Source organism: Aedes aegypti, chromosome 3 (genome assembly GCF_002204515.2).
Source record: "Aedes aegypti strain LVP_AGWG chromosome 3, AaegL5.0 Primary Assembly, whole genome shotgun sequence".
NCBI classification, from domain to species: domain Eukaryota; kingdom Metazoa; phylum Arthropoda; class Insecta; order Diptera; family Culicidae; genus Aedes; species Aedes aegypti.
The window spans coordinates 226,783,472-226,846,856 of record NC_035109.1 but is presented as its reverse complement, the minus strand read 5'-3'; the positions used below and the strand labels follow the sequence as shown (position 1 = coordinate 226,846,856).

The 63,385-nt window shown below is 37.2% G+C and overlaps 2 protein-coding genes and 1 long non-coding RNA gene across 3 annotated transcripts; 2 read left to right on the top strand and 1 right to left on the bottom strand.

The window, feature by feature from the left end:
* Window positions 1-2,898: 2,898 nt before the first annotated feature.
* LOC110679293 lies at window positions 2,899-10,378 on the top strand. Its single transcript, XM_021853605.1, has 4 exons — window positions 2,899-3,292; window positions 3,350-3,441; window positions 9,915-10,110; window positions 10,173-10,378. The coding sequence occupies exons 1-4, from the start codon at window positions 3,181-3,183 to the stop codon at window positions 10,268-10,270; spliced, it is 498 nt and encodes a 165-aa protein (XP_021709297.1). The 5' UTR covers window positions 2,899-3,180; the 3' UTR covers window positions 10,271-10,378.
* A 9,958-nt stretch (window positions 10,379-20,336) lies between these two features.
* On the top strand, window positions 20,337-29,023 carry LOC5572996. Its single transcript, XM_001654274.2, has 4 exons — window positions 20,337-20,687; window positions 20,750-20,841; window positions 28,587-28,782; window positions 28,835-29,023. Exons 1-4 carry the CDS (start codon window positions 20,570-20,572, stop codon window positions 28,936-28,938), a joined length of 510 nt encoding a protein of 169 aa, XP_001654324.2. The 5' UTR covers window positions 20,337-20,569; the 3' UTR covers window positions 28,939-29,023.
* Window positions 29,024-49,630: 20,607 nt separating this feature from the next.
* LOC110677823 lies at window positions 49,631-49,917 on the bottom strand. Its single transcript, XR_002501216.1, has 3 exons — window positions 49,861-49,917; window positions 49,738-49,805; window positions 49,631-49,679 (listed from the first exon to the last, which is right to left on the bottom strand). It is a non-coding gene; the product is annotated as an uncharacterized LOC110677823 (long non-coding RNA).
* Window positions 49,918-63,385: the final 13,468 nt, after the last annotated feature.

The following is a 63,385-nucleotide window of genomic DNA, read 5'->3' as shown; positions in this document are numbered from 1 at the left end:
ATGCATAACTCATAGTTATCCAATTCGAACGTTTCTCAAAAGGTTTACACTGATGCAATTTTCTTAAAATTCCGCCATGTAGTGACCACATTATAGCCGATTCCGGAAATTATCTGTGACTTGAAATTGGCCTACCTTCAGGGGCACAAACGCACAGCACCCTTTTCAAAAACTTGTTTCAATACGCCTATGAATGATGATTGCATCTCCCTCACATGCCCCATCAAGTCGATCATTAGGATAAACAAAATAGATTGGATCTATTTTGAGTTTGGATCCAGGTTTCAAATGGGTTTCAGTAATAACTGCTATATGTATGTTATTAGCTGTAAGAAAATTGAACAGCACGTCCTCTTTACCATTAAAAGAAAGAGCATTCTAATTTAAAATATTTAAATTGTAATTTATTTGGTTCATTACAAAAACGTAATCCAATAACAATTTGAAAAGTAAATTTAACACCAACATGGACTGTTTCAGTCATAGTGGTGGTTTTGAACATTGCATCAATTATTAGATTCAATTGTTCAGTTAGAAAAACGGAATCAAAGGGAGATATATTACTTGAAGTAGGTACATTATCTGATGATTTTCCGCTAGAATTTTCGGTAGACGAAGAGGCGGAGTAGAAGTTACCTGTGACGGCAGGGTTTTTTTCATTTGATTTACAACAATTTGAACGGTTAATCGTAGTATGAAAAGGGGAGGAATTTAAATAACCTGCTACAATATCGACATGGGATTTTTCTTGGGTAAATCCAAGATTAAAACGGTTATCCGACGGAATAAAATTAGTTTGTGGATGAGCATGATTATGATCTTCCTGAAGGGTATCATACCAGGAGAATTCCGGAAACGATCGTTACCGTTACCGTACCGGACATTACCGTTCATCTGCCTGGCATGAGCCTCGACAACTCGCCTACGCGAAGGGCATTTCCAAAAATTAGATTTATGAGGGCCTCCGAAATTCGCGCATATACAGTGGATCCACAATTAAGAATCGTCCACAATTTATGAATCAGCTGACTTTAAATGACAAAATAACAACAAAAATCAACACAAAACACCACGTAAACAATTTTACTCGAAATAAATTATAAGCGAAAATGTTTCCGTGATGTTTTGTGCTATTTTTTACTGTTATTTTGTCCTTTAAAGGCAGCTGATTCATAAATCGTGGGTGATTCTTAATTGTGGATTCACTGTAATTTTTGTGGTATCATCCTTCACAGGACAGATGTCCTTAGTGCGAGAAGAACCTTCGCAAATCATGCATTTTGCACCCATGCGGCTTTTGGCACCGACGGCACTGAGTGGGGTTCTGGAAATTTCCTCCAGGTTTCTGGAAATATTCCCATGTCACACGGACATCGAACATAAGTCTAGCTTTTTCTAAAGCTTTTATATTATTTAGATTTTTTTTGTTAAAGTGAACTAAATAATATTCTTGATAAATGCCAGATTGGTTTCTCTTTTTCATAATGATTACTTGGACTGGGTAAATTTTTGATATCTTCAGGTGACTTATAGTCACTTGAGAGACCTTTCAACTTCCTCACTTGAATCAAAGAGCCTGGGCTGGAGACTGCTTCGATTTGATGTTCGGAAAATTTGTCTAATTTTTCTAAAAAATCTAAATCTCCCTTTTTTTGGCAGGAAATTGTGAATTTCACCCTTTCTTTTGTTCGTGGTTGCAACCATGTTCAGTGATTAAATGAAAGAAGAATTGACATTGTAAGCGCTTTTTTACAAGACGGTGTCCTAGAAGGATAACCACCGCTAGCTATCGCTATCGGGTCCAACGATAAATCGAAGGCACGGGTCCGAACAAGGATCAAAAAGGGATCAATACGTAGTAAAAATTTGCACTGAAAAGTACAGTTTTTGTAGCACCGACAAGTACTGTTTTTATAGCACTGCACTGACAAATACTGTTTTATTACTTTAGATATTTTTTAAAACTGTCTAGAGCAGAAATAATTTCGTTCGTCTTCATGTAGGTAATTTTAATCTACATCATTTGATTTTGAGATGTTGTTAAGCACATAGTCTATAATGTGCTTTACTACCGCTGATGGCTGTTTGTTCTCAGCGCTTTCGATTAGATGGGTTGCCCATACCAAATTAAAGATAATTTCTGTAATTGCCTGCCAAGAGCCCACATTTGCAGGAAATTACAGCAGAACTATTACAAGTCATCTTCCAAAGCGTCTGAATAGCAGTAGATGTTTTTATATTCCACGCGGCGAGTAGAGCTGAGATTGTCATCGATCCCCCGAGATGCTTAAGTGATCGTCTATGGTGCAATCACCTACAGCGATAAGCGCTCTTTGCTCAGACTTACGGTTGTTGAATACTACTACCACTACTTATATTTGTGTAACAAATATCAAATGTACACGCACAATATTCGTCAACATCATGCAGTCTATTTTAAGGAGCGCTTCTTGATTTTTTTTAAATCTACCAACTCATGTACTCAAATGACCTTGACCACGTTTACAAAATGACAAAGATAACAGCATAAAACATGTTAAGTTTTTAAATGGGGAAGACCAACACTTTTGGTCAGGTAGCATATTTGAGACAAAGAACGAGCTTCCACGATATTCCTCCCGGATGAGCTGCAGAGAACCTTGACACCCAGCCAACCTCGAGTTGTTAGGATTCTCCTGGCTTCTTCCTATACTAAATTCGGTATTTAAGAAGTTATAGTATCTGCAAGTACAAAACGGATTTCAGCTCCGCTAAGTGTTAAATGCGATTGAGCCTTAAACATATGAAATAGATAAAAAAGTAGATTATATTGAATTCAAAAAGGCATTCAGGTGTTTTCATGTTTATAAAGGCGCTTCTGGACCACTGTGAAACGGGTTCTTATTTGTAATACTTTGTGCTGCGGTGTCAGTCTATCATGAATTTGATCTGTATCTCAAATATATATTCTACTGTTGCGATCGCATTGCCTATCATCAAGCCGTGCTTATATCAGCTTAGTACATAACTCCTTGGTTGCAGGATACTGTATATGTACCACTCGAAATCAGATCCCAGCATAAACATGGGTGGAGGTGATCCATAGATCTGTGTAAAGTGACAGTTTAGATGCGGGATTCAAACAGTGCATTTCGTGTCGTGACTTCGTAGTGCTGCATTGATCATTCTTGCTCCATTGAAATGGCTCCAAATTTTCGTGTAATGGGTTACATTTACACCGGGTTGTGTTGGGCTGCGTCTATTTTATTGATCATTAACACAAGCAACACTGTCAAACCAAGTGGTTACTACGGTATGTACATTTAAGTTGAATTGTTGTTTTTTTTAATACCAACTGGTTTCATTAAAGGTGAGAAAACCAGCGTCGTCAGCATTATAATACTTTTTGGATCCCTGATTTCCTTAATATTCAATGCCTTACTCACGTTTGGATTGTTAATGGTAAGTTACACTAACAGTTAGGACAAGTTTAATGTGATTTTTTTTTCATTTATTTGTATCATTTCAAACATAGCTTACATTTCTTATATTTGGAAGTTCTGTCATAGGCCGATTTGAGAACCTGTTTGTAGCTGGAAAGTGTATCATTGCCCCAAAGTTTTGATTTTCTGTAGACATGTAAATACATACATTTTATATGTTTGTTACATTTGGCTAGAAGGCCCTCAATGCGAATTTTGAAAGTTAAATTTTTATCTAAAGATTTTATCATCCTTGTACTGACTTAGGTAAGTCATGTGAAAATATTGTAAAATATTTGTTTCAGACAAGGTGTCTTGAGGAAGACCAGCTTTCGCAGGAAGTTCATATGATTAACCTCACATGTACAATTTGTCAAAACACTGTTATATGTTCTTACAATATTTGTCGGAAAACTGAAGTGTTTAAATATTCCAATCTCAGAACCAAACCGTTCATTTTCAAAATATGTATTGTCGTTGATGTTGATGATACTCGCCTAAAGCTTTCATATTTTTGAATTTTGTAAAAATAGTTTTCAAATCAATTTTTAAAGACATGTCTAGAACGTTCTCTTGTATAAACATGATTACGACAATATGATATGGCTAGTGAGGCCTACAGACGAACTCCATGTCAAATCGGTCAGTCACAGAACTCGACCATCTCCTATTTTCAGTAAATATTGCACATGTTTTTGGTATGGTACAATAAGTATTTTCCATAAAAAATAATCATTTTGACTCGTGAATAACTTTTGAAAATGGCCTATAAATTTTTGCATGTAACTGTTTTGAAAAATTACAACTCCGAAACTGCTGATTTTAGAGAAAAATGTTGTTTGAACCATTTGGGCTGCAAGAAAAAAAAATTTACAGTGAAAAAATATTTTATTTATTTTCATTAAAAATTCAAAAATAAAACTTAAATTTTTAAAGTACAAAAAATAAACATTTTTAATATATTTGAATTTTACCATAGAATTTTGATAGTAAATAGATATTTGGGACAAAGTTTAATGATGGAGAAATCTATATAAATGAAAATTCAATGGTGTTTGTATGTCACGAAATGGCTTGAGAACGGGTTATCGGAATTTGAAAATTCTTCCATAGGTATGTTCCTAAAGCGTTCCGACGTTTTTATGTATATGAAAAAGCAAAGGATATTGAATGGAAATGTCGAAAAAACGGGTGTGAACAGAACTGTCATTATGTACGGGAAGATTTATGGCTTTTTCAGACAGCCTGCGTGATGGCAAGACAAAGTTTACCGGGGCCACTAGTTTTTAATAAAAAAGTTTTTCTTAGAACAACTTTAGGTTGATATTCAATTTTTGTCAAAAAAAAAAAAAACATTCTGTTGATATAATAAAAATCTTGAAATGATTCTAAACCATTATGATCATCTGGATAACTTCTCTAGAAGTAGCTATTTTTGAATTATATTAAGTTTAATACAAAAAAAAAAGAAATAATAAAATATGCCATTTTCATTAGTTATTCGCGATTTCCTTTAATAACAATACGTTTTCGAGAGTGAAAACCATATTTCTTTCCACATAATTATTCTCCTTGATAGAGTATAGCTAATAACTTATGAGAATGGTCAATTTTATCATGAAATTTATTATTTTTTGCATTAAACATTAGATAATTTGGGTATGGCTACTTCTAGAGAAGTGATCACGATAATCATTTTGGTTCAGAATAATTTCAAGACTCTGATTGTATCATCGAAACGTGTTCATTTTGACAATTATTTCTTTATGTTATTTATTCATTAATAATTTTTTTGACAAAATATATTCAAAACGTTGAAAATTGCTCAAATGTTGTTCTAAGAAAACCTTTTTATTTAAAATTTCTCCATCATGAAACTTTGACCCAAACATCTATTTAATTTTAAAATTTTATGGTGAAATTGAAAAAAAAAATATTAAAAATGGGGTTTTTGTGTAATTTAAATTATAAGTTTTATTTTTGAATTTTTAATGAAATAAATAAATAAAAATAAATTAATTAATTAATTAAAAATTATCAATATAATAAATAAATAAATTAAAAAAAAAAATTCAGAGTATATTATTTTCATAGTCCAAATGGTTTACTACAATTTCTTCTAAGAACATTTTTTTCTAAAATCAAAAATTTCTGATTTTTTCAAATGAGCTGCTTGCAAAAATTTATGGGCCGTTCTCAAAACTTATTCTTGAGCCAAAATAATCATTTTTTTTACGGAAAACACTTATTCTATCATATCAAAAACGTGTGCAAAATTTGTACAACAGCTGTGATTTATATGCTATCATTTAACATCAAAAATATTTATGGACACCAAACCAAAATGTATACCTCTTACTTACTTACTTATTTGGCTTAACATCAATTATCTTGATAAAGCCCCGCCAACAATATTTCGTCAATTCACTCGGTTCATGGCCGCTTCTCTCCATCCTCGATTGTGACCCACGCTCTCCACGTCCAGGTGCACCTGGTCAATACACCTTGCTCACTGCGCCCCACGTCCCGACCAGATTCGTAGCGAACACAATCTCTACAGGGTTGTTGTCCGACATTTTTGCAACATGCCCTGCCCAGCGTGTCCTTCCAGCTTTAGCTCTCTTCACGATACTGGGTTCGCCGTAGAGTTGAGCAAGCTCGTGGTTCATCCTTCGCCGCCACACGCCGTTCTCCTGCACGCCGCCGAAGATCGTCCTTAGCACTTAGCGTTCGAAAACTCCAAGAGCTTGCAAGTCCTCCTCGAGCATAGTCCATGTCTCACGCCCATAGAGGACTACCGGTCTTATGAGCGTTTTGTACATCGTGCATTTGGTGCGGGGGTGAACCGCAGTTTCTTCTGGAGCCCATAGTAGGTACGACATCCGCTGATGATGCGCCTTCGTATTTCCCGACTACATTGTTGTCGGCCGTCAACAAGGATCCGAGGTAGACGAGCTCGTTCACCACCTCGAAGGTATCTCCGTCTATCGTAACACTGATTCCTAGGCGGGCCCTGTCGTGCTCAGTTCCGCCAACCAGCATGTACTATGTTTTCGACGCATGCACCATTAGCTTGACTTTCCCGAGCTCCCTCCCAATAATATCCATGTCGTCCGCGAAGCAAACAAATTGTCCGGGTCTCGTGAAAATCGTGCCTCGACTGTTAAGTCCGGCTCTCCGCATGACACCTTCAAGCGCAATATTGAACAACAGGCACGAAAGTCCGTCGCCCTGTCGTAGTCCCCGCCGAGACTCGAACGAACTGGAGTGTTCGCCCGAGATCTTCACGCAGTTTTGCACACCGTCCATAGTTACTCTGATCTTGTGAGCTTCCCGGGAAAGCTGTTCTCGTCCATGATTTTCCATACCTCTACGCGGTCGATACTATCGTATGCCACCTTGAAATTGATGAATAAATGGTGCGTAGGGACCTGGTACTCACGGCATTTCTGGAAGATTTGCCGCACGGAAAAGATCTGGTCCGTTGTCGAGCGGCCGTCGATGAAACCTGCTTGATAACTACCAACAAACTCGTTTGCTATAGGTGATAGACGCCGGGAAAGAATCTGGGATAGCACTTTGTAGGCGGCGTTTAGGATGGTGATTGCACGATAATTTTCACACTCCAGTTTGTCGCCCTTTTTGTAGATAGGACATATAACGCCTTGCTTCCACTCCTCCGGTAGCTGTTCCGTTTCCCAGATTCTGACTATCAGCCGATGCAGACAAGCGGCCAACCTGTCCGGGCCCATCTTGATGAGTTCGGCTCCAATACCATCCTTGCCAGCGGCCATGTTGTTCTTGAGCTGTTGAATGGCATCCTTAACTTCTCCCATCGTGGGAGCTGGTTGGTTTCCGCTGTCCGCTGTAGCCATCGCCTTCGCTGTCCTGACCTTCTGTGTCTGTGTTCTCTGTGCCATTCAGGTGTTCATCGTAGTGCTGCTTCCACCTTTCGATCACCTCACGTCCGTCCGTCAAGATGCTTCCATCCTTATCACGGCACATCTCAGCTCGCGGCACGAAGCCTATGCGGAATGTGTTGAGCTTCTGATACAACTTCCGCGTTTCTTGAGAACGGAACAACAACTCCATCTCTTGGCATATCACCTCTTCCAGGCGGCGCTTTTTTTGTCTCGGAATAGGCGGGTTTGCTGTTTCCGCTTCAGTCTGTATCGTTCCACGTTTTGCCGCGTACCATGCTGCAGCATTGCAGCCCGCGCTGCATTCTTCTCCTCTCAAACCTCCTGGCACTTTTCGTCGAACCAATTGTTTCTTGAGCTCCGTTCCACATATTCGACAATGCTTTCGGCAGCGTCGTTAATGGCTGCTTTGACTGTCGTCCAGCAGTCCTCAAGAGAGGCCCTATCGAGCTCGCCCTCATCCGGCAACGCTGCCTCGAGATGCTGCGCGTACGCATTGGCGACATCCGGTTGTTTCAGCCGCTCAAGATTGTACCAGGGCGGGCGTCGGTACCGTACATCATTGATGACGGATAGTTTTGGGCGCAGTTTCACCATCACCTGGTAGTGGTCAGAGTCAATGTTAGCGCCACGATAGGTTCTGACGTTGGTTATGTCGGAGAACTGCCGACCATCGATCAAGACGTGGTCGATTTGCGATTCTGTCTGCTGAGGTGATCTCCAGGTGTTCCGATACGAGAGGCTGTGCTGGAAATAGGTGCTGCGAATGGCCATGTTCTTGGAGGCGGCAAAATCTATCAGTCGTAGGCCGTTTTCGTTTATCAGCCGGTGGGCGCTATACTTTCCAATCGTCGGTCTGAACTCCTCCTCCTGACCAAACTGAGCGTTCAAATCTCCTATGATGATCTTGACGTCGTGGCTTGGGCAGCGGTCGTACTCGCGTTTGAGCTGCGCGTAAAATGCTTCCTTGTCATCATCAGTGCTTCCGGAGTGTGGGCTATGCACGTTGATTATGTTGAAGTTAAAGAATCGGTCTTTGATTCTTAGCATGCACATTCGTTCAGATTTCCCCGACAAATTTGTCCAAATTGAAAATTGCTGTCTATCGAACATTTTGGAATCCAAGATGTCGGCTTAGAAAACAAGATGGCATTTTTCGGTCTATGAAAATCATGAGATCCTGATCAGTTAGAAGCATGATTATTTCTACAAGTTTATCCAAGTTGAAAATTGAACATTTTGGAATCCAAGATGGTGGCCTAGTAAACAAGATGGTGACATCCGGTTCATGAAAATCATTGTATCTCAAGATCATGATCATTTAGATATTTAGAAGGACGATTTCTTCGACAAATTTGTTCGAGTTGAAAATTGCTTTCAATTAAACATTTTGGAATCCAATATGGCGGCCATGAAAACAAGATGGCGACTTCCTGTTCATGAAATTCATTGTAGTTCAAGTTCCTGATTATTTAAAAGCATGGTTTTTTCTACAAGTTTGTCCAGATTGAAAATTGTTCTCAATTGTACATTTTGGAATTTTAACTAGCGGTCCAAAAACAAGATGGATAAGGGGGAGATGTTGACTTCTGGTTCATGAAAATCATTGTATCTCAAGGTTCTGATTATAAAAGAAGAATGATTATTTTTATAGTTTGTCCTGTTTGTAAATTGTTTTCATTAAAATTTATTAGAATCCAGGCAGCCTAGAAATCAAGATGACGACTTCCAGTATTTGAAATTCATTGAAGCTTATGTTCCTGATCATTTTGAAGCATGATTTTTTCTACAAGAATGTTCAGGTTAAAAATTGCTTTCAATTAAGCATTTTGAAATCCAAAATGTCTGCCTAGAAAACTAGATGGCGACTTCCGGTCCGATGAAAATCGTTGTAAATCTATGCAAAATGGGTATTTTCAGAACGGGTTTTTTAAGTAGGTGTTGGAAATCGATGAGTTGCGTTCCATAATGCTTTCAACCATAAGAAAGGAGATCGAGAACTGATTGCGATCTGGTAGTATTGTAGCCCATACTACAATAGCTAGGAGCGTTACAGGAACGTAACAAGGAGTTGCAATCATCATTCATTTGGCGTATAAAACATCAACTGTTTTCGTCACTTGAAACCAATGTTTTAGAAATTTTGGGAGTATCTGTTGAAGCACAGCATGGGCGGGGGTGATTCAGTATAGATTTGTTGTAAAGTGTCAGTATTGATACGGGACTCTGGAATGCGATTTTGATTTCAGCACCATGCATATGTCCTCCGTGATAGGATGGACGCACTACGGAATTGACAGCTACGGTGTATATAAGCATTTATGCAAGAATAGTAGCTTGGGTAGCATAGTTAGTTTATATCTAGTGTTTATTTTACACATTAGCCTTTGAAACTCTCAAGAGTTGGATTCCTATTATTTTTCATACACTACACTAGTTGTCCCAAAAATATGGCCAAGACACAAATGTTCAATGTTGTTTTGGTGTTCGAAAAATAAAACGCTACATTCTTTAAAATACTCTTTCGTTTCAGCATCGAGTGCAATTCATCAAGTATCATTTACGCTTTGTGTCTACTATTTATGCATTGTGCATCATTGGACTGTTCATTGGCTGCATTTTGGGAGGAATCGTAATAGGGAATAATGGTGAAATGGATGTTAATGGAATTGGTGCTGCAGTGACCGTAATGTCGTGGATAGTCATCAGTGCAATAACCTTTGTGACTTGTACTTTATACATCTACATCATAGTTATTACCAAAGTAACGAGCACTTTCTTCTTATTTCAGTGGAATATGCGTTGATCGCATGGATTCTCAAAGGTGTAATGCGCGTTATTTCGAATAAACGGATGACAGTCTCTGACAATGCGAATGAGATGACTTGAATCAATTTTTGCATACTGAAAATACATCACAGCATAACATTTTAACTTTAAGTTGAGAATAATCAAATAATTACCTTAGTTTATTTTTATTAAGAAATACAAGAAATTCTTGGCCCTATGTTTTTTTTTATTTTAATCTATTTCTCAATAATTCAATAAACAAATGAAGAATCCTAACTTCATTAAAAAAAACACCTTTGTGCCTGTGTGGAGAAAAATAGGAAAAATGAGGTCCAAAATCGAATGATTCTGTAAATTTCCAATGCTAACAAACGGGAGTAATTCTTTATTTTAAATTTAAATTTATATTGAGAAATGGCGTGAAAATTGTCCTCTAAAATATATTTAACTCTACATACTTTTATTTATCAACGGATTACCGTGGATGCTCAATAGCCGAAAAGTTCGGAAAGCTACTGAGCACTGCAGGAAAAACGCCCTACTAGGGTATTGAGCTGAGAAATATCCTGACTATAAAACTCTGTTGTTAGAATTGCTTTATTAAATATTCCACGAATGACGTTTGGCATTAAAGTTACCAAATGTACTTGCTGCCCAGTGCATTGAAGAGGCAAATAGACAGTTATGAAAGCATATTGACCAAGCTGTGTTTCAACAACAAGAAACACTCGAAGCTTGAATAATTTTGGTTTCCAATGATGGTGAAAGTTCTAGTGGGTCACTGAATTCCGTGAAAAATTAGTTATTTTGTTCCTTATCCGAAATAAAGATAAACGTGTTTATGGATTGTTTGATTAGGGTGACCATAAAAATCGCGACATAGCATAATTTTTATTTATTTTTTTCAAAATCATAACTTCTGAATCGCTTGACTGATTTTCAATTTTCTTGGACGAAATAAAAGCTAAAGATTTTGGCTTGTTCTTACATGAAAAATATATTTAAAAAAAATCCGTTTATTTCGTGTTTTAAGGTGAAGATGCATCGAAGCCATTTCTCAAATTTTCAAGAGCACAAATCTGGAGACCCAAACATCCGATTAAACTGAAAACTTAATCGATTGGTCAACAGCTGGTGGTGACCAATCGATTAAATTTTGAACTCAAACGGGTGTTTAGTTCTCCAGATTTGTGCTCTTGAAAATTTGAGGTTTGGCTTCAATTCATCTTCACCTTAAAAGCCTCGGGACCAAAGGGACTATTGCTGTTCTCATTTTGTCTTGAAAGTTTAGAAAATTTTACATTTACTGTCAAATTTTCAGCAATGTAGGGGGAGATCCCCCAATACCGGACAGCACTCAATACCGGACAAACTCGAAAAATTGAGAAATCATGGTCCAATCAAAATGGTTTGTTTGAAGAAAAGAAACCTATTTTGGAGACTAATGTTTGCGTAGAATAACACATCCTTGAAATATGCATTCCTTTTTAAAAAGGAGAAATGTTTGAAAATCGTAAAAAAATTGACGTATCGCCTTAAATTTGAGCCTATTCAGTAATTATTTGGAATATGACAAAATACTTTGGATCACGCAAGCATGATCCAAAATAATCATAATTTGATAGTATGAATGTATTTTGTACCATAATTGAACTAAATGTGAACAAATTACAATTCAGGTCAAGCACCTCCTGTCCCCAGTTTCGGACAGATTGATTTTTATATGATATGTTTGTAATTTTTGGCATCAGTGTCTCAAAATACATTAATTTTTCATAAATTCCGTCGATCATGGTATCAAACATGCAATAAAATTAAGAATGATGAACATTCTGAACAACATCAAAAAAATGCACTCTTTTTCGTCATATATGAAACAGGTTTTTGATCAACATCTTGCAAACTAAGAAAAACTCAAATTGTTCTTTTAAACATTGCAAATGCATTTTCCGGATGAACCTTTAGTTTTAAATTTCTTATTTTATAATGTTTTAGAAAAGATAAAGAGGTTTTGTGCCTTTTTGAGAAGATTTTTACTTAAAATCACTCAAAGGGGCTTTTCCCTCTTTCAAAATTATTAGTTGAAAATAAATAAATAAATAAATAAATAAATAAATAAATAAATTGCAAATGCATTGAATTGGTAATAAAATACTATTCCTATAATAAAAACATTCAATGATGTCTAAATTTACAAAACTCGAGGCATTTCCAGATCGTGTCCGGTATCGAGTGCCACCTCTTAAGATCGATAAATTTGGTACTAAAATATATCATCAAAATGCAATGTCAAAATTCATATTTACATTTTCAAATATATTTTTCTACACTATAAATATGATAATATTTATCATAAATGGGTAACAGGACACCTAAAACCAATATTTTTTTTATTATGAATTTAGTGGCTTAAGTGTCCGGTACTGGGGGATTTCCCCCTATGTTTTTTAGTTTTTGAAATACATATTTCGGCACACACTATAGGTTTTAGCGCATAAGATTTTTTATTTAAAAAAAATCATAACTTTAGAACAGCTCACCCAAATTTTATATTTTTCAAAATCATTAGGTTTCATTTCGTCCAAGAAAATTAAAAATCGGTCAAGCAGTTCAAAAGATATGATTTAAAAAAAAATGCATAGTCGCGATTTTCTGGTCACCCTATTTCGGAAATGGTCACCCTAATCAAAAAATCCAAAAACACGTGTATCCTTATTTCAGATAAGGAACAAAATAGCAAATTTTTACGGGATTCGATGACCCACTAGATCGGTTTTTCATGGAATGGCTGAGTTGATGTTTTATACGCCTATGAATGATGATAGCAACTCCACTACATGCTCGATCCATGCGATCATTTCCTCAAACAAAAAAGTTTGGATCTCTTGGCTTGGGATTCGTGACCGGTTAATGTCGTCAGTCATTTAATGACATTGCGTCATGGGGTGCTGGTTCGATTCCCGCTTGAGCCATTGAAACTTTCCGTCAGGAATGTTTCACGGCTCTCCTACTGGAGCATGCTTGTTCGTGTCTTTTGAGCTCCAAAGAACGAGCACACCAATTCAAAATTTTTAAAAAAATATTTGGATTCATTAGAGTAGTGTTTTCTAAACTTGTTTTGACTTCCGCCTTCTTAAGACAAACTATTTTTTGGAATCGCTTTCTTGGAGAACTTTTATGGGCTAAATATTACTAAATATTTATTGAGGATTTTGCCCTCCAATAGACTCACACCTAAATAATTTTGTCCCACCATAATATTCTCCCACCATGTTTGCCATATATTGGATGGCGTCGTAGCTAACAAAACCAACAAGTAACGCACATGTAACGCATTATGTTGGATTGTACATTGAATGCAATTTGCGTGCTTCTATGAAAGTGCCATATAAACCGACGTGTGAGTATTTATTTTTCCTCGTTGAAGATGTGCACGATAATCTATTCCTCAACTAAACGAACAATACGTCATCATAAAATCGCTCTCTTTCCCTCCTTTGAGAAATCTGAAAACAATGGTGCCAGTACCTGTCAAAGTTGACAGGTACTGGCACCATTGTTTTCAAGTTTTGTTGAAGTGCGAAAGAAAGATAATTTGCGTGAAATGCCTAATTTTGCCTGCTTGGATAGGGCGACGTTCAAAATTGAAAAGGCACTCTTATCCAGTGTTAGTAAAAACAAAATCCTGAGGCAAAGAACGTATCACGGAAAATGAACTAAACACAAAAGGATATTTATTCATATTATGCTTGATTCTAATCTCTACTTTTTCGAACCAGTTTCCTAATTACAAGAAATTTACGTTTTTAATTATTTTCCATACATTTTGACAGTTCTCAACTACCATACTTCCATGCGCTTGTGTTGGAAGTTTGATAAATTTGAGAATCCAACGTCAGTATTGAGGATTTTGCCCTCTAATAGACTCACACCTAAATAATTTTGTCACACCAAAATATTCTCCCACCATGTTTGCCATATATTGGATGGCGTCGTAGCTAACAAAACCAACAAGTAACGCACATGTAACGCATTATGTTGGATTGTACATTGAATGCAAGGTGCGTGCTTCTATAAAAGTGCCATATAAACTGACGTGTGAGTATTTATTTTTCCACGTTGAAAATGTGCACGAGAATCTATTCCTCAACTAAACGAACAATAAATCAGTGAAGGGAATTCAAACATAAGTGTCGCCACTCGGCAGCTAATGACAGAAACTGAATGCTCGAAAGGTTGTTGTCTGAACTATTTGCCGCTGGCGTCAACTGTTACCGTTTAAAAACGAAATACACAGTCGTTACCCTTTTGCATGGACATCAAACATGCGTTTTGCTTCTCCCAAAGCTTTGATGTTACCTAAATCACTTTTTTTTATTGTTCGTTTAGTTGAGGAATAGATTATCGTACACATCTTCAACGAGGAAAAATAAATACTCACACGTCGGTTTATATGGCACTTTCATAGAAGCACGCAAATTGCATTCAATGTACAATCCAACATAATGCGTTACATGTGCGTTACTTGTTGGTTTTGTTAGCTACGACGCCATCCAATATATGGCAAACATGGTGGGAGAATATTATGGTGGGACAAAATTATTTAGGTGTGAGTCTATTGGAGGGCAAAATCCTCAATAAGTGAACTAAATAATATTCTTGAGAAAGCTTTTTCAGACGAATGCTAGATTAGGCTCTCATCCAATCATCATGGCGATTACTTGGATCGGGGAAAATCCAAGTAAATAATTCATTCCATTTTTGATTTCTTCAGGTGACTTGTAGTCACTTGAGATACCTTTTAATAAGGCCTTGAACAAATATCAGTTTTGTCATAATTTCAAATATTTTGGCTCACCTCTAAAAGATGTTTGACAAGAAACTCGCAATGTTTAAAAGTTTCCGGCAAAACGCGGCAGTCTTCTTTTTCTGCGATTTGGAAGGAAACCTTAATGCTGTTCAAGATCTCCTGCCTAAATCCTCCAAATTCGGAACAACTGATTACGGTTGGCGTCAGCCTTTGCTTTCTCACTAGAACCAAAGAGCCTGCGCTGAGCCCGCTGGTACGGTAAGATGTTTGGATAATTTGTGTAAAGCATCGAATTGATTGCTTATTTACAGTGAGAGGCAAAATAAAGTGCCCACCTTACCTGTTTTCGAATTTCTCTCATTGATTTGGTTCAAATTAAAGTTAACACACCTAAATCTTTTGTGATATTTTATTTTTGATGTTCTTTTAAAGTTGCACTTACGAAATTTTGATAAAAAAAAGAATTTTACTTAAAGAAAAAGAAAATCAATTTGTATTGAAAAAAAAGTAGTGACAAAAATAAGTGCCCACTTCCTTCTTGGCCCCAGAAAAGATGATTTAAGAAAAATAAAAAGCAATTTAATAGTTAATGTGTCCTCCTTTGGCCTTAAGGACTTGCTGGAGGCTCTTCGGCATGCTTTTCACCAGGTTTTGTAGGTGTTGTGGATCTAGTTCTTCCCAGGCGCGCTCCAAGGCTTCAAAATAATTATTTTTGTTGGTAACACCAGTTTTTTCAACCCTGGCATCGAGAATCGCCCACAAATTCTCGATGGGGTTGAGGTCTGGGCTTTGTGGAGGCCATTCCAGCGGTTTAATCCGACAAGACCGGAAAAAAGACTTGGTCTTCTTTCCAGTATGCTTCGGGTCGTTGTTCTATAGAAATATGAATTTCTCTTCAAGGCCCGTCTGGATCAGCGAAACCTCCAGATTTTCCAGCAAGATGTTAATGTAGGAATCTGCCATCATTATTCCGTCGATTTTCACGAGGTTTTCTACTCCACTCCATGAAAAACACCCCCAGACCATCACATTTCCTCCTCCATGCTTCACCGTTCCTTGGATGTGGTGCTCTGCATCACACACGAGCCCGCCGCTCTCGGTTAGACAGCTCGAGCTTCAGGAGCGCCACATCCAAGGAACGGTGACGCATGGAAGTGTGATGTGATGAAATGTGATGGTCTGGGGGTGTTTTTCATGGAGTGGAGTAGGAAGCGTCGTGAAAATCGACGGAATAATGACGGCAGATTCCTACATTAACATCTTGCTGGAAAATCTGGAGGTTTCGCTGATCCAGACGGGCCTTGAAGAGAAATTCATATTTCTATAGAACAACGACCCGAAGCATACTGGAAAGAAGACCAAGTCTTTCTTCCGGTCTTGTCGGATTAAACCGCTGGAATGGCCTCCACAAAGCCCAGACCTCAACCCCATCGAGAATTTGTGGGCGATTCTCGATGCTAGGGTTGAAAAAACTGGTGTTACCAACAAAAATAATTATTTTGAAGCCTTGGAGCGCGCCTGGGAAGAACTAGATCCACAACACCTACAAAACCTGGTGAAAAGCATGCCGAAGAGCCTCCAGCAAGTCCTTAAGGCCAAAGGAGGACACATTAACTATTAAATTGCTTTTTATTTTTCTTAAATCATCTTTTCTGGGGCCAAGAAGGAAGTGGGCACTTATTTTTGTCACTACTTTTTTTTCAATACAAATTGATTTTCTTTTTCTTTAAGTAAAATTCTTTTTTTAATCAAAATTTCGTAAGTGCAACTTTAAAAGAACATCAAAAATAAAATATCACAAAAGATTTAGGTGTGTTAACTTTAATTTGAACCAAATCAATGAGAGAAATTCGAAAACTGGTAAGGTGGGCACTTTATTTTGCCTCTCACTGTAGATGCAATTATTAACATTACCTTAACCCTTGGAAGAACCTCTGACCTTCTAGGAGGTTTTTTGATGAAAAGTCATTACGGAGCAGTATGCGCAACTAACACAGCATTTTAAGAAGAGTTATACAATCCAGGTAAAATTGAAGGCCAACTACTGCTCATGGTTCAATTTTGATATCTGGATGCTGGGAAAAATCTCAAACAATCTTTTCCAAAGGTTGAAACGGGACCGGCAGAACCAGCATATCAAAGATCTTCTAACCCATGCGAATAGAAAGCTCACTGAAGCCAAGAGACATGACAAGTCTTCTTACTATCAACGGATATTCTTGGTAAATAAGGCCAAGCAACTGTGGAGCAGATTTAATGAACTTTTGGGAAAACGTGTTGGTATAGATAAGCAATACAAGTAAGAAGTGGACGGGCGCCAGATTAGTGACACCAAAGAAATTGCAAATGTCTTCAACAACTTCTTCTCATCCATCGGAGAAAATAATGCAAGAAGCCTTCCATCAGACGGTGATATAAATAAGTTCAGAACAATGGAGGTATCAGCTAGGTCTATTTTCTTGAGACCTGCATAACAGTCGGAAGTATTGAACATAACTCGTTCACTAGATAGCTCAAAAGCCACGGGTGATGACAGGTTTCCCATACGTGCACTCAAACTACATGGTGTGTCTTTCTGCGAAATAATATGTTTTTGCTTCAATGACAGCATTAGTTCTGGATTCAATCCGGACTGTTTGAAAAAAGCGATTGTACATCCAATCTTTAAAGGAGGTGATCCTAAAACCCCAACCAACTACAGACCCATCTCAACAACAAGGTGTTTGAAAAATTGCTGTACACACGATTATTCAGTTTTCTTGAATGTACAAACCAGCTTTATGAACGGCAATTTGGGTTCCGACAAGGCTCATCAACTGAAGTGGCAATCTTGGAATTGGTGGATGATATTGCGCTCTCAATGGATAAAAAAAATGGTTGCCGCGGTCATGTTCTTGGACTTGTCTAAGGCTTTCGATACCATTAACCACTCAATACTCATAAAAAAGCTTGAACACTATGGAATTCGTGGGATCGCCATAATCTCCTGAGTAGTTATTTACTCGGCAGGCAGCAAAAAGTAATAATTGGCAGAACGAGCAGTATGTTACCTGTGGCGTCCTACAGGGCAGCAACCTTGGACCCCTACTATTTTTAATCTACGTTAATGATGTTGCCAAGCTCCAAATGATAGGTCAACCAAGATTGTTCGCTGACGACACTGCAATTTCTTATGAATGCAATTCAGTTCCCGACCTGTATCGAAATATGTCAAATCACCTCCACCTAATGATGAAATATCTTGAGAATAATCTTCTATCACTGAACCTGAAGAAAACGAAGATAATGGTTGTGGCACAAAAGATAGCTACATTTCATCACATCCTGTTCTGCGTATAAATGGAGAAATTATTGAGGAAGTATCTAGTTTCAAATATCTAGGCGTACACATCGACGAAAAATTACTATGGGATGTCCATGTAAGAGAGTTGGTAGCCAGCTAATCATCGTTGTGTGGAGTATTGTGGAAACTTTCAAGATCAACACCAAACACGTTACGCCCACCTATTACAACGGACTAGTTTCAGGACAGAGACAGCAATAAAAAGGTTTGTGAATTTGGGGCCAAGCTTATTCAATCAACTTCCTGAAGAGATTAAAAACTCCCAGTCATTCAACCATTTTAAACGAAATTTGATTAGTTACATTAAAATAATAGTGAAAGGTATATTATACGTTAGTGATGTCGAATCTATGACAAAAGGTCGAAAGGACAGAAGGTCGAAAAACAAAAATGAGGGGACAAGAGGTCGAAAATCTTTTTTCAAAGATGGAAAAATTTCCCACCAAGCAAATCACTTTCGACCTTTTGACCTTTCGACCTTTTGTCCATAAACCCTTAAACGACCCATTATCCATAAGGAAGGACGTTTCAAGTAATACTGTTTCATATGGTCTCTCTTCAACATCTAAATCCAATTTCTCTCGCCGTTCCCTTCATTCCCTCCATCTAGTATTCATTGCTTTTTTCTCCATGCTCCCTCTTACTTCGAGCAAAATAGACCTAGGGGAAGTGGTGGTAAAATGAACACCAAACCTTTTACCGAGAAAAAACAAATTTCGATGAATTTTTATCACGCACAGACGATTTAGAGCATCAATCTGAGTGTTCGAGTTGATACGTAGGTCAATTAAAGTGAAAATATCGACAAAAACTAAGATTTTAGAAAACCACGCTTGAAAATTAGAGCTGATGTAACTTTTAGCTTGGAAAACTTGAGGTTTTTCAGTGAGGTAAATATCGTTATGGTATGATGTCAAGTCTGATACCTTTAGAATTCTTTTTGAATGGGTTACAATCATTATTGGATGTATTTTCGGTGGGGCAATGAAAATTTTCAGAAATATTTGTTTTGCTCACGTTTTTTGCATGGTGTTCATTTTACCACCTACCGCTGTTCATTTTACCCACATAGTGCAGGTAAAATGAACATTTGCAACACTTTTTGATAGCGATGAAAATATGTGAAAATTTAGCTATTTCAGTCTGAATCCATGTAGCTGCTATAGATTACATCTTTATTTTTGATGTTCTGCGATTGAACTATACAAATACCTCGTTTTTCTATCAGAAACAAGATGATATCCTTAAGGTGTTCATTTTACCACCCCTTCCCCTATATACCGATAAATAAATTCAAAATATAATTATCACGGTCGATACCTTTGTATGTGAAAAATTATAACTTTTATTAGATTAGAATTGGAAATTCTTGCTTTGGCCCGCCGCACAATAATAATTCTGAGATTTGGCCCGCGATTCAAAAAGGTTGGACAGGCCTGCGATAAACGAAACGGTTCGGATTTTTTTTTAAGTCCCCGACATGTCGACGATTTGCTCTTTGAAGGAAGCACCACACTAGACAACGGACTAGCATGCAACGCCCAGTGGCACAGTCGAAAAACCTTCCTGACGAAAAGTTTTTTGAACTGAAGTGGGAATCGAACCCACACCCCTTGACTCGATGCGTCTTAATGGTTACTAACACTAATTGCACGGCTCCGAAGCCCACAAAGTTCCAAATAATTTTCAGTAAAAGCTTATAAAAGAAAGTGAAACAATTAAACGAGATAAGCAAAAACAGGGCGCTATGCAAAAACTCTGTTGTAGAGTGAATTGCAGAAACGTACGAGGAATCTGATCCTGCTTCAATGATGCGATAGCTGGTATGTTCAAACGTTTTAAAAAAGCTCCTGAATTGAACCTCAAACTCAATATCTAGATTCTTGCAGACGTGCAAATAGCATTTAAATAATTTCATTATTTATGAGTGCGCAAGATAGGCTTGCTTCTTGGTAATACTTTGTTCTGCAGCGTCATCCTATCTTGAATTTCATCTGCATTCAAACCAACCATTCCACTGTCGCGATCACGGTTTCCATCATCGTATCGCGCCAAGATCAGCATTATACATAGCTTCTTGGCTGCAGGACAAAGTGTATTTGTCATTAGAAATCGGGACGGAGCATAAACATGGATTGGAGTGATCAAGTCTGGATTTGCAGTGATATGTCAGTTCACAAGCGGTAGTTAAACAGTCCATGTCGTAATCTCGTAGTGCTTCATCGATAGTTCTTACTCCATTGAAATGGCATCAAATAGGCATTTCGGTGTTATGGGCTACATCTACGCCGGGTTGTGTTTGACTGCATCGATTTTGTTGATTATAAATTCTAGCAATACAGTGAAATTGGCTAGGGTTGATGGTATGTGCGCAGAATTCGAACTGGAGTGTTGGTTGTTTTAATAGTAATTTGTTTCCTTAAAGGTGACAGTATCAGCGGTGTCAGTATCATAGTGCTTATTGGATCTTTGATTTGCTTAGTATTCAATGCTTTTCTTATGTTGGGAATGATAATGGTGAGTTACACTGATGACTTGATGTGATTATTGCTAAAATTGTTTGTGCATAACATGATCTCGGAGACAGTATTCTAAGATACGTTTATAGTAGTTTACGGAACAAGTTGCAGAATGATGATTTTTACAGCACGAGTCGTAAATTTATAATTATAATAACGACGAGTGCTGTAAAAATCAATTTCTGCAACGAGTTACGTACAACATTTTTCACAAATTTCGTAGAAGACCACTTGAGGGTATCAGAAATTATATCGGAAGGCATTCACCATTATTTTACAATTTCTGAAAAATTGTTGTGTAATGATTCATTACGCAACTCAAAACTGTTGCGTAATGAATCATTAAAGCACTGGCTTCAGTTGCGTAATGACTGTTCCCGCACTGCATACTTCAGTGCAGGAAATTGGGCCATTTCATGACAGAATGGCGTTATGAAAAACAGCCTATTACGATGAGAAATTGCGTATAGGAGCTATCGAATTGAAGAATACAAAATCCAAGGGACCATCAAGATAGCCATAAAAACCAACCTTCAGTTTTTTTTTTGGGGATTTGAGCCACTGCGACCATGAAGTCGATCTATTGTAGTATATCTCTGTTTAATTTAGCATTCTTTTAGGTCGACGAATTACCATTTGGGGTAAATACTCTCGACTCCGATATGATTGTTAGAATTAAACCATCAGCCAGATTGGATTTTCTAACCTTATTTTAAAAGGACTTAAAATGCCCTTATTGAAAAACTGTCTTCTACATGCACACAACGCTGGACAGTCACAGTTAGAGTTTTCAATTTTCCCGGAATTTGGCTTCCCGGGAAACGGGAAATAAAATTGTCATTTCCCGGGAATTCCTGGGATCCCGGGAAAACCTTAAAAACCTGTAAATTAAGCTAATTTGATGGAGTTCTATGATTTTTTTATATTTAATGTTGTTGTTGTTGTTTGATTTGAGAAGGACTTTAACCCGTAGGACATTCGTCCCTTTCTATATTTAATGTATATTATATTTTAGAACAGTAAATTGCCACGATTATTTCTCTTATTTGTGAGTTTCTCCAAAAATATCTGTTGGTTTCGTTTTTTGATAGTTGAAGCCTTCATCAGGTCATGCTAGACAAATCATCTTAAATTCAAATAATACTTGTCATCATTTAGGAGTCTATTTTGTAAATCGAACCATTTTATGTGACTCGTCTGCAGTCACTGTCGAACACAGAAGGCATTCATATTTCAGAAGTCACCCATCGACTACCATATTACTCCTGTCACATAGAGTGGACAACTGTCGAATAATTCGAGTGACAGAGTCGTGTTGAGCTAAATTTTTGGTCGACAGTGACTCCAGTCGAGTCGTTTTTGATCGACTCGACTTATAAAATAGACCCCTTAATCAATCATTTCGAACACTATAATAAAAACCAACTAGAGTGTTTCGTTAAAAATTGTGACTGTTACATTTAATAGAAACCGTAAGCGAGATGGATCAACGAGGTCCAAGCTCGTATAGAAAGCAACAAAAATATAGAACTCATAAAAAGTATATAAACCTACTCAAATCATGGAATAAATCTCTCGAATGTTCCTTTATATTGTATTGCATATGAACTTTCTTGGAAAAACATATCGTCAAAAATATATGCATTCATTAATAACTATTCGATTACAAAAAAAAACACCAATAAACATCAAAATATAATTAGTAATCTAGTGAGGAAATTTGTTGGTATGATATGAAATGTAAATTGTGCAATAGTTTACTTGAATATAGATACTCAATTCTTCATTGAGACAGATCTTCCCGGGAAATACGGGAATCCCGGGAAACAGAAAATCATTTCCCGAGAAACGGGAATCCCGGGAAATCTCATTTCCCGGGAAATGTTCCCGGGATTGAAAACCCTAGTCACAGTGTAAATGCAATTATAGTCGCAGAATTGACAGGCATCAGTTTGACACGATTGATTTTATTCAAACAATTCTGTTTATCGGACAATGTCCTGCGAGAATGTGGGATTCTTGCTTAAGGATTTTTTGTTCAAACTTCAGACTTTTCCGTTACCGTAAAACGGGGTATCTTTGATAATGCGGGTAACTTTGATAGTGCGGAACACACTACATACTAAACGAAATATCATAATTTCTGTTAATCAGTTAAGCAAAACGAATACAAAACTAAAGAATATTACTATGACACTTCATGTATGAGCTGTTTTCATTTGAATCAAGAACATTTGAAGCTTTTTATACGAATATTTAAAATTGACATAATTTTAGCATTTTCGAAACGCTTACAAACAATCTGTTCTACGATCACTATTTGATGTAGTTTTGAATATTTAGCCACTTATCTTTGACAGCCTAGTTATCATAGAACTTGAATACGGTCTCAAATCTCTTAGCGAAGAGCATTTTCACAAACTGGGACCATTTTTGTAATCTAAGTCAGAAATTTCCATATAACGTTAAACGCCTTGAGGTATGCAATGCCCTACAAATGTTCATTATTCATTCAATTTGTTCGATTCACACTCCACTATCAAAGTTACCCCAAAACAGAAAACCGACTTTCGATTATATGAAAAATTATAAATCCATTCAAAATAAATCTTTCGGCAATCTATCGACTTTAATCGATAGCTAGAATGCCAGTACTTGTTTTAAAAATATAAATTATAATTCTTTGAAAAAGCATGCATAAATATTCAAGTTTTCTTCGAAAAAACTATCAAAGTTACCCCGTTTTACGGTACCTTTTTATTTAGAGTTATGAACAGTGTAGAATGTCTTAAGGTTTGACTGTATCATTTGATCCTCCTATTGTTTCAATTCCATTCGTATTACACATTAAGATACACCGCAGAATAGTTCTTAATGACCAATTGCTTTTGCAGTGTTATGCATTCCCATACCAGTTCTGATGAGCTTCTGAATGATTTGAAGCTTCCTTATGCGTTAAGAAAAAGTTACACATTATGCATGACCCTGAAACGCTCTTAAAAATATATTTTTAAACCGATTTTCTTTTAGTTTTATATGGATGATATTAAACAGGAGAATGAAACCCTGGACTTTTTTTGTAATTATGGCCACTTTGGACGCAAGGGAACGTGGAACCTGTTTCAGAAGGAACTGGTACACATCTTATGCAGAAGTTCATACGCACGTTCATTCTTTAGACATTGCTCCTAGATTTTTTTCTGGAAATATTCCATACATGTTCCAGTATTCTAAAAAGAATTCTTCGATAGCTATATTTTTCTTGAAGTACCGTTTTGACTCATATTCCGAACACTTAAGGCCAACAGTGACTTCAAATGAATCTGGTGCGCATAAATTTGCTCGTATTTGTGAAAATTTAATTTTCTTCACAAAGTCCAACTGTTAGGTGTTGGATGAGCCAATAAAAATGTTTATTTTAAATTGTTTAGTGTTGATTTAAGGTGAAAGTATAGAACATCATTTTGATTCAAATGCCGAACACTGTGTTCATTCTGTCTCATATTCCGAACACCTTGATTCAAATTCCGAACAACACGAATAAATCGCATTCGAATGAATAATTTCGCAAATTAATTTATCTAAGCTGGTCATACTGGCCTCGAACTAGAGAATCATCACTACTCTCGAGGTATAAAGTAGATTTGAAGATGATTAAATTGAATTGTAATTGACTGCCATTTCCTAGTAATTTGATGACATATTTCAGCGAAACATTTCAACCACATCGCCATACAAAAACCGAGTGTTCGGAATATGAGTCTGTTCGGAATTTGAGACAAAACGGTATTATGCGTTGCAAGAAAAATTATGATTCCTGGAAAATCCAGGGTCATCTATTGGAAAATTTCCCATCATATTGATCATAGTCACCTGCGACATCAAATATTGAAATATATTGGTTTATGTATACTGTCAACGAGCAGTTTTAGCCTGGAGCACCAAATGCATTATGTTGATTTTTTCTGATAAGAGATAACCAAAAATCCGGATTAGAGAACCTGTGTATTCTGGTTCTCTTATCCAGACCATGTCAGTGAATCAAGTGTCTCTACGTTATCAGACTGAATAAGAGGTGAGGGAAGGAGGGTATCTAGTAAAAAAACAGTTTTAGACAGAACAAATTTGGGGAGATCAAGCGATTTATAACTTCCTTGGTCGTTGGACCGCTTATTCTCTCAAATGATGTAACATTTGAACGATTCCGGACCACATCGCCATTGCCGAATATCCTTTTTAATTTCAATCAATGACCTCGAAAATTCGATAACTGAATAGAATTATTTACTGATCATCAACTCGTTCAACCCGTTTTGAAAACAGTAACTCATACCTAAGAAAATGATTTAAATTTTCACGCTGCGGCTCAGGAGAAGAAGTTTGTGCAATTTAACTACCGTCATGCTGCTTACTGTCATTGAATTGAATTGAATCTACTTCCTCAAGAGTTGCAGTGCTTGCTGTGGTTCATTTGTTCTATGCGGGGATTGTTCGCTGCGCGTTATTTCCGCGAAGCAATCCACATTTTTAAATTTCCCCGCAATACATTTAGTGTAGATGTATCAATAGTGGAAGTACTAAGCACTATTGAACTTCATTTAATTGCCTTAATTCAAGAAGAGCAATTAATGTACATGGTAATGTTGTAACGGGAAGTAACGACCATTGACTTAGCTTAGCTTAGCTTAGACTGACTACACATATCAATGGTTGCTTTTCCGTGATTGACCGAAGTCAGTGAAAATGCACAAAGAATCAACTAGAAGTTCGGCTGGGATTGGCCATAATCTTCTTCAGTGTGCATAATTTAGTGCCTCTATTTATACATGGTCAATAACGGCGCCGACCACGTCCTTGCAGTCAGGTGGGATTGAGGGAAGGAATGTTAGTGTGTAACCTTTACTATTTGGAGACCGTGTTTGCCTCTGCATCTCCACAAAGGTTACTGGGAGGGATTTTTGTTAATGGGAAGGATAGTTGGGTCACAGGATTCACTTTGATAAGCGATTAGACCATGATGAATAATTAATTGTGAGATATAAACATGCTTATATGTAAATATAATATTTTCATTTGATATGAACAATATTTATGTAGAGAAAAATTATGCCGACACTTGAGGTGACGAACCTTTCAAAGTTTGTTGAATAAAGTGAACCTTTCGCAAAGTCTACACTTGTAGTGTCGAACCATTCAAAGTTTTTTTTTTTAATTACAAAAATAAAGGTAATAAGAAGAAAGTATTTTGAAAAAAAATTTAGACATAAATAATTTATGAATCAGAGTTTATGTCGACACTCACAGTGACGAACCATTCAAAGTTTCTTGAAAAATCATGTTTACGTCCCACCGTTGTAATGATTAAATGTACAGTCATACATATTTTATAGTTTAGAAATAGTAGCATGAAACGAGCTCACCAATTGATCCGTCATCCTTGAGCAGCAACACTCCACTTTCAGCTTCACTCGTTTGCTCGGCTATATAAAAGCACTCAGAGAAAATAGGCGCGCGACCCGAGAGGGAAAACAACTGACGACTGCTCGGGCTTTCTTTACGCACTGTCCAGGAGCAAGCGTCAACGTCGAAAGATCAAAGAGGACTAATCTAACGCGGCACTTTTTCCCTTTTATCGACCGATGCGCGACATGCTTGATCTTGCCCTCAACACCCGCCCCGCTGGAGTAAGCGTCAAGGTCGAAGGATCAAATACAACTAACGGATCACGCCACTTTTTCACTTTCACTCGACCGACGCGCGACATGTTTGATCCTGCCCCCATCGCCGGCCCCCGCAGGAGCAAGCGTTAAGGTCGAAGGATCAAACACAACTCTGGAAGTAACGACCATTGACTTAATGAGAAAAAAATATTTCATCGCAGTAATCCACGGCATGTCAGTGAAAAATAATACCTCCACTATTGGTATACTGTTCCTTTAGTTGCGGTATATTTTTAATTTGAGTTCCTATAGTTGCGGTATCCGTTGTTTTCTTATGGGATCCTCCACTATAGGAACACTTTACCGCAACTATTGGTACAAGCAAGAACAGTTTTAGCAATTTTAGTGATATTTCATCAATTTTAAAGCAATTTTAACGCTCTTTTCAAATATTCCGTGTATCAACAAGCCAATACGTCGATTGGCAGTGTCGGATCTGTGGCTAATGTAATAAAATCAGTGAAAACGACACTACCGCAACTATAGGAACACCCACAACCAAGGGGAAAACTTACCCTAGGATATCTCCATAATTTGTTCAGAGATGTGTTTAAGAAAGACTGTAAAATATATTTTAATATGTTCCAGCAATTCTTTTAGGCATTTCTGTTATTGCAGAATTATTATTTTTTTTCTTTATTATGGAGATTTTCAACCCTAGGCTGGTTCACCTCAATTGCAGAATTAGTTCCGACAAGAAAAAATACTTACTTTCGACCAAATGTCATTCGACCGAACGCCATTCGACCAAACATCATTCGACCAAATGCCATTCCACGAAATGTCCTAAAGTCGTTCTCCCAGAGGTCTTTTGGGCATTTCGTCGAATGACATTTGGTCGAAAGAACATTCGGTCGAATGGACATTAGGACGAATTGTTTTGGAACATTTTTTTGGTCGAAAAGCTTTAGGTCATTTTATCAAATGATATTTGTTCCAATGACGTTTAGTCGAACGAACATTTGGTCGGAAGATTATTTTGTCAACCATTACAAAAAAAAGGATCGTGTGGTCAAACTATTGAATGTGTAAAGAACCAAAATTTTTGCACAATGAATGAATGTTGAATCTATTTCAAGCATTCTTTTCACCAGAAGTCAATAACGAATCTATCTAACTGATAATTATCAATCAACAACGTTTACGACGAGGTTGGTATGTGTACTATTGGCTATCAGAAGTAAATTATTCATGTCAATAATTTTATTTTTCAGCCGGTGTTGGATAGCTATGCGGACCGGAAAAAATATTTTTTTCCAGGTTTACCGATGTTGATTTTATTGTTGTTGAATTTATTATTCTTCCTGTATATCATCATTCTTTGGGAAAAATGCCTTCCAATTGTTTTCGTTATCAGTCAGTTAATAGAATATCAAACTATGTTGAATTTATTATTATTTATTATTATATTGGTGGAATCCCCGGAGAAATTGCAGTAGATTATCTAGGAAAAATTTCTTGTAAAATCCCTTGATGAATCTTCGAAGTAATTCCGAAATAAGTAAGTTTCGTTGGCATCGCACACATTCAAATTTTCTTGTGTATGCCACGCTGTTGAAAATGTCTGTATTTGTGCCAAGTCTATATGCAAACTTTGGGAGCAAAAAATGTCATGTAAGCTTGAGAATGAACTACTGAACTCATTCTTGAAATCGTGCAGCATTAAAATCATAGTTTTTGTTCATAAAACCGTTTATTCTGGAATAAGGTGCTTTTTTCAAAGGAAATTGTCAACATTTAGGCGTAGTATGCAGATTTGAAAAGTTTAATTTAACAATAGTTTGATCAAAAACACAGATTCAGGAGACCCAATTTTAGTAAATAGTGATTTGATAAAAATCGATTACCATAGCTGATAGAGATAAATGAAATGCTGTCTTCGTCGAAAAAAAATTGACAATATTTGTACTCCATAGAATAACACAACGAAAATTTGGAAAATAGTGTTTACGGCACTTCATTTTCTCCGAAAAGTGTACGAAAACCGATACACAACTTTATTTATATTACTTTCTCGTTTCAGAATCGACTGGAATTCGTCAAGTATCATTTACGCTTCATTTCTACCATCTATGTGCTGATCCTTCTTGGGCTGATCATTGGATGCATTGGAAGTGTAATTGGACTGAAAAATACGGGAATACCAGATGCTAATGTGATCGGTCTACTAGCTTTCACTACGACATTAATGGGCATCACCTTGATAACCTGTGTAACATGTAATTCGTTCAATATCATTGTTTCTGTTTATGTAATTTCTTTTACTTTCAGTGCAATTTTCATTAATTGTTTGGATACTCAACGGTGTAATGCGCCTTATTACGGAAGATATGATGCGTTTGCTAGTATCTGAGGATGCAAATGAAATGGCTTGAATCAATATTTACACACCTAATATGCCTCTTGGCATCTCATTTCATAAACATATGGAAAAATAAAATGTGTCTAAATATAACATTACCCAAGTTTATTACTTTTAAACGCAAGAAAGAAAACTAAACTTTTCTTCTCAATTAGGTGCCGTCCACAAATTACAAGCGCTCGAAGGGGTGGGGTACGCTCATGTGTTACAAAAAAAAGGTTTGGAAATGTTCATACAAAAAGCGTAACGGTGGAGAAAGAGTGAACAAATTTGCCACCATTTAAATTTGTTTTTACAATGATATCCATATCGTCCGCGAAGCAGACAAATTGTCCAGATATTTCGAAAATCGTGCCTCGGCTGCTTAGTCCGGTTCTCCATATGACACCTTCAAGTGCAATATTGAACAGCAGGCAGGAAATTTCGCCGATACTGTCGTATGCCGCTTTCAAATCAATGAACAGGTGGTGCGTAGGGACCTGGTCTCACGGCATTTTTGGAGGATTTGCCGCACGGAAAAGATCTGATCCGTTGACGAGCGGCCGTCGATGAAACCTGCTTGATAACTACCAACAAACTCGTTTGCTATAGGTGGAAGACGACGGAAGATAATCTGGGATAGCACTTTGGAGACGGCGTTTAGGATAGTGATTGCTCGATAATTTTCACACTCCAGTTTGTCGCCCTTTTTGTACGTGGGACATATAACGCCTTGCTTCCACTCCTCCGGTAGCTGTTCCGTTTCCCAGATTCTGACTATCAGCCGATGCAGTTAAGCGGCCGTCCTTTTCGGGCTATCTTGATGGGTTCGGCTCCGATGCCATCCTTGCCAGCGGTCTTGTTGTTCTTGAGCTGTTGAATTGCATCCTTAACTTCCCCAATCGTGGGAGTTGGTCGGTTTCCACTGTCCGTTGTGCTGACGTAGCCATCACCTATGCTGTCCTGCCCTTCTTTGCCTGTATCCTCGCGCCGTTCAGGTGCTGCTTCCAAATTTCGATCACCTCGCGTCTGTCCGTCAAGATACTCCCATACTTATCCCCTCACATTTCAGCTCGTGGCACAAAGCCTTTGCGGGATGCGTTTAGCTTCTGAGAGAATTGCCGCGTTTCTTGAGAAATGGTACAGCAACTCCATCTCTTGGCATTCCACCTCTTCCAGGCGGCGCTTTTTATCCAGGAATAGGCGGGTTTGCTGTTTCCGCTCCAGCCTGTATTTATCCACGTTATGTCGGGTACAGGGATTGAATCCTGAGAAAATTGAGAGAATCTCTCACGTATCGCTCTCTGTAACTATCATAACATGCTGCACATTATGAGAGACTGTTTATCGTATACTGCTACAAGTTTGATCAGATTGGGGGGATAGTAGTGCATGATAAAACCCCTCTAAACATGCTCCAAGCCTGGGGGACACTGTTGTTATTGGGAGTTCGTCGATTGTATATCGTGCCAGTAAAGAAAAACAACTATCCCCAACGGTAAACAAGCGAGAAAAATGGATTTTATCATCGCTCTCTCGTTGGGGCTCTCGCTCGCTGCTTCCATTTATCAGACTTGTTACACCTTGCGATACAATGACGATCGTGGACCGCAACAGATGGGATGTTTTTCTTTGCTTGCTTTGATCGTGCTTCATTCTCAAATGAGAGCGAATTCTGCAACGCCTGGTCGGGTACCATACTGCAGCATTGCAGCCCGCGTTGCATTCTTCTCCTCCAAAACCTCATGGCACTCCTCGTAGAACCAATCGTTTCTTGAGCGCCGTTATTGGCTGCTTTGACTGTCCTCAAGCAGCCCTCAAGTGGGGCCCCATCGAGCTCGCCTTCATCCGACGCTGTCCCAAGATGCTGCACGTACGCATTGGCAACGTCTGGTTGTTTCAGTCGTGCTGGATTGTACCGAGGCGGGCGTCGGTACCATACATCGTTGATGACGGATTGTCTTGGGCGCAGTTTTATCATCACCAGGTAGTGGTCCGAGTCAATGTTAACGTCATGTTAGGTTCTGATGTCAGTTATTCCGGAGAAGTGCCGTCCATCGATCAAAACGTGGTCGATTTGCGATTCTGTCTGCTGAGGTGATCTCTAGGTATACAGATACGGGAGGCTGGGCTAGAAGTAGATGCCATATTCTTGAAAGCGGCAAAATCTATCAGTCGTAGGCCGTTCTCGTTTATCAGCCAGTGGGCGCTGAACGTTCTAATCATCGGTCTTAACTCCTCCTCCTGGCCAACCTGAACGTTCAAATCTCCTATGATGTGCTTTTGTAGCGTTCGAGCTGCGCATAAAATGCGTCCTTGTCATCATCAGTGCTTCCAGAGTGTGGGCTATGCACGTCGGTTATGCTAAAGTTAAAGAATCGACCTTTTATTCTCAACTTGCACATTCTTTTGTTGATCGGCCACGCCTCACATTCTTTTGTTGATCACGCGCCTCTGCATATCACCCTCTTCCCCTCAATGTTTGTTTTGAATATATATTGCACTAATACAATCAAACACCGACTTTCTCCTCATCTCTCATATATCACATTGGGTAGGGATAGGAGTTGCTGGACAGGACGTTGATCATAGAAACGTGTTGGAGATGTTTGCTTTTGGTTTGAGGTGGTGAATTGACAATTTTTCTTCACAAAGGAGGTGAAATTGCCATTTTTGAAGTAGAACCAAATTGTTCTTTAGAGCTGACAAATGGTCGTTTATTGTGGATATAGCTGTTTTTTTGTGAAGCGATTGCTGTATTCAGATAAATAAAATAGTTCTAAGTGTTGACGAAGTTGTCAAATGTAATGTTGAGCAGTATGAATTAAATGATTTGAATGTGTTGTTATAGCCATGAAATTCAAGAATATTCAGGGTATTTTATTGTTTCCTCGTCGGATGAGTTGTTGTATCGTGAAGGAGTCTTTTTAAAAAGTTATTAGAAAGTTTCTAAGGGGAAAGGACTGTTATTTTTTCCCTTCTCTAGCGGTATTCTACATTATGATTCAAATTTGTATGCAGGAAAACTTATGATTTTAATTTACTTTTCAAAGTAATTTAAATGTAATCGATGCTTGGTAATTTGTAGATTTATTATACTATGATGTACAAAATATGCAATAGTTTAAAATAGCATCGCATTTTTCCAATAGGCATACTTTTTTTGAACATATTATCCTCTGAATTGTCGTTAACGTCGTCTCAGGCTAGCATCTCATACTGAATGCTTCCATCGATTGCCCGACAAGTAAAAGCACTTTTCTTATCCTATCATTCTGCTTCAATTACTCATAATTGAAATGCACTGAACCGCGCATAATGTTTCAATTCTTCGCCCATTGCAACTGGTCAGTGCTGCTGTTTCCGAGTGCAGGCACAAGGCGTACCGTAATCCGGGGTTAAATCGATAACTGGGCCGACCAGTGACTTAAATTTTCAACTCCAAACAGTTGTTTGGTGCACTAGATTTGCGCTCTTGAAAATTCCGGGTCTAGCTTATGTGCATCTTCACCTTAAGTGTGAACTACTGAACTCATTTTAGAAATCATATAGCTTTACAAGCACAATTTTTGAATCATAAAACCGTTTATTCTCGAAAATATGCTTATTAAAAAAATGACTTTATTTACGCGTGTTATGCTGATTTCTAATGTTTAATTTTGCAATACCATAGTGAAATATACGAGTTGTATGAAATTTTACATCATTTTCAGGTTCAAAGGATTCAAATGTAGTAGAATAAATGGTTTTATACTAAGACCTGTTTTGTTATGTGATGATCAAAATCGCTACCAATTTTTGATATTGAACCTGATTTCATGGAATGGTAATTGTATTTGATTATAAATCAATTACGTATTCTATCAGGATCAACGAAGTACTGTTTTTATCGAAAGTTATTTGGTAATATTTTAATTCCAATCGAAATAACAAAACATTGTGCAATGGCAAACAATTTACCCCGCTTTACGGTATCTACAGAGGAAAAATCGGTGCAACTCTCTTCAGTGTCTAAATTAAAATTTCGTTTCGATGCAGAACTTCTGGGTTTGATCATTGCAGTACCTGCTAAAATATTTTATACAATAATAACAAATAAACCTTAGATTCTAAGTGGCTGAATAAAAACTGCACAAATCGATGAATCTCTGATCCAAAAGCATTAATTGACTAACAGTCCCAGCACCTTGTTATCGGAAGGATTTGCATAACTGGACAAGCCAACTGACTCACTGGCGTGAATGGTGCTTGTGAAAGCAAACAGAAGCAACCTTGTCAGCAATCAGAGCGTCGAAAGCGAAAAATGCGACAATCAGTATTGTTTGCTTTTCATCATTTCATGATTGGACGATGATTCTGCCTTAACGCATTGGAACAAGCTAGCATCAGTTACCTCATTTAGAAATAGGGGAAAAGCTCCAGTAGCCCTAAATTTTCACGCTTGCTTTATAGGTTTGCAGCAGTTTCGAAGACAGATATTCTGAATTTGGGTTACCAAAAACACAGACATTGAACATAAATTTTGTTTTTGTTTTTCTAAAGTTTGAATATTATTCTGATAACTTTTGTTACTGTGAATTTTATAATACTTGTTCTTGTGAAATCCCTCTTTTGTTTGCTATTCCGAAACTCTCTCTGTTGGTTCTTTGTATAATTTAATAAACTTAAATAAAAAAAAAATGAAATGATAATTCTGATCAATCACGGAGTATAAATAATACGGTCATGAATATTTAACTGTTCTATTTAATGCTCGTGTTCCTTATTTTCGATTTTTTTCTAGGACACATAAAGTCTAGATAATCGTTTGTAAAACAATTAGTTTACACTAGAGTTTGTACAGTACTTAATTCGATTTTAATTTACTTAATGACTCAATATTTTTGAGACTCTAAAAAAAATCTTTTTTGTTATCCAACAATACTCAACTAGTCCTGAAACCTACAGTAGGCCACAAACTATTTGTTTTAAAAAAAATCATTACAAGTATTGAATATTTATAACAAGTTTGGTAACAAGCTTGAGATATTTTAGATGTGCATATATTTTTAAATAAGAATGTGCTGTTCAAATAAAATCTATAATATTTCGTACCTTCTCTAGAAGAATAAAACACTAAACTTAACCTTTTGTCGTAGGCTATACGCTACCAGGATCCCTACTCAGTTCAATCGTTTATCAATGTCATCGTAAATAAAGCATCGCCAAATGGAGATAAAATGAGAATGCAAAATATATATGAACATCATAATTTTGCAACGGACGGTAAGACCAATACCCTAAATCCCTTGCGGTTTCAAAAGAGACCGTCGAACAGCTTCATGTGCAGGTGTGTTATTGCATCAGATCACAGTGCTCTAGCAGCTAGCTTTCGTTTGTGTACTTGAATCCATTGTGAGTGAAAGTTTTTGCTGGACACGAAATTAGATATGATAGCCCAAAATCGTATAAGCCCAGATAGTCGTAGCGAAAAACGCGCAGCTATTTAGCAAGACCAAGCTAAGGGTTGTGGGTTCGATTTCCACCGGTCGAGGAACTTTTTTGTAAAGGAAATTTTCTAGCCTTCTCAGGGCATAAACTATGTTCGTACATTTCACACGATATACGAATGTGTAAATTACAACTTTGTCAAATGAAGCTCTCAGGCAAAAAATGTAGAAGTGCTCATAAGAACACGAAGCTATGGTGCAGGCTCTGTTCCAGTTGGGACGTAACGCACAATATAAAGAAGTCCAAATTCTTTCGAAGATCCAAGCAGGCGTTTTCCATCGTCATATGCTAGTACCTGGGAGGGAGAAACCAATACAAAATTTCTGTACGTCATAGTGAGCCGGGATTCCGCTGTCACGAACTGTCACTGTGAGCCCAGATTTCAAACATTGGACTAACATGGAAAAAGAGCGTAACTAATTAAAACACATTTTCGCATTTCATCAAAAGTGACAAAAATCGATTGAAAATCAATTCATGCACATAATGCAAGTAATGCCACGTGAGCACCTTTCAATCTGATTGAATATAAAGCATTGAAAAACGCATCGTTTTACTTTTTCCAATAAAAATGAATATTTAGTGCATAGAAAACTGTGGCCCTTTTTACATGTTTGTCAGGAAAAATCGAAAGTACACAACAAAAGAAAACTGGCGATTTTCCCCAAGCCTGCCTTGATTGTTGTTGGCAAGCTGGAGATATCTTGCAGTTCAAACAAACATTGTTCTATATTTCGTGTGTAGTATCGGTGCCTCCCTCCCAGGCTAGTACCATGCCGTTGTTTTACAGCAGCACACATATGTAGGTAGATGCACATTCCTCGTGGGAGTGCCCATTTTTCACCGTTTTCAATTTCAGGCTTTGGTTTTGTTCACGGATCGTCCTTCATGTACTGAGAGGTAAATGTGCGATGTAAGAATAGGAAATTTTGCTATCGGTTCATCGGATGTCGCATTGGATCCGATAAGGTTGCATATCTGCCCCAGACAGCAATATATTATGATGAACAAAATATCTTATTTTCCTCGAGGATATTCTTCCATGAATGGCAACCTTCCTTATATTTTAGCCTATGTATGCTACAAACGAGCGCGCTGTTTTCAAGTTGCCCGTGGTAGAGAACGAGACAGCACCAACACACGACGCACAGTAAAAGTCAGAAAACAAAAGAAGGTAATTGATTTGCCTCGTTGACAAAAGGATCCTTAAACCCTATCACAATTTTTGAGATTTTCCATCCCTTTCTCAAATTTTGGGTGAATTTTGTTTTCCGTGTATATTTCGAAATGACAGATAGGAACATCTTAGCTTAGCTTAGCTTAGACTGACTACACATATCAATGGTTGCTATTCCGTGATTGACCGAAGTCAGTGAAAATGCACAAAGAATCAACTAGAAGTTCGGCTGGGATTGGCCATAATCTTCTTCAGTGTGCATAATTCAGTGCCTCTATTTATACAGGGTCAATAACGGCGCCGGCCACGTCCTTGCAGTCAGGTGGGATTGGGGGAAGGAATGTTAGTGTGTAACCTTTGCTTTTTGGAGACCGTGTTTGCCTCTGCATCTCCACAAAGGTTACTGGGAGGGATGTTTGTTAATGGGGAGGATCGTTGGGTCATAGGATTCACTTTGATAAGCGATTAGACCATGATAAACAATGATTTGTGAGATATATACATGCTTATACGTAAATATAATATTTTCATTTGATATGAACAATTTCTATGTAGAGGAAAATTATGCCGACACTTGAGGTGACGAACCATTCAAAGTTTGTTGAACAAATACCTAAAAGCAACATTTCTACAGCTGTCAGGACGAAAGCATGTGTTATTATATTTTACTCATTTGAAAAGAACACTCTTATTCTTATGCCGACACTTACAGTGGCGAACCATCCAAAGTTTGTTGAATAAAGGGAACCTTTCGCAAGTCTACACTTGTAGTGTCGAACCATTCAAAGTTTTTTTAATTACAAAAATAAAGGTATATAAGAGGTGTTCTGAAAAAAAAATGTTAAACATAAATAAATCATGAATCAGAGTTTGTGTCGACACTCACAGTGACGAACCATCCATAGTTTGTTGAAAAATCATATTTACATCCCACCATTGTAACGATTGAATGTGCAGTCATACATATTTTATAGATTAGAAATAGTAGCATGAAACGAGCTCACCAATTGATCCGTTATCCTTGACTGAGCAGCCACAACCCACTTTCGGCTTCACTCGTTTGCTCGGCTATAAAAAAGCACTCAGGAAAAAAAATAAGCGCGCGACCCAAAAAGAATAAAAAAAAACTGTTCGGGCTTTCTTGACGCACTGCCCAGGAGCAAGCGTCAAGGTCGAAGGATCAAACAGAACTCCACAGCAAAAATTATCTTAAGTAGATGGAAAAACCGAACCCAGCACCACACCACCCAATTCCACCAGAGCCTGCATCCCTTGACAAACACGCGCACCTCGACCTCAACAGTAAGGCCGTCTTCAGTGTCGTGTACTAGACTCGACTTACACGACACTGAAGACAGCCCAGGGTGTCGACTCAATTTGGAAAATAAAATTCCCTGACTTTCCCCGACCTTCCAGTAATTTTCCATCAACATTTCAAAATACTGAATTTGGTTTAAAGACGAAATAAAAATATAGTTGTCGAGCTCAGCGCTACATTTTGTTTACCAAGTTTGGCATATCACAGTACACTTTCTACGACATTTTAGATTTTGATCTATTACTTCAAGTGCCGTCAAATTTTGAGCAACTACAAGGAAAATTAAGGTCTTTATTTGGACCGTAATAGGTCGTATAAAGAAAAAGCTTTCGCTCAGTTTAGCAAAGGCTTTCACTTTACTCGAATACAACTGTTAGATAATTTTCTAGAGCGTGTTTTAAAGCTAGTACGATTAAACTGATAACTTGAGTGTTTTGTTTCGAAGGTTAAAGATTCGAATGAAACAAAAAATAGGGAAACCTGAGTAGATACCCAGAAAATCCTGAGTCATCTACTTACTAATCATACTCAGTTAAAATCTTCAAGATTTCAAATTCTCAATGTTTTTCTCTACATGTATTTGTTTAATATAAGAAGATGCTATTTAACAAACTATTACAGATAATCTTACATTATTCCTCCATAAACTAATGCGAATATTTCTTCAAGAATACTTAGGATGATTTTTTCAAGAGTCTCAATTTTTTTTTTCACTCAAAATGAATTCATTTTTTTTTCGAATAGGTACTTCAAATAATTCTTTGCGAAGATTTGTTACAATTTAATTATTTTGATAAAAATTTTGGACTTTCCATATGAATTATGCCTTGGTTTTCTTCCCCGAAGAATTCATCTAAAGATGCTTTAAAAATCATTCAGGGATATTGTTCTAATAAAAACTTGTCGTGCCTCCAGCAATGCTGTGAGGAACTGCTCCAAGAATTCAATCATCGATTCTTCTAAGAGTATCTTCAAGAAATCTCACAAAATTTCAATCTATCATAGCAGAAATTCTATTTAGAGAATTTCTGGATTCTTAAAAATCTTGGAGCAGGGGAAAAGCACTAAAATTTCGACTCACAAGAATTCGGTAAACGTTCGGTAAATGTTACAATTTTAATTTCACCGGAAAAGGCCGATGAAATTGACAATAAAATTAAATTTATGATAGCGGGGATGATCCAGACATAACAAATTGCAAAGAATCACAGATTGAACACTTAAGGAGAATTTCAAAAGAATCTCCAGTGTGAAGCTCAGAATCGTTGTTGGCAAGCGGGAGCACCACGAAGAACCTTGCATTCCATACTGACATTACCATAGGAGTGAGGCGTCGAAGTTGTGCCATGCCTACTAGATCGTTTGATGTCCGATCCGATGTTACATTCTCGGAGTTCTTTCAACAGGCTTTTGATTGTCAACCATCATAACAGGGTTGGAAGACAAGATCTATGACAATGTTCATTCAGTACCACACATCCTCCCTCTTCTCAGGAAAAAAAAGTTTGAAGTGATGAGTTTTCACATCGTTTCCGTCATCACGAAAGCTTTCAAGAATTCAGGATGTATATTTCACATCGCTAAGAACTTCACCGATGTATACTGTTTCATATTTCAACTGTTCACTTGTACATGCGACTTTGAAACATTTTTCCGCTGTAGGATACCCACGCAATCAGAACGGCGTTGAAATTATTGATTGGTTGAATGTCGTTCCATACATTAGAAACGGCAAGCTAATTATATGAAATGACATATCTAAGATAAATTTTGGACAAAATATTGCTATTAATAAACTGACATATATGCGTTTAACAGAGTAGCATCAGTGTTTGACTTTCATCTTGTTGTACATTCAATCCACCGTACTTTCACGGAAATACTCACTCAAAGACTTGTTTGACTGTTGTTACATGTTTTGATATAACATATCTACTAGGTTACTAGCCATCATTGGGCTTACATATCTTATTCTATAGATACAGTCGCGCATGCATGTGAACATCACTTTTATTAGGAACCAATTTGTGACCACTAGTCGCGATAGCAAGTGTACACCACCATTACTTAGAGCAAATATACGACCACCAGTCGAGTTAACAACATCAATAGCAGTTACTATGAACAAGTATGCGACCACCAGTCGCGGTAGCAAGTGTACACCACCATTGCAAAGAACAAATATACGACCACTAGTCGAGCTTACAACATCAATAATACTTGCTAGGAACAAGTATACGACCACCAGTCGAGTTAATAACATCAATAGCAGTTACTATGAACAAGTATGCGACCACCAGTCGCGGTAGCAAGTGTACACCACCATTGCATAAAACAAATATACGACCACCAGTCGAGCTTACAACATCAATAATACTTGCTAGGAACAAGTATACGACCACCAGTCGAGTGAACAACATCAATAGCAGTTACTATGAACAAGTATGCGACCACCAGTCGCGGTAGCAAGTGTACACCACCATTGCATAGAACAAATATACGACCACCAGTCGAGCTTACAACATCAATAATACCTGCTTGGAACAAGTATACGACCACCAGTCGAGTGAACAACATCAATAGCAGTTACTATGAACAAGTATGCGACCACCAGTCGCGGTAGCAAGTGTACACCACCATTGCATAGAACAAATATACGACCACCAGTCGAGCTTACAACATCAATAATACTTGCTAGGAGCAAGTATACGACCACCAGTCGAGTTAACAACATCAATAGCAGTTACTATGAACGACCACCAGTCGCGGTAGTAAGTATACACCACCATTGCTTAGAACAAATATGCGACCTCTAGTCGCGCTAGCAATATCAATAACATTGATTGCTAGGAACAAGTATGCGACCACCAGTCGAGTTAATAATATATTCATTGCAACCATCTGTCGCGTTTAAGACAACCAAATACCAAACCAAATGCAACAACCAATCGTGGCAATCATATTTTTTTAATTGCAACCACCAGTCACGTTAAGGACATTTTTTTTGCATTGCATACACCAATTGAGTTAAGGGCATTTTTTCATAGCAACCACCAGTCGCGTTAAGGATATTTTTTTCGAACATGTTTTATTTTTTTAACATGGCATTTATTTAGAAATAATAATGAATTAAGTAGATTTGAATAGTTTGGATCTCACCGGTTATCGACACAAAATTCACAAATTTCACCGATTCAGTATGCTTCACACTTAACTTGTTCGTTAAACATTACGGGATACACAATGTACTGAAGCAAATAGGAAAGAAAACAATCATGTGCATTATAGGTCAAATTTGACCAAAATATCGATAATACTGAATCGATTAAAATTCGATTCGTCCTTTGTATCGATTTTATTCAAATCGATTCGATTTCTTCACTCGTAAGCAAATTTACAAGAACAACGACTCAAAATAAGATCAAATCCCTTGTATTAGGATTTCATGTTGTTTCAACATCAAAAAATCCATTAATTGGAACGAAAAATCTACTTTTGGAACACTAATTGGTCGGGGTTCTGCTAAACCGCACCAAGTGCCATTTTTTCCCTAATCGACTTTTTTACACCAGAGGACTCAAATAATCATAACCTTTCTACCATAAAAATATCAAGTAATTTGAACAGTCCCTCGTAATCTTACATCAAAAATTTTCTTTAGATGGACCTGTAAAACTGTAATTTTGTTCAGCCAGAGCGAACCATAAACCAACGCACGTCATCAGAAGGAATTCATTTTTCAGATATAAAGCTATATTTTTTCAACTTCCTTCCATATTCTTACAATTTATCCATTCCAAGCAACTCATAGAAACAGAGGCCAGTGAAATTGGGCAGCAATTGATAAAATAAAACAAAATATAGCTCCGGTGGCGTTGATCTATTTTCTTTCAAATTTTATCCAGCCACACCGCACTAAGTACTGTTTATCTGAAAATCACATTTAGACATGGAGCAAAAGCATTTACATACAATACATACATGCACTAGCTTGTTATATAATATGTTTATCAAACCACACAGAAGCCGTAATGAATAAACGAATTAATTTAATCTGATGCTGTGTGAACAACTCAGGTGGACTTGGTACGCTTTAGTTGTTCAGAAAATGGCATTATCGCCATCAAACCCCGTCAGACAAACTGCACATTACTTGATTCAAGTTTATCACCATTCCTTCAAGAAGTGAAGACGACCTAGTGGTAGCACACTAGATTATCACTCAGAAGGCAAGAGTTCTAATCACGGTGAACCTTTTTTTTCTGAAGTTCTATCCGGTGGTGTTGGAAATCAAACAACTCTTAGATTCTGTGTTTATTTTTATATTGCAGAAAAACATCAGCAGGGTTCCTGGTGAACACTTCACGCATTGAACTGTGAACTTGATCAGCAAAGGAGCACCAAATGGGAGCAACTTGGTGCGTTTTGGCAGAGCGAATTCATGGTTTTCTTCGATCATTAGGATCTATGTATGAACACGTGAGAACCTTGATTCAATACATACGCGAGAACCATGATTACATACGAATCCTTCCCATAAACACTTGTGGCATGGATTCCAACATGCAAGGTGATGATAAACATCATTTGTCTCCAATTTTACTTGTGTTGTTGAAAACTGTGAAACACATCCAACCATACCGAACCAAGAACCATATTTTTCAATTTTTGTTCAGCCAGAGTGAACTGAGTGCTTCATATTGTTTAATGAAATCCAATTACATAGTTAATTTTTGATGATTTACTAGTATATTTAATGTCGGTGTACTTATTGAACACTGTTAATCGCATGTGAGTGATAAAAAAAATAAAATTACCATCCGCGATAAACTAGTACAGAAAAAGACTTTAAAGTCAAATATCTCGGAATAAAGATTTTGGCACTTGGTGCGGTTTAGCAGAACCCCGACCAATTCAAAATCGCCCATGGTTAGGAATATTTGCACACACTTACATTCATATTTCACTCTATTTTATTTTATTGAAATTATTTTGTTTTTATTTGAAAGCAGGAGAGATAAGATATAGAAATGTGTGTATCATCACAGAAGAAACGATGAAATGATCACATACAACCAAAGCGAAGTTTTATTATTATTTATATAGAAATTTGCACAGTTGATAAATGTTACGGGAGTTTTTTTTTTTTCGATTGAAATTACTAATTGATAAGTTATACAAATTGAATAATATTCATGAAAACCACTAATAACTTTAACACTTCACTTCTCTTTTGCAAAATCACATTATTTTACAAATTATACTTAATTATACGATATTTTTTTATACACGTTTTGTACGGATATGTTCAATTGACTTCTGCAAAAAAAAATAGTTCAATTCCTAACGTTATTCTTTTTTCCGTTCAACCTTTACAGAAAATAGGTCCCTGATAAAAGCAAAATGCGCACTTCATAACTTAGATGAATCAGCTCGAAATGATCATAATCTTTGAATTGGATAAAATAGATGAAACACTTTCTATTACATTCAAATATTTCCATCGAAGCAATCTGTTTGAATTCAAATGCAAAACAAAATATTCACTTCAAAGCCTGCATCGCGCAACTCAAATAGTTGAGGTGATGCTGGTGTTCAATAAGAGCAACAACAAGAACAGAGAGAAACATTGCTGCTTCAGCGAGTAGTGAAGCGGCTAGTGCATGTTAATGTCATATTTCCTCTTCAATCAGTTTTCTATTATTCATAGAAAATACCACATTGCTGTTTACTTACAGATACCTTTTTATCAGATTCAAACTTCACTCCACAATCACTCTGAATACATATTTTCACACGCGGTTTAAGAAGCACTCGACACAAACACATTTCCTAATGGACACTCCCGCTTGCTATCGATCGAATCCAGGCTCTCCAGGAAAAACGAAAATTTATTTAAAACTCCTGGCAGGATCGCCAAATGTGAAGCTCAGAATCGTTGTTGGCAAGCGGGAGCACCACGAAGAACCTTGCATTCCATACTGACATTACTATAGGAGTGAGGCGTCGAAGTTGTGCCATGCCTACTAGATCGTTTGATGTCCGATCCGATGTTACATTCTCGGAATTCTTTCAACAGGCTTTTGATTGTCAACCATCATAACAGGGTTGGAAGACAAGATCTATGACAATGTTCATTCAGTACCACACATCCAGAATATCTGGGGAATTTTTTGTGTTCATTCTGCGATTCTAAACATCAGTAAAGGAAAGCTCCTAATGAAAATCCTAAAGCAGCGCTTGGATTTTTCTTATTCATCACATTTTCAAAATTCGAAATTCCGAGGATTTTTTCTTATAGATAGTAAAATATAGTTTACTTTACCATACAATGGTTAATAGCTAAGATTGATTACCCATTTCGTCCAACAAATTTATCGTATTCAATAATTTGCAGATATAATCAACTCGTTTGATGTTGTAATATAGTATTGATAGATAATTTCCCCTGACCTGTAGTGAAATTCCCTGACTTTCCAGGTCTAAAATTGGATTCCCTGTCATTCCCTGACTTTCCAGGTTTTTCCAGGTAGTCGACACCCTGACGGCCTCACTGTTGAGGTCGAAACACGCGTATCCGTCAAAGGACACAAACTCTAGTGGAACCAAACGGTACGGCACCAAATTCGGTCCTTTCATCTACTTATTGGTATTCTACTAAACAGCTCGAAGACTTATCATCAAAAATCATCTTGCTGCCAAAAAAATAAATTACTCTTAAAGGTAATATTTCACAAGAATTTCATGAGCAATTAAAAAGAATTGAAAAAATGTTATTCATGATTTCTCAGAGAAGTTTGCCGCAAAGCTATTTGTGTTTTTCTACAGATATTTTTTTAATAGCATAGCATAGCATAGACTGACTGTACATGTCAATGGTTGCTACTCCGTGATTGATCGGAACTGGTAAGAATTGCACTACGATCCAAATGAATAAGGGATGGGAGTTTCCGCTTACTCTCGAAGTGCAATTTTAGCAGATCTAATATTATTGATCAATAACGGCGCCGGCCAAGTCCTTACAGTCAGTTGGGATGGGGAAGGAATGTTAGGGTGTAATGATTGTTGCTTCTAGAGACCGAGAATACCTCTGCATCTCCACAATCATCACGGGAAGGGTGTTTATTAGTGAGGGAGGAAAAGATCTGGGAGTCACCTCTGGTCGATGATGCGATCCATGGACAAGGGGGAAATATGCGACTTATATTTAAAGCTAGTGTTGTATTTTTGTCTCGAGAAGTTTTTGGTAGAAGCTTAAAAAAATACATCAACATCTATAATGTCGAACAATTCAAAAGATGTTTTTATTAGTGACGAAAACTGAAAATTACATGTATATATTTTAAATTATATGAAACAGGAATAATGCCGACACTTGTAGTGACGAACTATACATAGTTTGTTTGAAAATTACATATGAGTATTACTGTGCATTTTGTCTCGATATGGTAGAAGTTTTAAAAAATACGTCAACATTCACAATGTCGAACAATTCAAAAGATAATTTTTAATAATGTCAAAAAGAGACAAATATATGTATATTGAAATTGTATAAGAAAAAAGCATAATGCCGACACTTATAGTGACGAACCATACAAAGTTTGTTTTAAAATTACTTAAAAGTTACGCTTTCAAGAAAATATGTGTTATCACAAGCATGAAACGAACTCACCAGTTGGTAATCCATCCTCGACTGAACACAAAACTGACACTGACAGCAAAATTTCTTGGCGTCCCGAAAACAAACCGTCTTGCTTGTGCCTTCCAAATACCTACCCAGCAAGACGCTCCAAAACAGAAAAAAAAATCTCCAGCGACGAAAACACGCGCGAAACCGTGAGCCAAATCTATCGGACGACGCAAAACCGAACTGTCCTGCTTGGGCTTCACGAAGCACTACCCAGCAAGACGCTCCGAAACAGAAAAAAAAAAATCTCCAGCGACGAAAACACGCGCGAAACCATGAGTCAAATCTATCGGACGACGCAAAACCGAACTGTCCTGCTTGGGCTTCACGAAGCACTACCCAGCAAGACGCTCCGAAACAGAAAAAAAAAATCTCCAGCGACGAAAACACGCGCGAAACCATGAGTCAAATCTATCGGACGACGCCAAACCGAACTGTCCTGCTTGGGCTTCACGAAGCACTCCGAAATGACAGATAGGAACATCTTGTGTCTAAAGTAGAAACTTTGTGACGTTTTTGTCGACGAATTAAACGTCAAGTTTGTTCTAATATGTCAAAGTTTGAAATTCAATCTATTGATTTGGGTGGGAAAATTTGCAAAAGTAGCCGCAAAGAGACGCTGTGTCATATTATTAAATAAAACTATATTTTCAGTACACATCGTACCTTCGTGCTGTGCGTACACAAATCCTCTCTGCTCTTGGAAGTTATTTTTAACTACCTTAAGCAATAAAACAGTACTTCTCAGTGCTGCAAAAACAATACTTTTCAGTGCTAAAATAAAACAACGGTTCTTTTCAGTGCTACTAAAACAGTACTTTACAGTACCGTAAAACGGGGTTACTTTGATAGTTTTTTCGAAGAAAACTTGAATGTTCATGCATGCTGTTTCATAGTATCATTGTTTATATTTTTAAAACAAGTACTGGCATCCTAGCTATCGATTATAGTTGATAGATTGCCAAAAAAAAATATTTTGAATGGATATATAATTTTTTATATAATCGAAAGTCGGCTATCCGTTTTGGGGTAACTTTGATAATGGAGTATAAATCGAGCAAAATTGAATGCATTTATAGGGCATTACATACCTCTAGGCGTTTAACGTTATATGGGAATTTCTGACTTAGATTACAAAAATAGTTCCAGTTTGTGATATTGATATTCGCTAAGAGATTTGAGACCATATGCAAGTTATATGATAACTAGGCTGTCAAAGATAAGTGACCAGCTATTCAAAACTACATCAAATAGTGATCGTAGAGCAGATTGTTTGTAAGCATTTCAAAAATGCTAAAATCGATTCAATTTTTTAAATTCGTATAGAAAGCCTTGAATGTTCTCAATTCTAATGAAAACAGCTCTTACATGAAATGTCATACTAATATTCTTTAGTTTTGCATTGGGTTTACTTTACCGATTAACAGAAAATATGATATTTAGTTTAGTATGTGGTGGGTAACGCATTATCAAAGCTACCCGCATTATCAAAGATAACCCGTTTTACGGTACTTTTTTTTACTATTGATCCCTCTACCAGAGAATTTGTTTATATACACTGAGGAAATGGAACGTATGAGGTACACATGATTTTCTCATGGAATAACGACATAAGAAGTATTTGGTTTCTCATTCAAGAATCTTATAACATGCCACAACAGACTTATGAAATAATACTCATTACATAGACAGATATAATTTCATAAGGAACTCTTTTTGGTTATCATACGCATTGGTCATTGGCTCTCATAAGACAATTTAATAGAGTACGATTTTATTAACAATTTCATACGAAAATCTTATGAGTTACGTGGAGCGATGCTAATAACACAATATTCACGATTGAGATTCATAAGCGCGCGTGTGACAATAATTAGTAACACTTGTGAAAAACAGTCGACTTCCTATCAAAACACACATAAGAATTTCATACGAAATTCTTATGGAATAAAGACATAAGAAGCATCTAATGAGACTCATAAAAAATTCTTGTGAACATCCATCGATCATTACGTTCATAATATAAATGGGTATAATATCATAAGATACTCTTAAAAAAGGATCATAGATATCAATTATGGAATTCTTTAGAACCATTATGTATTCTGAGAATCGCTCTTTGAATTCATGAAAAAAGAGATATTGATAAGATCTCTTATGATAACGACAAGAATTTCTTGTGAATATCGGACGTTTTGTGTTTCATAAGAATCTTATGAAAGACAGAAAACCAGTCAAGAAATCAATTCACAAGCGTTCTCTTACGGAATTCGTACGCAATTTCCGGCCTAGTGTAGAGAAGCGCGGATTCTGAAACCAAAGGTTCCAATTCGCGACTACGAAGCAAAAATAGATTCCACAAAGCACTCGCACCAACGGAAAATCTCGTAAGGTGTCTTGGATCCCGTTAGCGTAAGCTAACAATGGTAATCCTTCATGAGTGTCCAAGTCTTGGGAAAAAAACCTCTCGAAGGTCACGCCTTCTTTCGTTTATTCCCAAAACATGGTTGCAACTACAAACAAAAGGAAGGGTGAATCTCTGAATGCACTATTGCCTTTCAGAAAAGTGGGGTTTAAAACTGTCACTGGTGAAATGGTTGATGTTGATAATTGCATCGAAATGAGCAATCAGTTCGATGCTCTAGACAATTTATCCTAACATCAAATCGAAGCAGTCTGTAGCCCAGGCACTTTGATTCAAGTGAGGAAGCAAAGAGTGTCGCCTGTCGTGATCAGTTGTTCCGAATTTCAGGGATTAAGGCAGGAGATCTTGAACTCCATTAGAGGAATCAAGGTCTCCTTCCAAATCGCAAGGAAAGGAGACTGTCACGTTTTGCTGGAAACTCTTAGAGATCGCACACTTCTTCTCAAACATCTTGAAGGGAAGAAGCACATTTTTTTTATTTATGACGACAAAACGTTTGTTCAAAGTTGTCTTGAAAGGTCTTGAAAGTGACTTTAAGTCACCTGAAGTAATCATTATGAATAAATGAACCCAATCTGGCATTGTTAGTTCACTATAACAAAAAAGATCTAAATAATATTAAAGCTGTAGAAAAAGCTAGACTTATGTTTGATGTCCGTGTGACATGGGGACATATCCAGAAACCTGGAGGAAATTACCAGAACCCCACTCAGTGCCGTCGGTGCCAAAAGTGGGGTCATGAAACAACAAATTGCCGCATGGATGTTAAATGCATGATTTGCGGAGGTTTTTCTCACGCTAAGGACGTCTGTCCAGTGAAGGAAGACACCGATAAGTTCATATGCGCCAATTGCGAGGGCAATCGTAAGTCAAATTTTAGGCTTGCCCTTCGCGTAGGCGAGTCGTCGAGGCTCGTGCCAGGCAGATGAAAGATAATATCCGTTACGATTTCCGGAATTTCCCTGGTAGAGTTTCGAACAATGCTCATTTTTCAGTTAACGATCGCTTGATTAGGAATCATACCCTTCTTCTTCTTCTTGGCATTAACGTCCTCACTGGGACAGAGCCTGCTTCTCAGCTTAGTGTTCTTATAAGCACTTCCACAGTTGTTAACTGAGAGCTTTCTTTGCCAAAGTTGCCATTTTCGCATTCGTATATCGTGTGGCAGGTACGATTATACTCTATGCCCAGGGAAGTCAAGGACATTTCCATTACGAAAAGATCCTGGACCGACCGGGAATCGAACCCAGACACCTTCAGCATGGCTTTGCTTTGTAGCCGCGGACGCTAACCACTCGGCTAAGGAAGGCCCCTAGGAATCATACCCATCAGGAAGATTATAGTCATGCTTATTCACAAACTAATTTAAACCCGTCGGGTAGCCGTTCGAATCTTTCAATTTCGAATGTATCTACCCAAGGAAAATCCTTTGCCGATATCTTTGCAGGTAATTTGAACCCCTCCCCTATTCATACTAAGAGAACCCATTCTAATTGTTTCAAATCAAATGGAAAAAACCCTGCCGCCACAGGAAACTTCTAGTTCGCCTCTTCGTCTGCCGAAAATTCTAACGGAAAATCATCAGATAATGTACACACTTCAAGTGATTAGTCCGCCTCTGATTTTCTAACTGAACAATTGAATCTAATGATTTATACTATGTTCAAAGCTACCACTATGACTGAAGCAGTCCAAGTTGGGGTAAAATTTACGAATCAAATAGTTATTGGATGGATCTAATAAATAAAAATTTTAATATTTTAAATTGGAATGCTCATTCTTTGCATGGTAAAGAGGACGGGCTGTTTGATTTTCTTACAGCTTATAACGTACATATAGCATTGAATACTGAACCCTATTTGAAACCGTTGATACAAACTCATAAGAGCACATAACTTTTTTGTTTATCGTAATGATCGACTTGATGGGGCATGTGGGGGAGTTGCAATCATCATTCAGATGCGTATAAAACAACAACTGTTTTGGTCATTTGAAACTATTGTTTTTGAAACTTTAGGTGTTTCTGTTGAAACAGAGGTAAATATACTTTCATAGCTGCTTATTTGCCTTTTCAATGTCCTGGGCAGCAAGTTAAATTGCTCCAAACTGACTTGCGAAAATTCACTCGCAATAAGTCAAAAAAATTTTGTCTTTGGTGACTTTAATGCCAAACATTGGTAATAGAATAGTTCTCAAAGTAATTCTAACGGCAGAATTTTACTTGATGAGTGCTCTTCAGGATATTTCTCAATTCAACAACCTGATAGCCCTTGTTTTTCCTCGTCTAGAAACCCTTCTACGATTGATTTGGTCTAAACCGACTCTAGTCACCTTTGTAGCCAACTGGTCACTTATGCAGATTTTGATTCTGATCATGTCACTGTTACATTTCAAGTATCCGATTCTCAATCCTATCAGATCCACTTTCAATTATTTTCGAGCTAACTGGAACATTTTGACTCTAATCTTGATGTTAACATTTCTTTAGAAACAAAACTTGATGTTCGGATAGGAATTCAAAAACGGTCCTGATAGCAGCAATCATGCAGCTTCAAAGCTGTAATATATTAGAATCAGTAAATTTCAGTTTAGTTTAATACAAATTCATCTTACATTTTCGTTGTCTTCCTTTCCTTCTCCTTATCCGAAACAGGTTTCTTCTGACTGATTGTATGAACCTAGATTTAACAAATTATTTTTTAATGTAATTCTCTTTTAGTCAATCGCTTTACTTACTTTTAATCAATACTGTTTTCTGACTACTGACTATCTGTACTGACTAATCGCTGCGGTAACGATTTGAGCTAAAATTGATTTTATTAGTACATAACACAGAAATGTTTACGTCTGTCAATTTACCTAGTTCCAATAACAAATCACTTCAACTTTATATAAATTCTGATTGAAAAACTGTCTTACCAACTAAATTCAAAATTTTAATTCTCTCTGTGTCTTCACGATTATAAATTTCACGGGCAAGAATAAGTGTTCGGCCCTCTTTAAATCGTTCAGCTAAAAGAAATTTTCAATGTTCATTACTTTGTTCAAAATTTCGATTCCCACGTCACCTTTCTCATATGCCAATTTTATACTGAGAAACTTCATATATAAATAAAAAGTATCAAAATAATACGATTGCTTAAAGTAACACGTTCCGATAAAATTAAATTCGATTCGAGCTTTGTGTTCGCTGTCTATTGTGAGTCATTACAATAAGTGCTCCTAGCATCAACCAATTTCTTTTTCCTAACAATTGTATTATACCGCAAAATAATTTAGTCCCACATCGTGGTATTTGTCGGTTGATCTCGTCGATGTCAGCGTGGGATAAATCACGTTGTGGGTGTGTTGTACATCAAACCGAAGTATATCTCAATTAATTTAGCACATAATGTATGTCTTATGCACTCACGTTAGAAAAATCACAAATATACATATGCATTCCCTATGCCGCCGCCGTTTGGCAGTAGTTTCCCGCGACAAAGTTAGTGTAATCCGCACAAAGTTGAATTTAACGCACCGTAATCACCCACTAAGTCCCGCCATAATAAAAATGCATCAATGCATAAATCCACGGACGCGAATTGAAATGGGTGCTATTTCCGGTTATGCTAGCTCCCATGAGCTTTCCGCCTTAGTTAAGCGCTACGTACGGTAAATTTCGCCCCCGAGGATAAACTTCTTTTGCGTTGATGCTACTGCTGCTGCAGCTGCTTTTGTTACCCCCAATATACCGAATGGGTGTAGTCAGGATTTCTTTTCATGAGGGAGGGGTCAAATCATACACTACAGTTTAATTATCAGAACTGAAAGACTTGTTTTAACCCGTATAGGCCTGACTGAAAAAAAAAAATACTAAAACCCTCACCATTCAGCGAATGCTTAATGAATTCAAATGATTTTTTATCAGTATACTGGCAACATATCTAGTTTCTAGAAATAACCAGAGGAGCGCAGAAATATTTTTGTGGCCGGAGTTATTCCGGTGGGTCACTGGGTCAAGTCGGGTAAAAAAGAGTCGTTTTTTGGGACATGCTATGTAACCATTATTTATTTGCAATGATAATCATTTTAATTTGCATAAATCATTATGATCTGATATTCAACATTATATATGGAGAGTTTGTCACCGTTTAAAATACACCGGATGTGATCACTTTGAGTTAATGCCCGGATGAACCGGCTATAGATTTGTTGGATACTGATCCGTTTCAATTCTCGAAAAGTAGAAATCAAACATAATTGTTCACTAAAATGCGTTCCCATAAGCTTGGCACAGATGATAAGATACAAATAGGCCCCTTTATCGTAAATAAGAGGCGTTCCGGGGACCCGAAAATGGTCAAATGCAGGAGTCATAGTTATCCAATTCAATCGTTTCTCAAAATATTTACACTGACGCAATTTTTTTTATCAATTTCTTGATATAGTGGCCACATAATGGTCGATTCCGGAAATTTTCTGAGACTTGAAATTTGCCTATCTCAAGGGGCACAAAGGCACAATACCCCATTCACCCGACCTGACCAAGTGACCATGGGGCCCAGATAGCCGCAGCGGTAAACGCGCAGCTATTCAGCAAGACCAAGCTGAGGGTTGTGGGTTCGAATCCTATCGGTCGAGGATCTTTTCGGGTTGGAAATTTTCTCGACTTCCCATGGCATAGAGTATTTTCGTACCTGTCAAACGATATACACATGCAAAAATGGCCATTGGCATAGTAAGCTCTCAGTTAATAACTGTGGAAGTGCTCATTAGAACACTAAGCTGAGAAGCAGGCTCTGTCCCAGTGGGAACGTAACGCCAGAAAGAAGAAGACCCAGTGACCCACCGTAATAACTTCGGCCACAGAAATATTTCCGCGTTCCTCTGGCCACTTCTAGAAACCAGATATGTGAGCCAGTATACTGACAAAAAACCATTTAAATTCATTAAGCATTCGCTGAATGGTGAGGGTTTTAGTATTTATTGCTTTCACTCAGGCCTATACGGGTTAAGAGCTGGTGTTCCTCAAGGCAGCTTTTTGGGACCAATATCATACGACATTTTCACATCTTACTTTCCTGAATTACCTTAGAAATGTCAAAAATCTTAACCCAGGGAAGTTAGAAAGATTAGCTTCCACATTAAACTATTTGATTATTCATTCAACTCCGTCTGTCAGAGGGGGCTCCTCCTCCTGGCTACGCTCATGTACCGAGCCCTTACAAGTTTAGCTCCCCGGGAGGGCGGAATATAACTTTGTAACCGAGTTTCACTACTAGCACACGAAACGACGACTTTGGCGACGACGAGGACGACGTCGTGTTGGCTTCGCTGTTTGGTTCTTCCGTGCAGGCGATGCATGTTTCCCCATAGGTCTCGGAAGCGCCACCAAGCAACACGTACATTTACATACAAGTTGCATCAAAAGCTAAATTGGAATATGATTTCCGGTGGATTCCTTGTGCAGTTGTGTCGCTTCAATTTCAAGTCGTGCAATTGCATTCAAAACTGAGCGCACGAGGTAACGTTAAACAAGTTTCGTTATTGGACGCTTAGAGTCTAATGATGAAGGGATATATGCTCAGGCGACAGAATTCGTCGAAGGTGTTTTGCAGACGAGATTAGACAAGTTTTGAAATAAGAGTGCAGTGCAAATTACTTTTGCTCTATGTAAGCTATCGAGCTTGTAACCTAATAATGCCTAACAATGCTTAATGGTTAGTCCTCATTATAAATTAAAAATTGACTGAAATTGGTAGTTTAAATGGCAGCCAAGTTAATAGTTACAAAGCGTAACAATAATAACATATTTGCGTGTCTCAAGGATCAAATTATATGTCTCTAGTAGATTCGGGGTTGCTGTATCTGACGCCATTCTCAGAAATGTTCCTGCTTGTCACAATTTTTACCTACAGGTCGTCAAAGTTGTATAAAACACTGTTTGCATTAACGTTAACATGACATTTAAAGTATGATTTATCAAACATTTTTGTGATCTCATCCACCAAGCATGCAATATATGACTCCAACTTTCATTTAAGATATAATTTGTTTGAAATGGCACGAATAAATTTAGATTAAATCGATTTTTCCAACATGCTTGCAGGCTCCACACAAAATTCTTCGATTCTCTTATATGGCAAAATACAATACTTTTCGGTACCATCAATAAATAATTTTTGAGCATTGAAAATATTATGAACTTTGATGATAATAATTGTTATACACATGAAGTTTTGATTCTGCGGCAAATTAAATTATTAAATTGTCATACAAGCTGGCAAAATTGCATGTAAGTTGGCTGAAACAGTCAATATCTCAAAAACTAGACGTGCTATGACATTTTTGAAAACGGCGATGAATTCAGCAACTCTTAATTCAGTAAAAAGCGGTATTTTGGTGCTTGAGACAAAAACATGTTGCGTAGTGATATTTAAAGAAGAGGGGGGGGAGGGTAGGTTTTTGAGTGCTTATTTTATTCTTCTATTGTTGTTTTTAAAATTTAAAATTGATTAGTTTCAATGTATTGTTTTTGGCTTGACTTCGATTAATCTTCACCTTAAGAGCTATTTTGAAAATTACTTGTATAGTAGTGTTTTCTGCTAAAGTTTCTTTGGAAAATTTTTGAATTTTTTAAAGCTGATCTTAGATTTTTTCATTTTTTTTCGCGATGTTTTCTGTGGCATGTTTCCACAGTGCTATTTTGTAACTTTTTGTTGGAAATGCCGGAAGATCATAGACACAAATGTCAATTTGGACAAATTATCAGTGACAACAACCTTAGTAATGTAACGTTTTGTTGTTAATTTGTACCCAAATGAAGTTTAAAACCAGTCATTGACACGTACGGACGGTCGTTTATTTCCTTCTGTCATGCTCTCGATCGTTCTGTAGAATTTTAAATTTGGCCGGCAGATGACGCAATATTTAAAAAGTGAAAAAGTGTCAAAATATGGCGGATTTTTTCTTATTCTTGGCATTACGTTAACATAGGGACAGAGCCTGCTTCTCAGCTTAGTGTTCTTATGAACACTTCCACAGCTATTAACTGAGAGCTTTCTTTGTCAATGTTACTATTTCGCATTCGTATATCGTGTGGCAGGTACGATGATACTCTATGCCCAGGGAAGTCAAGAAAATTTCCATTACGAAAAGGTCCTGGACCGACCGGGAATCGAACCCAAACACCTTCAGTATGACTTTGTTTTGTAGCCACGGAGTCTAACCACCCGGCTAAGGAAGGCCCAAAATACCTTGATTCGAATTCCGAACAGCACGAATAAATCCGATTCAAATGAATTATTTCGCAAATAAATTTATCTTAGCTTATTTTACTGGTGTCGAACTAAAGAATCATAACTACTCTCGAGGTATAAATTAGATTGAAGACGTTAAAATTGAATTGCAATTGACTACCATTTCCTTGTAAATTGAAGATATATTTCAGCGAAATTTTTCAACTAAATTGCCATACACAAGCTGAGTGTTCGGAATATGAGTCTGTTAAGAGATAAAGCAGTTAATTTCTTCTTTGGGTAAAGGCAGGGGTAAGAAGGACCACCTTCAGTTTGGAATAAAAATGGCGGTTTTCTTAAAAGTTCACCAAGCACTTTCCATAAACACAAGATTTTTTACATTCCGAACCATTTTGGGTGATATTTATATTAAACTAGTGGCCCCGGCAAACTTCGTCTTGCCATCAAGTAGGCTGATGAAAAACGCTATGGATCGTCCCATACAAAATGTCAGTTCCGTTCACGCTCGTTTTTCCAACTTTCCCGGTGAATATCCTGGGATTTATATACACACAAACACGTCGGAACACTTGACGAGCAAAACGGAAAAACAATCATTCAAATCGATTGACCCGTTCGGAAGCCATTTCGTGACATACAAACACCACTCTATTTTTATTTATATAGATTTGTGGGCTTCGTGGCCGTGCGGTTAGTGTTACCAAGCATTCAGCCGCATCGAGTCAAGGGGTGTGGGTTCGATTCCCGCTTCAGTCCGGAAAACTTTTCATCAGGAAGGTTTTTCGACAGTGCCACTGGGCGTTGCATGTCCGTTGTCTAGTGTGGTGCTTCCTTCAAAGGGCAAATCGTCCACTGGAAGCATTAACGTGTCGGTGTCTTTTTAAAAAAAAATTTCATAGCAAATTTCAAAAATAAAGTTTCTGCTAGTCAATATTGAATTTGATCTAAATTTAACAGATGCTCACTTAAGGATTTCGGAAGGGATTTGTAACAACATACAAATTGCTCGTCCATGCTATAACAGAAATGTGGAATATGCCTCAGTGAAGTGAAATTTGAATTGTGAATATTTAGCTTTGAAATAAGGTCAAAGTTGTAAAAATTGTGTAAGCTGGGTTAAATCGACCAATGTTGATGGGGTAAGACCCCACCCCCAATACCAAATAAAATGTCTAATCTATTTTGAATGTTGTAACTAAGTTTTACATTACTATTCGAGTAAAATGTAATCAATTTTGTTAAAAATACAAACCAAATAAGCGTATTTTTCCAAAATATGGGTGTCTAAAGGTCTAAAGATAAGTACATATCTAAGTTTTCAAGTTAATTAACCCAAAATAAGTTCAATGTCCCTGTTAATCAATGTAGAATTCATAAAACATTATATATTTTAGAATCACAGGGAACTGATATAAAATTGTGTACAAAAATCGTGGTGGTCGCTTTTACCCCTTCGGTGGGCGGTTTAACCCCGTCGCTACACGGGTAAAAATGCGGCACTCTAAAACAGGAGAAAGAGTCATGATTTCGGTAGGAAAGTGTGTCTTCATGTTATGAAAATACACCATGACCAAAAGTCATGAAATCATGAAGCATTTTACCGTAACGCTGTACGTTACTTTTTCAATTTTTAGCTAAGAAAAATGGCAATCAAAATTCTCAAATCATGAAGCATGTATGCTGGAATCATGAATAAAATTCATGGAAACATAAGCACTATTCATGGATTTAGTCATCTGTCATTTATGATTCCTATTTTTGATACGAAAAGTGGCAATTTCGGTCGTGAAATCCCGAAGCAGGATCTGATATTATGAACACAGGTCATGAAAACATAAGCACTTTTCATGTGTTCAGATATCTGTCATTTATGATTTCAATTTCGGTGCTGAAAAGTGGCAAGTTGAGTCATGAAATCATGAAGCAGGATGCCTGAATCATGAACGCAGTTTATGAAAACGAAACATTATACGTCAATTTAGATCCCAGTTCATATTTGCCATTGGTAAACAAATAAAATAAAGATTTAAATTGTTACTGCTTTTGTGCCGATAGTTTCGTAATAAACCGTGAAAACATTCCACAAATGTCAATTTAACGAGTGTGACATCTTTAGCAGGAACGCGAACATTCGATGGATAAGTTTGTACGCAAAATGTTGTTTCGAGCATCAATTGAATTGGTAAATGATCCTTGGGCTAGTGGATTGCACGAGTCATGGAACACTCCTTAACAACTCTGCGGATGTGGAAAGTGGAACTGGATCATCCGGCTGCCGAAGCCTTTTGTGACCTGCTCTGTTATAGAACGTGGGGTATGCATCACTTCAGAACAGTCAAAATCGCCGACGAGATGGTCAAGCAAAATCTTCGCTCAAAGTCAAACATTGCCCGGTTCTGCAAAGTCAGGATTAAGTAAGTACATTGATTGTGTCGTGAAACAATGTGCGAACTCACGAATTTTACCAAGAATGACAAAATTCCGAAGAATTTAAACTTTTTCAAAACAAAACTTTTTTTTATAATTTCACTAGAAAAGATCACCGATCGCCATGAGATACGTTGACTAAGGTGAAGAAAGTGACAGTTAGATTTGCGTAACGCCCTGAGCATACGAATTCTTGCATAATAGTTACAATTTCATGACTTTTAGTCATGATATCATGAAACATAAAATTTTATGAAATCATGACTTTTTGTCCATGAATCCGGCAACGGATTTTTTTCCATGTAAAAATAATCGTGATAAGACATCACTTCTTCAGGCATCAGGGAATCAATTATTATCTACAAATACAACACCTGTGATATTTTTTATCATGCCTAAGGCTTTAAAAATGACATGCTGCGTCGAAAAAATATTTACTAATTTACTGGTCTTAAATATCCCGCCTTCTCCTATCTTTACTCTGAAGACAAAGATGCACACCGGTGGTGTTATTGGTGATGCGAGTCATGTATTTTTTGCGGTCAAATTGGCTACTCACCGCATAGTAACGCACATGCGCTAGTGTCTATGCACGAAAAATCGCTAAAAGGTACCGTAAAATGGAGTGAAGTTGATCACTTTAGAGCGATTCTGCTCTGTAACTCCGAGTAGAATACATGTATTATCTTCCAAATATTTTTAAAACATGTACTGGCTGGATATCTATCAAATCATACAAACGAAATTTCGACGCGAAAAATATTTGTATAGCGAAATGTATCTAATGAATTATATCTCAAAATTTGGAACTATTTTCGAAAAAATATTTGGTACCGGTTGTACGTAATGATGATGGCTATCACGGCTACCAAATATTGTTTCGATTAATGCTTTTATTTACGATTAATTTGAAGTAAGGAGTAGTTTTGCCCGTTGAATCTGTAGCTTGCTCTTTTATTGGCGAGCGATGGAATCCGGATCAATTGTGTCCGGCGTAGTAATCACACTATCAGTATCGGTCACCCGTGTATATGCTCACGTATTCGTTTCAAACTTTATCTTTATCTTTCTTGGTGCTCGACTGTTATGTTGATTTTTGCGGTTATGGCTTTCAGTCTTACATAAAACTCAAAAACGGATTAGCTGTTTTCGGATTTCTACTCCCGTACAGTACCCGAACGGAGAATTCGTTTTATTTTGTAGGACAAATGTTGCCAATACTGTGGGCAAACGATAAAACGGAACACAGCTAATCCTTGAAAAAGGCACAATTCATGTGTCCGAAACGTTGGATGTAAACGAAATTCCGTTTTTGAGTTTTATTTAAGACTGAAAGCCATAACCTCAAACATTCATCTTTAATGTTCACCAAAACGAATCCTTTCCCATATCCAAACTTCCAGTGTTTTCTTGTGGAAGTGCAGAAGACTCCTCGGCTTCCATAAAGCAAATAACACGTCAACATTTCCCTCCCATTCCCAAATTGGCTCAACTGTGAACAAGAGCAAATCAGGTAATCCATTATTTCTCAAAATTTAGAACTATTTTCGAAAAACAAAATGGTACCGGATGTGCGTAATGATGATGGCTATCATGCCTACCAAATATTTGCTCGATTAAAACTTCCATTAACAGGATATTTGAAATTAGATGCCTTTCCCCATACAAAATAAAATAAGAAAACTTCTGCTGATCAACTGTGGTCAAGAGCAAAGAAGATAATCCATTGGGAGATATGTGCCATCGCCATATTTGAGCCTATTTTATCGATGGGTGGAAATATGAGTGAGTCCGTTGAAGAAGGAATATCGCATAAGGGAAATGAAAGCATGTAGTTCCATACAACAATTCACATTGCAAATTGGTCTCAAAGCCATATCTAAGAAGACAAAAGCTATTGTACCTCCATATTCCGTATTCTTCACAATTTTAGAAATTGTTTTCAGTGATATGAAATTAGAATGTACCTAATTGTTTAGGAGATCAGAATATTTTTTACCGAATCATAAAAATCAACGCTTTGGGATATAAACACCATCAACCAAAATTCAAACGCTAAAAAAGCACAAAAAAAATATATTTGCTAGAATCAAAACAACTGTAGGAAAGGCAAAAGAAATTGAATAAACATGTCACATGTAATGATATTAGATCAATCACAGTAATCTGAATCAAGGAAAATTATTGATTAAAGCAGTTTTAACAGGCATCCAAGGATTCTTTAAAGGCGATGATCTCGCGAAGGAAGCATCTGACAACATTGCACTTTTTATTTTGGCTTTGTGCACTAACCGAAAGCTTAAAACAAAAAGTTCAGGAACGTTTACCTACTATTTCTCCAATTTAGTGCCTTTGAAAATGCGAGTAGGGTCACAAGTCGACTATTGTGGCGGCCATCTTTGGATTCCGAATTGTATCCGTATTTTCCAAAAGCCAGATGTAAGCTTCAAATGTTGGTCTTAGCTAACCGATCATAAAGGTGGCCCTGGATTACTTTAAAAATGCTTCGGCAAATATTCCTTCCCTGAACAGAATCCGCTTACTATCAGAGTTGGGAAAAGTTCTGAAATTCACACTGCAGTAGGCAAGCGCAGCAAATCACAGACAGCGTAGCCAGTGAAACTCACCCCTATTGCTGCTGTAGGCAAAATGCCATGCAAATAGCAAAACACCCGTTGCTATGGGCAACCCAAAACTACTGTAGATCTTCCTCTCTCTTTCACTCCTACATAAAATTGCAGTGCAGTGCAGAGCCCTATGGACCTATGCACGGGTTCACTATTTGACGTTTTAGCGGAGCCGTGTTATTTATGTGACCATGGCAACCAGTGAATTCGGCACCGCTCAAACGTCAAATTAGTGAACTCGTGCATCGGTCCATTTCCCGCATTTGCAGCCTTCAATGACACTACTGATTTAGAAAATTCATGTACCCAACATAGGCTACTTGATGAGATTCACAATTTTGAACTAATGTATTAGAAAGCCACGTGATTTTCGCAAAAACTCAAGCCTACTACTATTACCATTCCCAACTCTGCTTACTATGATTGACTCAATCTAATAATTTATTTATTTAAATACAGTGGGATTCCGTTTTTGGCATGCTCCATTTTTGGCAACCCATCCCCCCCCCCCCCGAATTTGGCAACAAAATGGATCCGTTTTTGGCAATATTTTTGAATAGCAATAGAATTTATATTTTTTTGTAAATATTATCGTGCCTATTGCTGGAGTCACTTGAATAGCAGGTCAACTACACACTCTTACAAAAAGTCAGTTAAATTTACGTCATCTATGATGCACATAAAAGAAGCGAACCTTTTGACGTATAATTACATCAGTTCTTAAAATTACATGAAAATAAAAAACCAAAAAAAAAATTACACGTCGAGACGTAAAAGTCATTATGACTGACTTTTACTTCACGACGTGTATTTTTTTTTCTAATCTTGTTGTCATGTTTATTAATGAATGCATTTATAAATTTGCATGCGCGTACTCCAAAATTTTTCATTTGAGAATAACTTAGAAACTCTTGCCTTGCTACTGTTGATGATCAATCATTACTACACATTCAATTAATAACATGTAAGAAAAACTAATGATCGTTGCGCACATTACATATGCCGTTTTCGTAGACACCTTAATTGCCCACAGGAGTAACAATTTGCAAATACTTTTAACGGAACGATGAATTCTAAAGACGTAGCAAATTACGGTAACTTCTGGCTCAGCTTCAATTGCACTACACTAATAACTTAACAAAACACAGCTGCTGCAAACGGTAGCAGTCTCGTTCTCCAAATGTTCGATAGTCAACAGCCGATGCAAACCAAATGAAAAAAATGTTCAAACCCGTAGTTTCTCGCGCTCAATAATTCACTGACTGGCTGATCACAACCGCACTTTTCCGAAAGAAGTGAACTATTAGTTACTTTTCCCAACGATATTTGCGTAATTTAATGTCTACAACCACTTTAATTTTCTTAATTTTATTGATTCCGCGCGAAAACACACAAGAGAAGATTCGACGTACACTCGATCGGCCATGTTGAAAACAAACCCCATGTCAAAAATCATGTAATTTTATCTCTTTTAACATGAAAATTCAAGTCTCACGTTTACATATTACGGCAGGCAAAATGTGGGATAAGAAAATTGACGCAAACACTACATGTGTTTGGAAAAATAGATTGCTGGACGTAATTTCCAGTTAGTGCTATTGGAAATCTTAGTTCGTTTCACGGTTTTGAACTTTAACTCATTCAAAACAGAAAATTACGTTGTAAATGCATTTACGTCACAAATTAAGTCAGTGTCTATTGAATTAGGTGACATGTAAATTTCAAAATTTTTAAGAGTGCACACTGATTACATTCCAGAGCTCCATTTCCGTCGGTATTCTCCCAAATCTCATCAACTACTAAGGGCTCCCGTACGCGCTTATTAACATCGGGATGCTCATTCGTCATGCATTCGCAACGTTTCGTCAGGCCATTAATCTCCACCAGTATCTCAACAAGAGACCAATCTCTTTTCTTAAGCATTCATACTGAGTGACCAGCCTCATGGCGTAGTGGTAACGCGCCCCAACTAGAGATCGGGGAGTCGTAAGTTCGATTCTCACTGAGAAGACGTGTAACTTTTTCGCAAATCTTCACATCAATTTGTCCATCTAATCCAATTGCAATTTATATGTAATGTTTAGCATTTCGGTAGTTGTTAAACTTCCACTCGGCTGGTTGGCCGTAAACCACGATTCATAATTAAAAAACAAGTATTTATCGAGCAACGGACTCATGTTCCGTAACCGGTCGTTTGAGAACGTCGCGACCCATTCGAAGCCCACACAATAGAAACCTCAGCCAGCGCAGTTGCTGGCTAGTGTAGTGTGCTATTCCTATACCTTAAAAAACAATGCGCTCTCGGGCTAGGCATTGGATATATATAGAAAGCGTTGTGTTTGGATGGTCATCTAATTCTTCCGAAAGAGGTGCACTTTGCGAAAAAGGACCACGTGATTATTGAGCTGAAATCGAATTCAGGTTAACTTCTGCGTTCATGAGTCCTCTCATGGCGATGTGGTAACGCGCCCCAACTAGAGATCGGGGAGTCGTGAGTTCGATTCTCACTGAGAAGACGTGTAACTATTTCGCAAATCTTCACATCAATTTGTCCATCTAATCCAATTTCAAATTATATGTAATGTTTAGATTTTCGGTAGTTGTTAAACTTCCACTCGGCTGGTTGGCCGTAAACCACGATTCATAATTTAAAAAACAAGTAACTAGTTTATGTAGTCAAAATCATGTGAATTCTGTTTGATTATTAGATGTTTCAACATTCTTAGTGGAAACGCAAAAAAAATCACATTGTTCATTTTAACGGTAGAGTATAAAATTTTTCAAAATTTCAACAAGTTTCCACTGTAGATACCACAAGTAAGATGCATTTCATCGTATGAGCAATGAGATTTCATGCAAATTAGAATTTTTTTATTGTGTTTCAGTCGAAACCCAAATGCACGGTGAATGGACCCTTTTCAATATATGGTTCCTATTACCGTGCATTAGTGTAAATGGCATGAAATAATTTAGACTTATTGTTATGCCGTGATCAAAATACTTCATATTTAGTTTTTGAGTGAATATGGAATGGTTTGGACAATACATTCAAACCTCCTATAACGATTTTAATGAAAAAATAAATATTTATCAATTTTAGAACTTTTTATAGTTTTTATTGTAAATTAAGGTTTGAATACTCCTAAAAATGAGTGCGCACACTATTAGCAACCTAGTTGCTCCATCAACAGCGTTTCTTCAAGATACAAAATTAAATCATGGCGAAAACTATACGCACGGTGAATGATGCACTAGTGCGCACGGTAAATGGTGTCTTAGAATGGTACGAGGCGACAAGAGTTTCCAATCCCGGGAACATTTCCCGGGAATTGAGATTTCTCGGGATTCACGTTTCTCGGGAAATGATTTTCGATTTCCCGGGATTCCCGTATTTCAATGATGAATTTAGCAACGTAGGTCCTTCCTTAGCCGAGTGATTAAAGTCTGTGGCTACAAAGCCATGTTGAAGGTGTCTGGGTTCGATTCCCGTCGGATCAGGATCTTTTCGTAATGGAAATTTCCTTGATTCCCTTGGGCATAAAGTATCATGGTACCTGTCACAAGATAAACTAAAGCGAAAATCGTAACTTTGGCAAAAATAGATTCCCAGTCAATAATTGTGGAAGTGCTCATTGAACACTAAGCTGAATAGTAAGCTCTGTCCCAATGATGACGTTATGCCAAAAAGATAAAGAATTCAAATAAAACTATCGCACAATTTACTTTTCATATTATATCAACCAATTTCCTCACTAGATCACTAATTATTTTGATGTTTTTTCGCAATCAAATAGTTATTTACAAATGCATATCCTTTTGACATTATGTTTTTTTTTTTCAAAAAAGTTGATACGTTATACAATATAAAAGAACTTTCTAGGGATCTATTCCATGATTAGAGTAGGGTTATAACGTTTTAAAGATTTCTATTTTTTTTTGCTTTTTCGGACTTAGTTGATCTTAGTTGAGCTTTGAGCTCTGACCTAGTTGATTAATCTCGCTTACGGTTTCGAATGATGGCCAGTGAAAAGTCAATTTCAAATTCCCAGTTTTCTCCCGTTTTTTACCGGTATTTTAAAAATATTCCCG

Bases quoted from the DNA above. Each gene is read 5' to 3' on its own strand.
- LOC110679293 (XM_021853605.1), top strand. From the start codon at position 3,181: ATGGCTCCAAATTTTCGTGTAATGGGTTACATTTACACCGGGTTGTGT. The intron at 3,442-9,914 runs GTAAGTTACACT...CTTTCGTTTCAG, and splicing joins TCACGTTTGGATTGTTAATG to CATCGAGTGCAATTCATCAA. The intron at 10,111-10,172 runs GTACTTTATACA...TTCTTATTTCAG, and splicing joins TGCAATAACCTTTGTGACTT to TGGAATATGCGTTGATCGCA.
- LOC5572996 (XM_001654274.2), top strand. From the start codon at position 20,570: ATGGCATCAAATAGGCATTTCGGTGTTATGGGCTACATCTACGCCGGG. The intron at 20,688-20,749 runs GTATGTGCGCAG...GTTTCCTTAAAG, and splicing joins GAAATTGGCTAGGGTTGATG to GTGACAGTATCAGCGGTGTC. The intron at 28,783-28,834 runs GTAATTCGTTCA...TTTTACTTTCAG, and splicing joins CTTGATAACCTGTGTAACAT to TGCAATTTTCATTAATTGTT.